The 72,089-nt window shown below is 38.5% G+C and overlaps 2 protein-coding genes and 1 pseudogene across 2 annotated transcripts; all 3 read left to right on the forward strand.

Moving 5' to 3' along the window:
* The first annotated feature begins 22,579 nt into the window (after positions 1-22,579).
* Positions 22,580-35,948, forward strand: LOC115689447 (uncharacterized). Its single transcript, XM_056318805.1, has 25 exons — positions 22,580-22,859; positions 23,087-23,213; positions 23,335-23,391; positions 24,034-24,135; positions 24,230-24,398; positions 24,548-24,646; positions 25,065-25,214; positions 26,064-26,103; positions 26,311-26,368; positions 26,477-26,559; positions 27,486-27,584; positions 27,704-27,813; positions 27,892-28,010; positions 28,546-28,616; positions 30,129-30,234; positions 30,640-30,779; positions 30,937-31,095; positions 31,185-31,288; positions 31,451-31,626; positions 32,093-32,282; positions 32,718-32,817; positions 33,451-33,619; positions 33,994-34,076; positions 34,196-34,272; positions 35,403-35,948. Exons 1-25 carry the CDS (start codon positions 22,788-22,790, stop codon positions 35,572-35,574), a joined length of 2,832 nt encoding a protein of 943 aa, XP_056174780.1. The 5' UTR covers positions 22,580-22,787; the 3' UTR covers positions 35,575-35,948.
* A 940-nt stretch (positions 35,949-36,888) lies between these two features.
* Positions 36,889-40,939, forward strand: LOC115689448 (uncharacterized). Its single transcript, XM_056318877.1, has 7 exons — positions 36,889-37,080; positions 37,176-37,384; positions 37,534-37,587; positions 37,834-37,914; positions 39,725-39,794; positions 39,954-40,042; positions 40,513-40,939. The coding sequence occupies exons 2-7, from the start codon at positions 37,202-37,204 to the stop codon at positions 40,645-40,647; spliced, it is 612 nt and encodes a 203-aa protein (XP_056174852.1). The 5' UTR covers positions 36,889-37,080; positions 37,176-37,201; the 3' UTR covers positions 40,648-40,939.
* A 15,146-nt stretch (positions 40,940-56,085) lies between these two features.
* On the forward strand, positions 56,086-71,812 carry LOC115689471 (uncharacterized; annotated as a pseudogene).
* The last annotated feature ends 277 nt before the right edge of the window (positions 71,813-72,089 follow it).

Genomic DNA, 72,089 nt, shown 5'->3' on the forward strand with positions numbered 1-72,089 from the left:
GAAGAAGGAAAAGGAAAAGGAAAAAGAAATAAAAGAAGGAAAAGAAACATAAAAAAATTAAAGAAAAGAAAAAAATTAAAAAATTCGACATTTTGGTAATTTTCCTTAGGAAAAAATCAAATTAGACATTACATGCCAAACGGCAAAAAATATTTTTCAAATTATTTTCAGATTGCAACCAAAAATAAAAAAATATTATTATTTTTTTAGAAAATGACTTCCCAAAATATTACGTTTTTCGCGAAACAAACCAAATCTAAATTTCCCCCATTTTCCTTTATCCACGAAAACCCTCCTACTACAAGCACCCCGCCCCAAATTCCCACCTTTGAACAAAAGTTATAAGCAAAATCAAGCATATTTCAATTTTCTTTGACGCGATGGTTTTCTCGTGACAGTCTAGACAAAGTCGACAAGCCTAGCAGGAGCCATGGGGCTGAGGATGACACAAAAAGAGAGTAAATGAGAAGAGACAGTCACTTTTCCTTTAATGCAATGATGTCATTTTAGTTACCAGTGCCACGTGATCCCATCCTTTATTGCCAGTCTTTTTTTTTTTTTAAATGTCATGTTGGACTAAAAACTTTAGTTAAACAAAGCTGCATAGGATGAATCGTCAAAAATATGTTAATGGAGGCACAAAGTAATCAAGTTTTCTTTGACGTGACGTTCAAGTGAAAGTAAAAAAAAGGATTAATTTTAAAAAAAAATATTAATTTTAAATCGAGAGACAATTTTGATCTAAAATTTTTTTTGTCTCGTAAAAAAACACCAGCTTTAGGTCGATGGACAATTCTGGCATGAACTATTTTTTTTCCCGTAAAAAAGCACCAATTTTTTGTCGAGTGACAATTCTGGCCCCGACTTTTTTTAATCATGTAAAAAAGCGCCAACTTTTATTTAAATCCCAAATATGGCCCCTATTGACTTAGAATAATTGATTATCTAACTTGACTATTCCACCTTAGCAATAAATCCACGTGACTTGCTGACTGAATTTAAAGTAATATTCATTGTCTTAGGGCGCGTTTAGTAACGTTTTTATTTCTCTGTTTTTCTGTTCTTTCGTTTCCTGGAACAGAAAAAGAACAGAAATCCGTTTATGTACGTCAGTTAATTTTTCTATTCCTAAGAATAGAAAAGTGGCCAGGAAATAGATTTGGAACAGAAATAAGAAGTAAAAAAAATCTACTTTTCTATTCCCAGGAACAAAAAGAGAAACAATGTCAGTTTAGAGAAACAATTTCATATATCATTAAATCCCAAAACACTTCCAATAAAAAAAAAAATCCCAAAACCCGAAACCCTAAAATCCGAAACCCCAAAACCCGAAACCCTAAAATCCAAACCCAAAACCCCAAAACCCAAACCTTAAAACCCTAAATCTCAAACCCAAAAAGCGAAACTCTAAATCCTAAAACTCCAAAACCCAAAAACCTTAAACCCTAAACCGTAAACTCAAAACCAGAAACCCTTAAACCTAATACCTGAAACCCTAAAATCCAAACCCAAAAACTCAAACCCCAAAACCCAAACCCGAAACCCAAAACCTCAAAACTCTAAACCCTAAATCCCAAACCCAAATCCCAAAACCCTAAAACCCTACCCCAAAACCAAAAATCGAAATCCTAAATCCTAAAACTCTAAACCCCAAACCCTAAAACCTGAATTCCTAAACCTAAAACCCAAAAACCTTAAACCGCAAAATCCAAACCCCAAAACCCTACCCCAAAACCCGAAACCTCAAACCCTAAACACAAAACCTTAAAAACCTAAACCATAAATTCTAAACCCTAAATCCCAATTTTCTCGGCCACCACTCGATATTTGCTTTGTCTAGAAGGAGTAATTTTCTTTATGATTGTATTAAGGTCATCCAATTCTATATCATAATATATTTTGATTCTATTTCTAGTCTAGTTTTATCCAAATATGAATTATTAAGTCTTCACTGACATTTTTATAATTAAATGAAAAAAATTGGGAATAGAAATTTTTAGGATTGTACCAAACGCATTTATGTTCTTTTTCTATTCTAGGAGTAGAAATTTTGTGTAGTTACCAAACGCTCTTTTTTGCTTAGAAACTCGTCTATGGAATAGAAATAGAAAAAACTACTTCTGAACATAAATTGTTTCTGAGAATAGAAACGTTACCAAACGAGCCCTTATTCTCTAAGCCACAGTTTGAAAAATAACGGTGAAACTATCTGTCTCCTTCACTTCACCGGCAAGTCAAAAATATCTCTATATTGAATCTCTCTGGCCAGACGTAATATGAAACTGACCACCGCCGATCGACAGACGCCATATCACTATAACATTTTTTCTCAAACAAGGGTGACTTCAAAATAGAAAGTCAACGGGGGGTCAGACTTGGGATCAGGATGAAAGTTAGTGATTTTTTATGAGACAAAAAAAAATTGGGGCCAGAATTGTCCCTCGACCTAAAGTTGATGCTTTTTTACGGGACAAAAAAAAATTCAGGCAAGAATTGTCCCTCGATCTAAAATTGTTGCTTTTTTATGGGACAAAAAAAAGTTCGGGCCAGAATTGTCCCTCAACCTAAAGTTGGTGTTTTTTTTTGGAATTAGGCCATAAAAAAAATATGACATTGAAGTGGTCGTCATATTATGGTATTTGTGATTTTCTCTTCCGATCAAGGCACAATGTTATTTGTCACGAAATAATATAATTTTGGGTGAATTGCCAACTTAAGGTTAAAGATGGAGACGCATAATAATAAGACTGTCATCACGCATGTAAGAGTTGCACACGCATTACACGTGCACATATGATAAATGTGCATTGCACATGAGTTGCACGCGTGATGTATGGGATAAAAGATGCCTTTATTATTGAGTTCCTCATTCCACAGTCTCTTGATAATCTAGTGCAAAAAATTTGATCCACATTTACCTTTTTTATTTTATTTTATTTCGATTGCAAGTTCATATAGCTGCGGAGTTTTTCCGTGTCCACGGCCATCTCCAGAGAAAGTATCTCACTAGGAAGAAAATATTCAGCGATTTATTACTACCAAATTAGCTGCCGAGGTATTATGTATTTTTTACTCAAATCCAATCGCAAATTGACATGTGTATGCTAACGTGGAATAGAATTAGAAAAAACAAAAAATCTGCTTTGGAGAGATCTGTTTAGCCATGGAAGCTTCCCCTCAGTCGTGCTTGTGGTCAACTCCGTCTTCCTCCATCGTTGCCTGTGGTTGGCTCCATCGTCCCCTTGTGGTCGGCCCCGTCCATGGCTGAGCCGCCCCTCCATCGTCATGGCGGCTCGCAGTTGTTGCCCGTGCAGATCATGATTGAAGTAGTGCCTTTATATCTAGTCTCATCCATGGCTCGCGAGGCGGGACGACTCGTCCACAGATCTGGCGACCGCAGCTTGTCCATTGCCATGAGCCTTGACAACAAGCTCAAGATCCCGACGGCCATGGACTGCGAGCTCAAAAAGCAAAAGAAAAATACATAGGAATAAATGTCAGAGAAGACGGCGGGAGCTTGAATGTGGCCATGGACAAGCGCGGTCATGGATAGGTAGATCTTGAGATTTAGAGAATGACGAGACGGAGAAAAATGGAGGAACATGGTTGTGGCTTGACTTAGATGCAGTAGTGGTCGAACTATGCGACGCCTAAATGAGTTCATCATGAGCGACGCCGACGATTTTGCCCATGAACGGCCAAATCTCGAGATCTGGAGAACGATGGGAAGAAGAAAACAATGGAAGCCGACCATGCTCGGCTTGGATGCATTGGTTGCCAACCTAATTATCACACTGGCAACTCTGCCGGTGGCGACTGTGGGGGGAGGAGCAAAGGTCAAGTGGTTGTGGACGAAGGAGTCATAAGAGAGAGAGAGAGAGCTCAGAGGTGAAGAAAGAGAAGATTTTTTTTTTTAATTTTAGGTTAATACCACGAAAAATTCCAAACTGGTACACTTGTGATAAATTTACCCTAAACTAATTTTTTACCATAAAAAATCCTGAACTGGTACATCCATGATAAACTTACCCACCGTTAGATTTCGTTAAATTTTACTGTCAAATTGCTGAGTTGGATGACTCGTGGCAGTTGATAGTTATACCAATTTGGGGTTTTATCCTTCTTTTGTCACAGGTGTACCGGTTTGTGATTTTTCGTAGTATAAATCCAATTTAACGAAAACTAACAGAGGATAAATTTGTCAAAGATGGGGTTTTTTGGTGGTCAAAAAAATAGTTTAGGGTAAATTTATCATAGGTGTACTAATTTGGGGTTTTTTGGTGATAAAAAAATTAGTTCGGGGTAAATTTATCACAGATGTACAAGTTTGGGGTTTTTCGTGGTGTTAACCCTTTAATTTTTTACTTAGATTCCACATCGACTATCGACATGGATTAGTGGACACATGTCAATGTGTTAGTGGATATGAGTGAAAAAATACGCGCCGCATATAATGCTAATGTGGTGATATCAAACCATAAAATATTTTTTGGAGTTTGGGATCTATCAACTTTTATATTGCACTTGAACTGGTGAATGTAGTGCACGACCAAAAAAAAAAAAAAGAACCGGTGAATGTAGTGTTGGGGTTCGTTATATAACGAGTTTTGATTGACATTTTGAAGCAGTGAAGATTTGGTAGTGGTGGTGATACAAAGTTAATCCACAAAGACAGAGTGGTGAAAAAACTTAGAGGCTCTTCAATGGTGATTTTGATTTTGCCCCAACTCCTCAATTTGGGGTTAGGATTTGAAGAAAACATTTAATTTAGCCTCAATTCATTAATTTATGACAAACAAATGGGCCAAACAACATCATTTATGCATGATTTTGCTGACTTCATTTCACCAACGGGCCATATAGACGATTTATATGAAATTAATGCCATGTTGTATTTTCCGGTCACATGAATCGTTGACTTCACTCAAATAACGATTTTTAAAGTTATAGCACTCAAGTGATCGTTCCAAAAGTTATGACACTCTCGTTATTGCTTTACAAAATTTATGACATTTGTAATGTCATTTTCCTTAAATTCCTATTACAATTTTTGAAGAAATTCTCTTATAGCATAATTAATTTCCATTATCCGATTTTTGTTTTTGCATTGGAGGGTCATTCTGAATCACTGCCTCATTTCGCCTTTTTCATAAGTTCTAACTTAGTATAGGCTATGATTCCCTACATATCTTTTTGCCCATTGCCCTTTGCTTGACTTCATAAACTAATTACATAATCTATTAATGAATTATGACATGCTTTGCTTCTTCACTCTTATTCCCAACGTCCCTAACTAGGCAACTGTTAGCATAAATCAAGGGACAACGTTAATTGTCCGGGATTAATGTAACATTTTTTAATCGCCAATCTAAAGTTAAAGATGGAGATGCGTACTTCAGAGGGAATTCCAAAATTCCAAAAGGTAATATCCCTTCCAACAGTAGGACCGTGTTCATGCACGAAAGTTGCGCGTACGATGCACATGCTAAAATATATTAAATCTGTTCGTATTTCACGTAAATAAGTAAATGTCAATTGTAGAGGAAATGATTTCAAGTTCTTTTCGTACAAAATCCTGCGCTATCTCTATAAAGCGGATGGATTTTTCGGCCTTCGAGCCCCCCCTTTAGACAAGTATCTTTATGGTAATCCTACACCGTCCTTAACCCTTTTTTGAGGTTCTTACGATTGTGCCACATCAGACTTTTGTGGCTTGTTTGGCTCTTTGTTTCTTTCGCACTATGCGTGGATCCCACCACCGCCGGCTAGTGAATTATAGTGACCGATTCTTATCTATCGCCTAGCAATTGGACAGTCTATCTTTCATTATTCTGTAGGAAGCGTGAGTCTGAAGACCTTATTTTTATAGAGCTTGGTAGTCTTTCTGATGATGATGTACGTTGAAAGCTCATGCATATCCATTAATGATCTATTTCTATCTTATTATTTGTTTCTCTCTAGGAGTGTGTCAACAGTTGGGGTTGAGTCGGGTTACTGTTAATACCCGGCTCAGCCCGAATATGGAGGATGTGTTTTTAATGTGACTCGATCCGCATAGAGCCCGAACTAAAAATATGATCGGATCAGCTCAGGTTTTCAATTTTTTTCTTATAGGGTAATATCTTTTATCCCGTGCATATTTTGGAGGGAAGTCCGAGATTCCAAAAGGTAATATCTCTTCGGAAGGTTTCATTCTTAAGATAACATTATTAACTCTTGCGAGCACAAGGATATTAAGGCTGCGCATGGCAACTTGCCAATTAGTGTTTGATTCTGTTCTTTTGTTCCCAGAATCAGTTTGGGAATAGAAATCCGTTTGTTTAATTTTTTGATTATGGGCACAAATTCTTGCAAATTTGTGCCCAGAATCAGTTTTGGAGCAGAATCAAGAATAAAAAAAAAGTAACTTCTTGATTCTGGGAACACAATTGAGAATCGGTTTTTTTTCTTCTTCTTTTTCTTGATTTTTAATATAGCTTCTAATGTCCGGCGCGAGGGCCACCCTCGCCGTATCTGGCGAGATTAAAATATTTTAATAAAAAAATATTATTAATAAAAAAATTTTACCGGCCATGGCCAGCGACCAGGCCATAGTGAAAAAAATAAAAAAAATATACTTTCAATAAAAATATTTTTTATTAAAAAATTATTTATAAAAAAATATTTTACCGGCCATGGCAAAACAAAATAAAAAAAATAATTTCAATAAAAATATTATTATTAATAAAAAATATTTTACCGGCCATGGCCAGCGACTAAGCCATAGCGAAAAAAAATAAAAAATATATTTTCAATAAAAATATTATTAATAAAAAAATTATTTATAAAAAAATATTTTACCGGCAATGGCCAGCGACCAGGCCATGGCAAAAAAAAATAAAAAAAATAATTTCAATAAAAATAATTTTTATTAATATTAAAATATTATTAATAAAAAAAATATTTATAAAAACAATATTCTACCGGCCATGGCCAGCGACCAGGCCATGGCGAAAAAAAAAGAAAAAAATATTTAAGAGAAATTATTAATAAAAAAATTATTTATAAGAAAATTTTTTACCGGCCATGGCCAAAAAAAATAAAAAAATTATTCTTAATAAAAGTATTATTAATTAAAGAATATTTTACCGGCCATGGCCAAGAAGGAGGAGAAGAAAAAAAGAAAATAAAGAAATATTAAAATATTTAAAATGTTATTAAATTATTATTAATAAAAAGAAATTTTATACCATTACCAAACACATTTTTGTTCTTTTACTATTTCAAGAATAGAAATTTTGGGCTGTTACCAAATGCCTTCAAATGCTTAGAATCAGTTCCCGGGCACGGAATAAAAAAAAATCATTTCTGACCAGAATCTGTTCCCGGGCACAGAATGGTTGCTATGCGCAGCCTAAGGGTCTGTTTGGCAACTTGCCAAATAGTAACTGATTCTGTTATTTTGTTCCCAGAATCAGTTTGGGAACAGAAATCCGTTTGTTAAATTTTTCGTGCCCTGGCACAATTTTGCAAAAAATTGTATCCAGAATCAGTTTTGGAACAGAATCAAGAATTAAAAAAAGTAGATTCTTGATTCTGGAATAATTTTTCCGGAACTGATTCTTCTTAGTTTTTTTCTTTTTTTTGGTTTGTTGTTGTTCTTCGGCCTCGCCACCCGCCGGCCACCGGCCACAGTCCAAGGCCGGTGAGGGCGTCGCGGCCCTTGCCGCCTGGGCAAGGGCGGCTCGCGGCCACGACGGCGAGGCTTCGCCCAGCCGAGGCGAGGTCGACCTTGCCGTCGCGACCGACGAGGCGGCGGCGGCGAGGGCCGCGACGCCCTCGCCGGCCCTGGCCTGTGGCCGGTCGTCGGCGCCGGCGGCCGGTCATGGCCAAGAAAGGAAGGGGAAAGAAAGAAAAAAAAAGAAAAAAAAAAGGAAAAAAGAAAAGAAAAAAGAGAGAAATATTTAAAAATTCAAAAATATTATTAATAAAAAGAAATTTTGTGTAGTTACCAAACGCATTTATGTTCTTTTTCTATTCTAAGAACATAAATTTTGAGCAGTTACCAAATGCCTTCAAATGCTTAGAAATTGTTTTCGGGCACAGAATAAAAAAGAATCATTTCTACCCAGAATCTGATTCTGGGCACAGAATGATTGCCATGCGCAGCCTAAACGTCTGCAACTAAGAAGCAAGAACTCTAGCCACAATCCTTTTCTTAATCAATTAAAAGAAGAAAAATAGGGAAAGTTGCAGAGTTCATTAGAGGGAGGTCTCGACTCATTGTACACATTTCTTGGATCAATCGTCATTTATTTTGACAGAAACGCTTGTCTACGATTGACCAGCATCTCGAATTAATATGTACATTGTATATGCTCCTATACCTGGCTTTCAGGATCACCATTCAGACTGTCATGCACATAACTAGACATGAAAGACCTACTCACTAAAAACAAACGGTTTAAAGCTGTAGAAACTCTCGATATTGCCTCACAAGAAATTGATACGGTGAAGAAACAGTCTATTGGCGGCCATGGAAACTAAGGGCAATGCTGACCTTGGACAGCTTCATATTCTTGATAAGAAGGTGGGGACTCCTCGCAATAGTTAGGCCCCCCAAGTCCAATGAGGATCTTCCAAGGTAAGGCTAAATCTCCTAGCACATTCAGGATCGTCCCCCATATTTACCTGCGTAAACACAAGTACTGAACAAGTAGAAAACTACCCTCGCTATATATCTTCAAGCTGAACATTACTTACGGAAAGGCAAGAAGCAACCCAGAGTCGTCCGGAATGCAGGCATGTTTCACGGTAAAAAGATTCGTTTTCCCACTGATGCGTGCCTGTAGAGATGGGTGGGTGTGAGATGGCACAAGAGTAGAGAAGAGAAGACGACGACGCAGTGGAAAAGACGATGTAGAGTTTTATTTGATACTTTGGGCTTTCACAAGCCAATGTACAACTTTGTTTGACTCTCTTAAAATGGGCTAGTTTGAAATTCTGGAAGGCCCTAAGAAGAGATTGGGCTTCGGTGACAAGAGCAGCGACTTCCCAAGTGATCTGTGCTGATTGCTGAGAACGTTAGACCACAGATCAAGTCTTGGTGGTCCTTGAATTATGTCACTTCAAAAGCAGTTGGCATTGGATTATATAGTGCACTCTTTCCTGAGTAAAGTTTTGATTGCACGTTGTGCAGAAAGTGTTTGATAATGCAGATAAAATGTGTGGGCTTATATTTTTTTAACATTTTTTCCCGCGCTATGTGGAGGCACAGCTAGATGTTGGAAAATTTCAAATGAAGGCCTGAAATGGGGTCGGTTTTTTTATAAAAAAAATTGTTTTTAGGGAGCTTCACGTGCTTATAGTTTAACCCAAAAATTTGATGAATCACGGATTAGTTTATTCTTAGGTCGAAGTCATATTGTCCGCAACCTGTATCTATATTTGTGTATTGTCGTTTTTGTGCGTTCTCGTCCACAAGAGCTTAGGTTCAAAGGCGTCTCTAATGGTAAGCAAAGTCACCTAATGCGGTGTGAAAGATCACGAGGCCCTGAAGTGGTCACTTGAGTTCCAAAACACACCCTAACTCACTAATTAGCCGGCTCACTTGCGCGTTCAATTTTGTTCGAAATGTTCTGATTTTATCTAAATTGAAGAAGTTCCAAATTGAAGAGAAGAGCGCAACTGACTCAAGGACTCATCACAGTGTCACCTCCACGAACTGACAGGGAGTGGGTAATGCATTCAAGTCTTCCACAAGAACGGCAATGGCGTCCTCACTCCCAAGGATCTCTCCCAGGCCCTCAGCCTCGATGCTGATCTCTTCGACCTCAGGGTTGATCCTTTGGTCCCACATCAGGCTCTAGAGCAACGGCCTCAGGTTCAACGACTTCGTCACCCTGCAATAGTCAATCGACGAGGCCTTCATAGGAGACGACACGTCCTCGGAGGAGGCGCGAGCGCAGGCTGCGCGCTCAAATTGAAGTAAACATTTTGAAGACAAGAACGACACTCGCAATAAGTTGAATGATATAGGGAATTGGAAGTTCAATAGATGATGTCGGCCCCCTCACCGTAGCAGGCCAAGATTTCAAGGAATAACCCATGGACTTGGCACGGCCTGTTATGATGGCGGACCACTCGTGCCGTGTGCATTGTGCCTGTGCGAGGTTGGGGTTGGAGAAGAGGCAAGGGAGTTTGGAGCGCTGTGACCATGTCTTTATTAGGGCTGCTTGTCGTGGAATACTATAATTCTACTTGAATTGTCAATTTAGGCTGCGTTTGGTAGTCAGGATAAAATTTAGGATATAATAACATTTATCCTATCCTGTGTTTGGTTCCTGTTTAAGATGGGATAAAGCCTGATATAAGGGGGATATAGCTTGGATAAAATTATCCCTGGGGGAGGTGGGATAAATATAGATAGAATTTCTCATATTTATGGTATAAAAGCTATTTTTCTCGAAACAAACTTGTTAAATAATAAAAATAAATTAATATTTAAATATAAAATAATATTTGAGTTATAATATTAAAAAGATAATTTAGAATAACAAAAAAATAATTTTTTTATATATTCCTATATTATTTATATAATTGAATTTCTTTCTACTCTATAATATATATTTAATATCTATATTGTTACATATTTTAGGTATAATAGTCTAGTTTATAAGTTGATAAATTTTTTATAAAGGACTGAAGCCTTTTATTGATGAAATTTTGTCGAGTTCTTTTTTTGCCCTAAAAAACTCATTAGAAACCCAAGTTTACCCCCTATTAGAAGCAAAACCCTATACAATACTTGGCATATCTTTTGCTCCTTTCTTGCTCCAGATTGCTCCCACACATTTGCTCCTTCTTCTTCGTGTTTACTCTGTCTCGACGACGCTCGCTCGGTCCACAGTGCTCTCTCCCTAGCTCAACCGCACTCTCTACTTCGCTTGCGTGCTCCTTCGCTCGCTCTCTCCCTTGCGACTGCTCCTCAACAAGTTCAATCTCTCCTTCGCCTCATTTTTATGGTTTTCTTTTTCGCCATTTTTTGGGGTAAAGTTGCTTGTTTTTGGGTGAATATGTGAGCTTGGTCCTTTTGGGGTTGCTGATTTTGCCCTCTGGATCTTGAGGCGTCCGTAAGATATGCAGTAATCCTCTCTTGGCCGCTTTGCCTCGATTTCTTTTGGTTGTTTTTGGTTAGTCTGTGATGTATGGTACTATCTTTTGTCTTGGTTTATCATTGAACTAAGTAGTGTTTCATCTTTGTGAGAAATTTCTGCAGTTGATTCTCTTGGATTAGTTCAATTCATGATAGGTGGAAAACTGGGAGAATTGAAATAAGCTTTCGCCCTTTTTGTGGTTCATTCCTTACTTTGAAATTTTCTCAGTGTTTTCTCGAATTGATGTAAATATGAAACGCTTAGTTCGGTCGGTTTAACAGGGTCACAAGTTGTGTAATTTGAATTGCTAAAGTTAATGGAAAGAGTTACTAGTAAAAACTCAATGTTAATCACAAATTACAGCTCATCTCTCGAAATTGTCTATGTTCGACCACTTTGTTGCCATGTTGGCATTTCTCATGCTATTGGCACAATGTAGCTCGTAGTATTCATCGATCAATGTGCGAGAAAGGGATAGAATCCAATTTGGCTTGCCATGATATGTGATTCATTACATGAGTTGTCGGTTTGTGACAGGCCTTGCTTATCTAGGACCACGAAATCTAGTAATTCGGCCTATCGATCTTGTAATGCATGACTCTCTACAACCTACTAGTCTTTAAACTTGAAAACTCTTTCTACTATAATGTAGTGAATTAGCAGAAAAATGTATGATAAGCCTTAAGGCTATACTTGATTCAAGTTCTTGATTCGCCCTTGCTCATTCTTATAAAAAAGGTTTTCTTTTCTTGTCAGATTCTTGATTTTTTTTTGTTCATCTCTAAAACTTAATTCGTTCTTTCATGCCACAAATCTTTTGGACCAAAGAAAATTTAGAGTCTACTTCATATCTTAGTATCTTTACGATCATCTTCAACTTTAATAATTATAAGACTAGTAACATACTACCACTTTGTGTAGACCAGAGAAAGAAATTATTTCAACGTATGTAACTTCAGAATGATTGATGGCATATGTACTCATAAACACTTTTAGTAATGTCAAATGCACTTGTATTGATATTGATTCTAGTTGTGAATCTAGTTCAAGGATTGAGCATGTAGGTGGATGAATATAGCATAACATTCTATGTTTCTATTAGCTTATTCTCATCATTCGAATTTGTTCATGTCACTTTACTAGTAAATGGCAAGATTATCAAAGAAAAAGGCATTTTGAAGCCCAGAAGATGTAGAAACCTCTAGTAAGTTGTGCGTTGAACAAATTGATAATGACAATCGTCCTACAAATGACAAAAGGGATGGATGGATAGTCATAATTAAGAGGTTTGAGGCCTAAGGGGCAAAAAGTATGATAAAAATCAAATGAAAAGTAAGTGGGATAATCTTAAAGAAAATGGAAAAGATAAAGGACATTGATTTTTAAGGAAACAAAATTAAGGCGGGATCCAAAAAAGAATACTATTGATGCAAGTGATGAATGGTGGGAGAGAAAAAATCAGGTTTTTCCCCTTCTTTTGTTACTTTTTTTTAAAGTTAATCTTTTATGATACAACTCATGAACATGTTCATCATAAGGAAAATCCTAAAGTTAGAGTTTTTAAAACGAAATACATACATCCGGATCTTCAAGTTTTGTTGGATAAAATATTTTGAGATACAGTTTTTATTGGAAGTGTCACATGAAATCCTACACAAGGTTTATGTGTTGATGAGTATATTGTGGCCACACAACTTGATATTGATGATTGTATAGGATCTACTAATAATGATATAGAGTGTAATGTAGGTGAAAAGATTGTTGAACAGACTCAAAGCCATAAAAGATAGCGTAGAGTTCGGTGAGGCAATCAGAAGGAAAGAAACAAAAGAAAATGATCACACTTGCTAAGCTAGCAACGCAAATTGATAGAGTTTGTTCAGCTATTGAAATTAGGAGCCATACAAGGGAGTTTGATCCTTACAAGGAAATCATAAAGACGTTGAAAGCCATACTTGAGATTAAGCAAGACAAAGAGTTATACTTTTTGACCAATGGGGTGATTGGTCAAGTGGTTGAGAGTTCCTAGCCTCAGACAATTAAACTGATGAGGTCCCAGGTTCAACTCCCGCCGATCACATCTTGGGGGCTTACCCGGTGGCATTGGTCTTGTACCCCACCACCCCGAGGAATTGTCCATTGCACGTGGGATATCTCGGTTATAAAAAAGAAAAAGAAAAAGAGTTATACTTTTTGAAACTATATTATTTTGCGGAAAAGAAAGATAATAGGCAAATCTTCATGAGTATGGATGTCGATTAAGAAAAAGTCAAGTGGATCAAGCATAAGTTCGCACAGCGTAATCATAACTAGGATGTTAGCTACTTATTTGAATTTTTTCATATGCTACATTATTGTTACGTGAGACCTTTTTGCACTACTTATTTGTACTAGTTGGTGAGACATATTTATGTTCTATCGTAAGACCTGTTTCTAACTGGTGTTCCCTTTATTGAGTGGAGTTTTTATATATATGATGGTTAATAGGTGTTTTGTCGATGGATGATTTAGATAATTTAACCAGTTATGGATGATTCTCCCCAAAGGGAAAACCATGAAAAAGAGGAAGAGGAATGTTTGCAACTTTGTACAGTCGTGCACGCTAGCTATTTGTCAGATAATATACCGTCACAAAGAACTGTGCATGACCTCATCATATATAGGAAATGCACGGTTAAGAGAGTTGATGGGCATTGATGCTAATCCGATAAGGTGTTTTTGAATGTTTAGAATGGATAGAACTGTATTTAATAATTTAAGACATGATTTAGTGACATGATATGGTCTCTTAAAATCTTGGAATATTGATGTTATAGAAATGCTAGGAATATTTCTTCATATTTTAGGATATGGTATAGGTAACGGGTTAGCATAAGAGCAGCACTCTGAGGAAACCATATGCAGGCTATTTACCTTAGTTTGGGATCAAGTTTGTGAAATGGGAGCAGATTTGATCCAACCATCCGATCGACAATTTAGGGAAGTTCCAATGAAGATAAGGAATAATAAAAGATTTTATCCACATTTTAAGATAAGTTACAGTTATACAAAAGAAAAGATCAACCAAAAATAAATCAAGTAATATTTGCATTCTTGTTTTAGGATTGTATTGGAGCTATCGATGATACACATATCCTAGTGGCGGCACCTATGGGCAACCAAATTCGTTTATCAGTCGAAAAGGAACACCGATGCAAAATGTATTTGCCATGTACAATTTCAATATGGAATTTACTTATATTTGGGCTGGTTGGGAGGGAACAGCTCATGATACTTGTATCTTTTATGAAGCCATTAGGAGACGTGATTTAGAATTTCCTCATCCTCCGAAAGGTTCATTAATTTATGGTTGTTATACATTAATATATGCAAGTGGTATATGTTGATTAAATTTACAATATTTTTGTGTAGGTAAATACTATTTAGTAGATGCTGGATATCCAAATCACACGAGTTACTTAGGTCCATACAAAGAAGTTAGATATCATTTGCCTATGTTTCGGCGAGGTCTAAGCACCTACAAGCTATAAAGAAGTGTTCAACCGTGCCCACTTCTTACTGTGATCAGAAATTGAGCGTGCCTTTGGCGTATTTAAGAAGAAGTGGAAGATTCTAAAGAGTATGCTAAGTTATCCATAAAAAAAGCAAGTGAAAATTGTGATAGCGGCAATGACTTTGCACAATTATATACGAAGGAATACTGTGAATTGCACAATTTGTAGAAGTATATTTGAATTCCAATTTATATATCAATGATGTAAATGAGGAGAGTAATGCTTCAAATGATGACTCTACTTCTGACGTGACACGTTTACGTGATCAAATAGCTATAAGTTTAGGAAATATTTAAGAATGTTTGTAATTTTTTAGGATAATGAATTTCTTTCATCGGAGCATATTTTACCACGTTTGTGGGAATGAAAGTATTCTTTTTTTTTAATTAAGAAAGAGACCATTTTGATGTGAATTTTTTCCATTTGAATTTTTTTAGCAAAAACAGAAATTTATTTTTTAATAAAATTTTTTACACAATATCTTTTAACATTGTTGTCAATATTTAAATTTGCAAACATTTTTTTTCAATTTTAAACCAATTAAAAATTAAAAAGCTCAAATTAATCACCCAAATAGACTTTTCAAATGTGTTTTCACCGGATAGCTTTCTCTCAAAGTTGCTTTTCAAAGCAGAATTTACCAAACAGTCTTTGCATTTCTCTAAAACCCTTTAGGCCAAACTGCTTTGCATTTCCCCAAAACCCCTTGGAAATGCTTAACCAAACACACCTTAAGTAGATCAATCTAATTTAACCCCTAGAGATTCACTTTCTATGAATTAAAAACTCGACAACTCAAAGATCTAGTCACCTTCAAATAAAAATCAACAATTATTGTCTTTGAAATGACAAATCCCATTTGTAGAAAGTAGTGAAAATTCCATAATTTATCTCGTAACTCTTGAAAAATAGTATTTTGAAGTTTCGACAACACAAGAATGGAATCTTTATTTCTACTTAATAGATTGGAAAATGACAGAAGATTTCTTCTTCTTGCAAGAACAAGTTAAAATTCTCTATTCTTCAAGTTTGAATACATAAGAAGATCTATTTATAGCGAAGGGAAATGAATATAGCAAATCAAGGTTAAAAGTAACGAAGGCTTTGAGTTTAAAGACACATAGTGAAGATCGGATGGATATTATCAAAAATATCACACATTGCCATATTTGATTTGTTTGAACAAATAACTAAGGTTAAAGTAATTAATCATCTTGGGTTAAAAGTCTCGAGCATGAAGAAAGATATAGATGTTTCAATTTAAAAGGTACAAGTAGCCTAATAAAATTAACCAAAAGAATATATTTTGAGAGAGAGCCTTCTTAGCCAAGTCAAATGAATGGATAAGAGTAAAGCATTCTTGTCCAGGTAAAATGAATGAGTCATCAAGGTATTAATGGGCTAAAGTTAAAACAGATGATGTAATGCATGATATTAAGGCTAGACTAAGTTCAATGTCACAAATTAAAGGCTTATAATTTAAAATGCTTGGTAGAAAGCGAAAAGAGGTGTGCACACGTTAAAGAAGGCTAAATGACTCAACTATAGGGATTTTCCAAAGTAGATATCCTGTTAAGAAAATGAAATATCTAATAAATCAATACATAAATAAGGAAAATCATTGTCTATTTCAAGCATTGCTAAATCAGAAAAATATTTTGAACTCACTAAAATCATTAGTATAAAATTTCGGATCCTTGGAAAATTTCAATTTGGTAAATTTAAACTTGAAAATCATAAAAAATATAATTCAGAACATATTAGTCCTCTTTCACAACTAATATGGCGGTAAATCAATTACAATCATCTCTACACCAACAACGTGCATGCCAATATCTATTTAATCATAACTCGTCGGACTTTGAGCAATAATGGTCACGGAAAAAAAAATCATCCTAAATATTATTACAAAACGTGGAAAATTCCAGATGTCTCAATATATCTCCAAGGACAAACATGAATATATATATTGGAAATGCATATATCGTTGTTATTTCCTTTTTTATCGATTTAAGCCAAATATCATATTTAATTTGGACTCTTTTTACTACTCGTCCTTATCCTTCCACTATCCCCCTCCAAGCTAAGGCGAAGATGTTATCAGAGGTTAGCTTGGTCATCACACATTGAAAAACTTTGGTGGAAAGCGCCTTAATAAATGTGTCAGCTAATTGATCTTCATTTTTTATGTATGGAGTCTCAATTGTCTTGTCTTGAACTTTCTTGCAAAAATAGTGATAGTTGACCTCTATGTGCTTGGTCTTTTTATGAAAGACTAGATTTGAAGTAATATGAATTGCTGCTTTGTTATTGCATAACAATTTCGTAGGAGTTTGAAGCTTATTGAGACCCAAATTCTGCGACAATAAATGAAGCCAGACTAATTCACACGTGGTTAAAGCCATTGCTCTGTACTTAGCTTTTGCACTTAATCTAGTTACCACACTTTGCTTTTTGCTCTTCCAAGTGACTAGGTTTCCTCCTACAAAGATCCAGAACCTTATCATTGATCTTCAATCTATGGGATTTCCAGCCCAATTTACATCAACATAACATTCAATCTTTGTGTGACCATGATTCTTTATTAGAATACCACGTCCGGGGCATGACTTTAGATATCGCAATATACAGTCAACCAACTCCATGTGACCTTTAGTAGGATAATGCATGATTTGACTAACACAACTAACGACATATGTGATATCAGGTCTTGTAATAGTAAATAAATCAACTGACCCACCAATCTTTGGAACACTTCATTGTCTTCGAGGGGAATGGTGTTGGTGGCAAACTTACTCCCATAATCCATAGGTGATTCTACGGTTTTAGTTCTCAATTTTCCAGTTTCCTTCAACAAGTCTAATGTATACTTTCTTTGTGAGAGAAACAATCATTTGCTTGAACTAGCAATTTCAATTCCAACAAAGTAGCATAACCTCCCAAAGTCTTTGATGTCACACTTTTCATTCAAGTATTTTTTGAAAATTTTAATCTCTTGAAAATGATCACTAGTGATGGTGATGTCATAAACATAAACCAAAATGACCATAGTCTATTGGAGTTCTTCTTAACAAAGAGAGAGTGATCTAACTCACCAGTTTTGAAGCCAAAATTCACAAGAGCAGTACTGAGCTTGCCATACCAAGCTTGTGGAGATTGCTTGAGATCATAAATTGCTTTATTTAGTTTGTACACAAATCCATGTCCTTCCAAGGAATGTCCTTAGCGAAGGTCCTTGTACACTTCTTCTTCAAGGTTGTCTTGTAGGAAGACGTTCTTAACATCCGTTTGAAAAAGTGACCATCTGTAATTAATAGCAACTGACATGAGAATTCTAATTGTTTTCATTTTCACTATAGGGGCAAATGTTTCTTCGTAATCCACCCCAAACGTTAGAGTATAACCTTTTGCTACAAGTTTTGCTTTGTGCCTCTCAATAGATCCATCACTTTTGTTTTTTATCTTGTACATCCACCGACAACCAACAGGTCGTTTCTCAGGTTGCGATGGGATTGTATCCCAAGTGTGGTTTTTATCTAGAGCATATAGTTCCTCATCGATGGCTTTCTTCCATATAGCCGAGCTTTGTGCCTCAAGAAAGCTCATTGTTCTTTGTCCTTATCAATAGCAATAAAAAAGCACTGAACTTAGGTGAAATATTTTCATAAAAGATTGATGCTTGTATGGGATAAGGACCGGATGAATGATATTTTGAGAAGTCATGCAGCTGCGTTGATGGCTAAGAAATTCTAGTTGGCCGACGATGTTGGAAAGATAAGGATGATTAGTCAGTAGAGTTCAAATTTAGTAGGAGATTTGACTCAAAATCGATAAATATGGAAATAACAATTGTATTTTCCTTTCCAATAAATATTCATTTTATTCCCAAAATATATACTATCTTATTTAAAGATAATGAAATCCCCAAGGTGATATGTAGAATTGAGGGTTTCCAGCGTGGTCAACTACACCTTCTCCTTTTTCATGTGTGTGAGAGATTACAAAGAAAACATGGTATCAGAGTTAGGTTCGAACGTGGTGCTTCTGCTAACGAAGTCGCTATTTGCCACTTCGTTCTACTTTTGATTCAAATGTGCTCTTGACCATCCTTGTTGATATGAGTGCAATAAAGCTTGGAATTTCGACCCCCGCACTTTCCTTTTACGCCATTAGATTTATTACTACTGTTAGTTTGAGTACATTGGTGATTGGGATTGGAATTAACGGTATTAGCCGAACTCTCCATTGTCTCTCCACCTTGGTGTTGAGTTTCTTCACGTTGGATAATGGTGCAAACATTAGTGAAGATTGGAAGAGTGGGGCTCATAAGGATTTGTCTTTTGACATCCTCATATTCAGATCGAATGTTTGACAATAATTGAAAATCCGACTCTTCCCTTTGAGAGTATGTTGTCACATAATCAGCAGGGGAAGATGAAGTTCATCCCATCTTCATGTATGGCCATGAAGATAATGCCTCTCGAATTTTTGAGTTGCAACAGGAAATTACTCATACCGAGCTAGCTCCCAATGAACCATTTAGCAAGTATCTTGAAACTCTGAAAAAGATGTTAGAGATATTTAAAATAATTTTGATGGTATTTTATATCTTTCAAGATTGAGCGAATATCTCTCTTTGATTCTATGACAACATGTTATGGTTCCAGACTTAAAGTCAGGAAGAGGGACAATGGACGGTTTGACAAACATTGTTAATTTTAATCCCAATCACCAAAGTACTCAAACTAACAATAGCAATAAATCTAATGGTGGGAAAGGAAAATGCAAGGGTCGAAATTCCAAGCTTCACTACACTCATTGCAACAAGGATGGTCAAGAACTTATCTGAATTAGAAGTCGAAAGAAGCAACAAATAGCGACTTCGATAGCACAGGCACCATGCTTGAACATGACTCTAATACCATGTGGTTCAGTCGACTAAGGAGAGGACCCTTGGAAGCCTACGTCCACTAGAGGAAGCCTCCAATTCCACATATCACCTTGGGGGATTTCAGTATCTTTAAATAAGATAAAATACACCTTTGGGGATAAACATGAAGATCTATTGAAAAGGTAAATATAGTTGTTATTTCCTTCTTTATCGATTTGAGCTAAATCTCCTACTAAATTGGGACTCTGTTGACTAATTATCCTTATCTGTTACTAATTAAAGGACAAAAATTGTTGGACTTTCGAGAGGGAGACGACTATTTTTGCTTAATATAAATAGAGAAAATTTGTGCTTTGAATACTTTATAATTTCAAAATAAATACACAGGAGATGTGCATTATTTGCCTTTCGTCATGGCAAATTTTTTTTGTGAGCAGAGCATTATTACGTGAATCCATTTGACTCTTTTTTTTATTAAATGATAGGATAATTAAGAATTTTTTAAGATGATAACATACCAAGGATCTGCGTTTATTTCTTTGTTCGCTATAAAAGCGCTAGAAAGAGCGGATGAGCAAGTGCTACTCTTTTGACTCACTTGTCTTCAGAGATTTTGTAGATTAATTGCAAAGATAGATAAACTAAAAAAAAAGAACCTTACATGGCTTACTTCCTTTATTAACCTTTACATTTATTAGGAATGAGCATGATTCGGATAGAGCAGTCCCGTGCAATGTTGGTCTACAATTTTTGGAAATAGGGGTCAACCCTGTTAAGCCTCTCCAATTTTTGGAACCTTGGGGTTGACCCCCGTGGGTCCGATCCGGTGTCAAGGTCAACCCGGGATCAATCGATTCTTTTTTTGTTTCATTTTTTTTATTCCTTGAGGCTGCATTTGGTGGCCCCGATTTGAGTCCGGATGTGATATTAAATTATCATATGATGTTTGGTGACGTTTTCCGGACCGGATAAATCATGATATATCTAGATAAAATGCCAGATAAGAAATCTGGCCTAGGGATAGGATTTACCCATATTGGATATAAAATTTTAAAATTAACTTGACAATTCCCAAGCACTAGGAAACCTCACCTCAAGCGAGACTTGTTGTCCTTGGCATTTATCATGGGCAGCACCCTACCACCACTCCGGCAGCCATCTACCATGATGGTCCCTCACTCCAGCGTCATCGAGTATCCTCGTCGATGCCCTTGCTCGCAGCTCGCTTGGAAGGTTAGGGCTCACCATCTCATCCATGGCTCGCTCTCTTTCTCAATCGGTTTTCCAGCTTTTCCACCATCACCGAAATCATATCTCTGTTCCTCTCTCTACTTCACCTTTGATTACTCATTCTTGACTTCCATTGTTTCACAATCTCTCTCTTGGTCGACTCTGATTTAAGCGTTCATCAAGTGTTTGATGAAACGCTAGAGAGAGATTCTCATCGCCTTCGGTTCAGAATTTTGCTTAATGGAAGAGGTCATATCTGTTGAAAGTCGTTATGCTCCTGAGGCTGATTTCCTAGAGACTATTTGTTAGGTACACGAGGAGCCCATCGGAGATGGGATATTAAAAGATTTTCAACAAGAAGGACATTAAAAGATTTTCAATTCCATCTTAGGTTGCAAATCTTCAAAGATTTCAAATCCTATTTTCGGTTGTACTAAACATTTGATGAGATATTTTCTATAATCCAAAGGATATTTTGAGGATTTCAAATCCCGCTTTATCCCATCTTATCTCAATCCGAATCTGGACAATCAAAATATACTCCAAACAACGTCGCACAAAGAGAACATTCTCAGTGTTGCATAACAATACAATGAAAAGGGATGACTGGTGATTTTCCATGCATGGTACCCATATTAATTATAAAGCTAACTACAAAGGTAGGACACTCCTATTCTCAAGATCCAAACAACACGTCGCCCCAAGCACAGGAGGGCTAGTCAACATGTTGAACACAAAAGGCTGACTTTCCAGATTTTTCGTTCAAATACAGATTTGGGAATCTTTAAAACTCCGCTGAACATAGCCTCAACAAAATTCATATAGTAATACACACATCATACACAGAATGGAAGACCCTAAAACATCCTCGCCCTGTGCTTCACATATTTCCCTCCGACCAGGGCTAGCACCAAGCCCTCATACGGTCTCGACCCAAACCACCGAGCCTTCCTCGCTCATTTAAGCGAAACTAATGTGGTGTAGCCATTGCTATAATTGCCTCATCATCTACCATCAGCTACCACCCCTGAATTCACCTAATTGAAAAGAGAAAACCACTAGAATCTTAAGTCTAACTTATGCGGAACATGAGACATCTCTCTCCATCAATCACAACCAAGGGAAAACTCCATTCCAATAAAGCTAAGCCCGATGTACACAATGCCTCGTAATAGATGAATCGGCCAAAAAAAATAGAGACGAGATAATGAAAAGAATCAAGTACACACCTGTAGCAGGTGAGATACAACCGATTCAATCACTGAAGGCTAAGGCTCGAAAGGGAGAGGAGGAGAATTGTAGATCGAAGAGATGGAAATGGAAGATTCGAGTGATAATCTAAGATTGAGAGGAGGGAGAGCGAGACTCTGATGAAACAGAAAACGGTGAAAAAGAGGAGGGGCACTTATAGTTTTATATCTAGGGTTTGGACAAAAAAAAAAGATATTTACAGGGTTGGGTTCGGGTTGGACCGGCCCTAAAATCCCAAGACACCAATTCGCACAATGTAAGTTCCAACAATCCAAGAACCGGGGATGGGCCCGGTCCCTTGAGAACCGGATCATGACCTCCCTGGTTGGGCCGGTCTAGGGATATGCTCACTTCCTAACAATTACATTATTGTATGCATTGAATTCCTATTTTTTAGACCCCTGCACTACAGGGCGAGTCAACTCGCATTCCTTCATCGTCGTCTTGTTCCCTCCGAGTTTTGACGCGGATCACGTACCGAGCCACGCTGCGCGAACGCAAGGAGAAGAGAAGAGAAGAGAAGAGAAGGTCGCCTTCATCATCGTCTCGTCGGAGAAACCGAAGGGGCGAAGGAGGGAGAGATCTCGCCGTCCCCTCGCTTCAAGCCCTAACCCCGCCGCGTCTCCTCCCCCCCCTCGATCGGCCGCCGAGCTTCGGTCGATTCGGGCGTGCCGCGGGACCGCGAATCTCTCTGTTGCGGAGGATCGCCCCCGGTCGCGGGATCGAATGGCTCGTCCGTCGGCCGGCGGCTCGGGCAATCGCCGGCGGGTGGAGCTGATGATCTCCACTCTCCTGCTGGTAAAAAAAAAAATACTGATTATGCTCGCCTCTTGTGTGATGAAGTAGTAGTTGAGTGTGATGAGTGACGATGATGCGCCGGTCTGTATGGCCGCCCTTCCGGATGTAGTTGATGATTGATGGGTCGCTCTTTGCATTTTTTTGAGCTTTGGGTTTGGAGGATGATTTCGTTGTGGCGTGCAGGGGATCGACTTTGTACTGACGTTGGAATGTTTTTGTGCTATTAGTGCCTTGTGGTCAGGTCGTTTGGATCCCCCGTTGGGAATCGTAAAGGCGGGAGGTCTTCGGTGTTTTCGCTGTTTAACCTCAAGGAGCAAAGTAGGTTCTGGAGTGAATCTGTTATACGCCGCGGTGGTAAGCCTGTCTTGCTTAATCTTACACGCTGAACTTTTTATTGTTTTTCCTCCGAGGTCTTGAATATGAAAATGGGTTGTTAAGTTTGTTCACCTTGGTACCACTTGTTGAAAATTTGCAGATCTTGCGGATTTGACCAGCCCTGGCAAAATGGCTCTTCTCAACTATACCAGGGCAGGTAGCTAGAGTATGGGTTTTGCTCACTTCAATCTTTCGCTTATGTTACTTGTTCCTAGATCGATGTATTCCCCTTTTCATTTCAATGTTTTCGTTGCAACTGTGGCCCTCTTCTACTTTTGTTGGTCGGAAGCAATTCTATGTGGCTGCATATTTAGCGAACAGTGTGAGCTTGAAGCTTTTTACTTGAGTCTGTTTGGGGAGTCCGGTGGTGTCTTTATCCTAGGCCAGGTTCAATTCTCTTAAGAATGGAGCTCGGATGCCATTTTCATGTGCTAGCATGTGTTTCCTTAAATTTTAATTGTAGCAATTGCACTTCTTAAATCGATGTAAAACTTTTGTGGTGAAGCGTGAATCCCTTAGTCCAATCCCATTTTGATGTTGAATAACAGTAGAGCAAGTCTATGCTCATAGGGATTTGGATAATCGAGATGGTGGGTGTTCTCAAATAGGAGTCTTAACAAGTTTGGGAGTCTCCTTTTGCTATTGAAACAAGAACAGATGAGTTCATAAAGTTGCACTAATCAGCCGATCATTTACTCTCTGTGGGTTCCTATTCATTCTCATGGATTCATGTTTATTGTCATTTACTTTTCCTGTTGATGGGTGGTTGATATTTGGGACATGTTTTATTTCTTGTCAGGCAATATTGCGAGCTACCTCAAGCTTCTGGAAGTTGATTCTATTTACCTTCCTGTCCCAGTCAATTTCATATTTATAGGATTTGATGGGAAAGGGAATGAAGGTAATTAATTTTCCCGCCAGCAATCTATATCTCAACTTGTCTGCAGACACTGATTTCTTATTGACTTTTTTGTGGTACTCCCTCTCTCACACAGAATTCAAGCTTCATCCTGAAGAACTCGAGCGCTGGTTCACTAAAATCGATCATATATATGAGCATACACGAGTTCCTCAGCTCGGAGAAGTTCTTGCTCCATTTTACAAGACAACTGTTGATAAAGAGCAACGGCATCACCTTCCTATCATCAGTCATGTAAACTACAAGTAATGGCTTTTGCATTGTGCATCTGCAGTATGCTTTTGAGAATATCACATTTGCTTTCTATAAAATTTTTCAACTTGATCAAATTGATTTCCTAATTTATTATCATGCATTCAAGTTTGAGATGATGATGCTCAATATGCTTGTGCAGTTTTTCAGTTCATGCCATCCAAATGGGTGAGAAGGTATCTTCTGTTTTTGAGCGCGCCATAAACGTGCTAGCGCGCAAGGATGATGTCTCTGAACCCAGGTAATCATGGATCTGTCTTTTTCCTCGGTTTACAAAATTTTGAACGTATGTCTATTAAGTGCCTCTTGGGCCTATTCCAATTTGGTTCAGTACATGACTTAAACTTCTCTGAACTTGCTTAAGAAAAAGAAAAAAGTAGGCTGTTGCATGTCAGCAGTTCTGTTGATGTGGAAGAGTATATCCATGGGTCTTATGCAATTGTCGAGGAGCTATCGATCTTAGTAACTAGGTAGATCTGGGGGATTTTCCTCGTAAATGCATGGTTAGAATTAAAAAAAAGAAAATAAGATCATATCTGCTACTTTTCTTTTCTGTTCAAATTTTTTATGGTCAACCTGGTAGTCAGTACTTATTTCATATTTCGTGTTGCTGCTGGACTGAGCATCTCGCTGTCTGTTCTATTTTTGTCCTTGAACAGGGAAACCGAACATCCTCTTTGGCAAGTAGATGTTGACATGTTTGAGGCTCTTTTCACTAGCCTTGCTAAATATCTTGAACTTGAAAATGCATACAACGTTTTTGTCTTGAATCCCAAACACGACAAGAAAATAGCTAAATATGGCTACAGGTAAATGTCTTGATGTTGACCTTTTTTAAATATTGACTCTTTATTTGTAGCAGTTGCTTTTGGTAGATGTAAGTGTGAACATACATGATTAAATCCTTGCCTGATTTAGACTTTTTCTTGGTAATAGGATCCTTGCCTAGACTAGGTGAGATGACTTATTTAAAGACTTTGTTGATCTAGGGATAAGGCTTAATTTTTCAAATTGAAGGACAGAAACTGGGAACCTGAATCAGGGGCATAGGTCCTTTTTCTTTTTCTCTTCTGCTATACTACTCTTGGTCTAATCAAGAGGTAAGGCAGCACGGTTTGGGTAGGTATCTGGCAATGTCTTCCGATGATCGTTGTTTTACATCCTTGCAGCTTCTACCTTTTCAGTCAACTAATTTCTTTCGGCTGTCAATTTTTTATTGTATAGATAATCCCATTGAAGCACCAAATATTAACTTAACAAATACTGACTAAAAAATTTGGCAAATTGAGACCAAGGATGAGTAGGAAGGCATTATTTGGATGAGGACCTCAGAGATAGATCAATTTCAGCGTTTCTGTTTAAGGGGTTTTGGTCATATATTGGCTTCATGCTTTAACTCACATATGCTCTAACTTTCTTATTTAAGTATTGACTTTTCAGTTTCTTTGTATCCTGTTCTTGTATATTTCCGATGTACTAGAGCAGTAAATTATTTTTTTACTAGTAATAATTATCTTTGCATCAAACAGAATGGCAGTGAATGCTACTCTTGTTTCTCTCGTGCCAGTTACTGTATAAGTGGGATTGTGTAGCCCTTCAATTTCTTTGCTGATTATCCGGCTTTATATTGGCTCATTCTTGGTTTGATCTTTCTCTAGGAGAGGTTTATCCAAGTCAGAAATTGATTTTCTTAAGGAGGTAATAAGATATATGATGGCCTTTTTTTTTTCCAGTTTTCGTCTTTTTCTGTACTCAGCATTTTCTTTGCCTCCTTTTTGGTCCTGATGGCATCATGGTTTGCATGCATTACTAGTTATATCATTTTGCTAGTTTGTGATGTTTTACTGGATATTTAATGCCCAGCCTGGTTGTTTAGATTGTACTTACCATCCCTAAATGTTACAGAACAAGAGCCTACAAGCGAAAGTTCTTCAGACTGGAGGCATTCCTGAAAGCTATCTTGGTAAGAAGTATTCTTTTCTACGCCTTCCAGTACTTTTTCGTTGTAGTAAACTTTTTCTCTGTGATGCTTTAACTCGAAATAATTTACTCAATTTATAATCATCACCAGTTCTTGACAAGATAAAGAGGCCTCTGTATGAAAAGCATCCAATGGCAAAATTTGCTTGGACAGTGACCGAAGACACTGACACGGTTAGTATTTTTGTTATTGCTCAGATTGGTAGAACACTGCAGTTGCTACCTAGAATTGGTACGCAGAAGATGTAGTTTCTCTTTCTGACTTGTAAATTGATGAAGATTTGGTCAACTGGGTAATGGCAGTTTCTTCATGATAGTTTTACAATTTGAATGTATGACCTAATTTGACAAACACCCTGCCTTTAAGAGGAAAAGCAATTTCGAATACTTAATTAGCAATGTCCATCTAATTGGGATGCTAGATATCTATTTATATTCTAAGGGAGAAGTATAGTTTCGGTGTCCACCAAAAATTACCCATAACTCTTCTACCATTCTATGAAATGATTTACCATGTCATTGTTTAAGGGCAAAGAAGCAGATGGATTTTTGTGCAGTTACCAGAATTTAGGAGGCTCTAAAATAACAATAGTGACTGGTCCCACCAAAAAAAAAATTCTAATTCAATAGGAGTGTTCTAACTCAGAGGAAAGAACAGTTCTCTCTCTCTCTCTCCCGTGCGCGTGCGTGCCCGCGCGCTTGTGCCTGTGTAAGCTTTCTGCATTCACTACACTACCCTTGCTCAAATTAGTCCCTCATCTTTTCTCCCTATCACATTTGGTATTGATGGATTATGTTTTCTTATTTTTTGAAAAAAAAACTTATTTAGGTGATATATTTTTCTTATTCTCGCACAGACTTAATAATCATGAAGATTATTTAAGCATGGCTATTAGAAATCTATTTGTATGACTGTGAATATGATATAAATAAAAATTACTATGCATGGACAATTAATTAATAGGAGATAGATCACAATATCATGCAATTAAATAGAAATTTTATTTTACACTAAACCATGAAAAAGCAACTACATCCGTGCTTGAGTACTGGTGCATTTGTTGCAGAAGAAGCCTATTTTCTGATATTTAGTTATGCAGGCTGAATGGTATAACATTTGTCAAGATGCACTCGATAATGTCGAGAAGCGGTATCAAGTGAAGGACATTGCAGACATGATTGAGAGCAAAGTTCTGCAGGTAACCAGTCTGGCTTTTTGTTCATAGTGCATGGATATTTGTTATAGAAACCATCTGAAAGACTTGGCTTTGAAGGTATGCTTCATTGTTAACAACATTCTTCTGTTCTGTGATTTCAGTTATTGAAAGGAAAGAATCAGGAGCTTGTACTTGACAAGGAATTAAAATCTGGAGATCTCAGTGGTCTTCATCCTGAATGTCTTACAGATGCATGGATTGGAAAGGACAGGTTGGAGTCTCTATTCTCTCTTTCTGTGGATTTGAAGGGGGTCATGTTAGCCCTTGATGCTTATAAACTCTTTATCAGGTGGGCATTCATTGATTTAAGTGCAGGCCCTTTCTCATGGGGCCCTGCTGTTGGTGGAGAAGGTGTGCGTACAGAATATACTCTACCAAATGTGACAAGAACAATTGGTGCTGTTGCAGGTAGATAGGGTGATTTTTCGTATCTCGTTTTATCTATCCAAAACAACTCAGATTTCTGTTGGCAATGGTAATATGGTCTAATTATCATGGAGGTACTACTGATATAGCTTTTGGGCATCTACAAATGTTTTTACAGCAATTGGAAGTATTGGACTGGATATTTGCCTTGTATATACATTTCATGGCAATATATTTGGGGAAGTGGCATGGTGAAAGCTTTTGTTTTCTGTTTTTTTTTTTTATGTTGTTGTATAATTGTAATTCTTTATAAAAATGGAACTGCTCCAGTATAACAAAATGTACAAGAACGAGGGATATCTTGGATTTCTGAATATAGAAGAACCAGGGATTTCTTGGATTTGTGTTATTATTGGTTCACAAAGTAGATTAATGAGAACTGTCATGCTGGCTCTTTATAGTAGCATCATATTGTTGTTATATTCTGATAAAGTTAGTCCTATTAAATCTGGTACTTGTAAACTGAATAAACAAAAAAAAAAAGTAACTTTATTCATGGTTTTCTTTTGGGAACCAGAAATCTCAGAAGAAGAAGCTGAAGATCGTTTGCAAGATGCAATTCAGGAAAAGTTTGCCGTCTTTGGGGATGTAAGCTTATCCAAAACTGATTAATCTATTGTCTATCTGCCCTTTACATATAATTGGAACTTGAAATTAGTTGAGTGAAATCAGCAAAATCTTGTAGACTGCCTTCCTTCCGTATAAAGATTTGGATTAGTCATTTAATTTGGAGTGTAATGTTTTGTCATTTCTGTGATATTCTGTTTGAAAGAAGTTGATCTTTGTAGGTGGACTTAGGAAAGAGTTAGATAATTCCTGTGCAGGCAACTAGATTTCATAATCTGGTGGGAAATTTGGTTGTGATATGGTTTAATCTTCCTTTGGTGTCCTGTTAGAATTTCAAGGACTACAATTGTTTTTTTTTTTTTTGCTTATAATTGAAGAGATATTCACTTTGGGGCATTCATGTAATGTGACCTATTTATAGAAAGAGCTCAGCAAAAAAAAAAAAAAAAAGGCAGCTCGATTACAAGAAAAATAATGCAATAGCATTTACCTCCTAGAGTGAATCCCCACTTTATCAAAGCTGTAAAACGATGAGTGCTTGGATAGAATATTCTCCCTTCAAAAGCTCTCATTTTGTTCTGTCCAAGAGCTGGCAACTTTTGACACGAACTGTCTACATGAGATGCGTGAATAACTTTTTTCTCTACTCTCCATCCCATAATAAACAAAAATGGAAGGGAAGAGGGAGAAAGCGCTTTAACCATGAAGGGAAAAGGGGAGTCTTAGGAGAATTGGGGAGGAGAATTCTCACTTCTCTCCAAAATACAAATGTTAACAAATCTGCTGTTAGAGAATTGAGGAGTTAGTGACAAGGTTCTCCCTAAAGACAAATGTTAATAGATCTACTGTTAGAGAATAGAGGAGAGTGAAAATTAGACGATGGAGAAGGATTTTGACTTCTCATAGTTCTGCTTGCTGAACTCTTGGGATAAGTATGAGAGAGTCTGCATCTCAACTTTGCGCTGCACTGTTGCAGTACAAGTCTTTGGCGTGCGAATTACATATCCATCCCATGTCAGTAGTTGTAATTCCTTTAGGATTATTCCATATGGTGAATTCTAACTTAACCTGCTATTATTTGTCAACTGGATGTCTGCTTAGCAAAAATGTTTGATTTACTGTAGATCTTTTTATTTATTAAAGGAGTCTTTCAAGAGTGTTTGAAAGACATACTAAAGCTAGTAACTACTCTTCTCCACCAACAGCCTAACTTCACTGATCCTTTCTCTTAAGCAGTTTGTATCACCAATTATAATCGATCAATTACATGTTTTATATCAGCAGTTTGGGGCAATTTCACTTTTAGTGTAATGGATCTACTTTATTTTGGCACGATGGCAGTTTTGGTGAGCATAGGAGGCCACCACTGGAAGTATGACTTCCATGTTTTGATGGTATTTGATGTTAGATTCTCATACCAGGTGGAAAAAATATGTAATTTCTAAGTAGTTGGTGAAGCATGTCCATGGATTCCTTGATTATATTTTTCATGATCTCATTTCTAATACTTACATAGCTTGGTTTCAATGGCAGAAGGACCATCAGGCCATTGATATTCTTCTAGCAGAGATCGACATATATGAGCTTTTTGCATTCAAACATTGTCAGGGAAGAAAAGTTAAGCTTGCCCTTTGTGAAGGTATAGCCTCGTTTCTAGGCTTCTTCTGTAATGTTCTCTATTTGTTGCAATGGAATGGTAGTGATTGTGAAGATGACTAAGTTTTTGGGTTTTCGAACATCTGTCAAATTTATAGTAATAGTTTTGCTTCTGTCTATCCAGTGGCTAAGTTTTTTCAGATGCCGATGTTTTTTCAGTAAAGTGAATGTGTGATGCCACGCAGATATTATAAGAAAAAATCATTTTCTTCCAAATTTTCTTCCAACTTTTTTCTGGGAGACTGCTAAAGATAGTCAGATGACTTGATATCCCTCTTATTAAAAACATATTCAGCTGTCCGAAGTGATATGAAATAGTTCCAATTTGCACGGGCGTTAATGTACCATAAGGTAGTGAATTTGTGTGGTGCTCATGTTGTCATGTCAGAACTTGACCAGAGAATGGAGGATTTAAAAAGTGAACTCCAAGAATTTGAAGGGGAAGACAAAGATGAAAGTCATCGGAGAAAGGCCATTGAAGCGTTGAAACGAATGGAAAGCTGGAATTTGTTCAGTGATACTCATGAGGTATACATTTTGCTTCTTTTCTTAGAAATAGTATTCTTTTCTCAGTCAACATACACGCCATCTTCTTATTTACAGAACTTTCTAAGCAATGTTTGTGCTTTTGGATAGATGAGTTTGAATCATAATGGCCTCTCAAAATTTATTCTTCTCGGTTTAGGACTTTCAAAACTACACAGTTGCTCGCGATACTTTTCTGGCTCATTTAGGGGCGACCTTGTGGGGATCGATGAGACACATCATATCACCTTCCATGGCTGATGGAGCATTCCATTACTATGAAAAGATATCCTTTCAGCTTTTCTTCATAACCCAGGAGGTATTGCTATATATTTCACCTTTGGATATATTAGGTGAAGTTCATCACAGATAGCAACTCACATGCTCTGTAACTCTCTTTGGATGCAGAAGGTTAGACACGTTAAGAAGTTACCGGTTGATCTGACAGCTCTCATGGACGGACTGTCCTCTTTACTTTTACCCTCTCAGAAACCTATGTTCAGTCAGCACATGTATGCTTGGGGTTATTCTGTAATTTCCAGTTTCTTTCTTAATAAACATGGTTTTGTTTCTTCTTTGGTATACCTAAGAAGCATTAAGTTGGTGGATCTATTAGGATAGCTGCTTAACCTTTCAAATACATGTAGTTACTTGGTTTGTTTTAATGTATGTAGGTTACCACTTTCTGAGGATCCTGCTTTAGCAATGGCTTTTTCCGTGGCTCGCAGAGCAGCAGCGGTCCCATATTTACTCGTTAATGGGACATACAGGAAATCTGTTCGGTCCTATCTTGATTCCTCAATTTTGCAGTATCAGTTACAGAGGCTACATGATCAAGGTTCCCTTAAAGGTCTTTTGTTTCCTTCTCTCTCTCTCTCTCTCTCTCTATATATATATATATATATATCTCATGGACATGCGCTCTTGTACAATATTAGGTTAAAATATTTGTATACTTCTTGATTGTCCCCGTGGAATAGTATTTCTGACTTCTCATGCTGCAAGTGTTATCAGTAGTGTAGTATGGATGTTGTTGTCTTGTCTTTCTTTGCTTAGGTGGTCTATCTTGGTACTTCTATATCCTTTGCTGGATAGGATTTACGTGAGTTCATGAATTAATATGGATTCGGAAGGTTTAGTGTTGGAGAATTCTCTATGTGCATGTATTCAACAAGAATTAAGAAGTCTCAAGTTTTGCTTTGAGAATTACACAAAGCTAGATTAGAACCATGTCTGTTGAGGTCCATCTTCAAGGAAAGATACTTTACTGCTCATATCTTATCCTGGTAATGATGCCAGTTCCTGCTTTTATGCAGGGATGCACGCCCACAGCAGGTCAACCCTGGAAGTTCCAATATTTTGGTTTATTCATAGCGATCCTTTGTTGGTTGACAAGCATTATCAGGCAAAAGCTCTTTCTGATATGATTATAGTAGTACAATCAGACTCACCATCGTGGGAGAGCAATCTGCAATGCAATGGGGAGTCGTTGTTGTGGGATTTGAGGTATGATGTTTTGCCTTTGGCCTTTTCATTAAGTTATATCTGATGGTTGACATCTAGGCTTCCCACATGGGCATTTTTTTGCAGCCGAGTTATCTCTACTTCTGCACTCAATCATTTGACATTTTCATGGTAGTGGGACTTATTTGGATTTTCTAGTGTTTGATGTTAAGCTTCTTAGTCACCCATCCTTCCAAAAACTTTATGTTTAGGTTGAGTCAATTCTGTCAAATTGGTAAAACTCGGTAATACGTGATAAGAAAATTAGGTTTGTACAGATTACCCTTGCATACTGAATGGTGTTTTATGGTAAGAAATTTTAAGGTGTTTGCTGTTCCGGATTTTCTCGTATGATTAAATCTTTATAGGATTTACTATATAACCAAGGATGGGGCTGGTTTTAATGCTTTATATATTTCTATGTTTGATTCCGTTCAGGAGGCCAGTGAAAGCTGCCTTATCAGCTGCTGCAGAACATCTTGCTGGTTTGCTTCCTCTTCATTTGGTTTACAGTCAGGTCCATGAAACTGCAGTTGAGGTATGCCTCAAGTCTGATGTGTAATGATGTGCAACTGTCTGTTTTCCTACATTGTCACCATTCTGTATGACGCTTTCATTTCTGGAGCTTCTTATCTGAGAAATGGACATTTATTTGTGCAATCGGGCATCACTTTGCTTCATGAGATTAACTGTTGATGTTAACTTATTTTTACAGTTCTTGAGTTTGCTAATGTTATTCTACTATATCATTTGTGGAATCTGCGCTATTGCTTGCTTGTGCAACAAACATGCTTGATATGGGCATGCATTCATTGATTTTTTTGGGGGGCCAAATGTGCTTGAGATTACGTGCATACTCATGAAAACATGGGATGAGTCCTTCCCATGCATAGATGATGGGGTCTAGTTGTGCATGCTCATCATTTTTTTATTTAACATGGCAATGTCTGTTGAGATGTTGATTATCGTATTATGAACAGCGAAATTTGAAATGGTATAATTCTTGAAGAAACTTGATATTGCAGCAGGCAGCTTTATGTTTTTATAATCCGTGATATGTTATAATCTGGCATGTTGTTACTGTACTTTTTGTATTTAGATTATCCCAGCAGGACACTTGCGGTTTGGCATGTTAAGGTTGTTTGTTTATGTGATGTATCCGCTTTGACAGGATTGGGTTTGGTCGGTGGGATGTAATCCCTTTTCTGTGACTTCTCAAGGTTGGCACATTTCAAGGTTTCATTCTGATAGCTTTGCTCGGAGCTATATCATTACAGCACTCGAGGAATCAATACAGCTCGTCAACTCAGCCATCCACCTTTTAGTTGTTGAGCGGACCAGTATCCTTGCCATTAGATGTTTACATCTGAATATTGCTAAAATTTAATATAGCCCCTTCTAATGTGCTTTTATGCTAGAAATTCTTTTAGTGGCTTTCGAATTATTTCCTCTAATTTTTATTTTCTTGGGACTTGCACTTGAACGAATCTTCAAATACATGGACCATATAGCTCATTTGGGTTGGATATGTTCTGAGAAGACTATTATCTTCTTAACCAATTTTCTTGAATAAAGATAGCTGATATCAGATGGGAGTTACAGCTGTTCATCACAAACTTTATGATTGCTTTTATTTCAGTTGGAACCTCGTCTTTGGTTATTTTTAGTAATGTTGATCCGAAATTACTATTAAGAGAGACTTAACGAAATATAGCTGAAAAGACGTATAAAATATTTCAGTCACAGGAGCGCGAGCTAGTGAATAAATACAATACCCTGGTTGGGCTTTGGAAAAGGGTCAGTATGTCTTTCTCTCCTCTTGCTAATCAATTCCCATTTGAAGTCTGTCCCCGTCGAAGTGTATTTGATGAAATTCCTACTTTACATTGACGTGGACAAATTATCTTCTTTCTCAGATCTCAACAAGTATTGGAGAATTGCGCTATACAGATGCTTTGAGATTTCTGAATACGCTGGAGGATGCATCTAAAGGGTGAGGCGACTAACAACTGGTTATTTCCACTGGGCTATTTGTAGGGTAACTAGTAATATGGGTGCATAATTAGATAGCAAATGGGTATAATAGGACAAGCCTGTGGAGATAAGTAGAGACGTGAGGCACTGTTGCTGTTTGCGGGATGTGAAAGGGATTCTTTAATGCAATTATTTTCAAAATTGTGTGGAGATCTTTTAGTGGAAGCATTTGATGGGATTTTCTGGCTGGCAAAACGAAATATGCTCTAGTATAATTGCAGAAGTTTAGTTGGTATCGGACCTGGAGTCTACAGAAATGCCCTAGACTGGGAATTGAACACTGTCCAATTGTATCTCATGCTTTAGGCTCCACAGGGATTAATTGAAGGATAGGATAAAGTGTTGTATGGTTACAAAGTAGAGGTGGGAGCTTTGTTTTATCAGTTTATAGATTTGCTGGAAAACTATCAGCTGGGGTAGCTCTTTGATCTGGGAGAGTGCTTCGGAGACCGTTGGATGTTCTTCATCTGTTATTCCTGATTATGAGTTTTCATGATTTGCTGGAAAACTCATTAGCTTTAGGATATGCAACTCTAGTCTGCTATCATGATGATGATGAGCACCTTATTGCCCTTGTAGATTTGAGTGCAAAAGAAGCAGAAACTAGTTCAGCGGCATGTTTATTAGCTGCTGTTATGAGGGGCTCATATGAGCCATTGCTATAGTAATTTAAGTCTCGAGTCTGAAGCTCGCGCAGTCAGTATAGAGGTAATTCTGTGCCAGCTCAGACTGCTAATTGATTGGACTACATGTATCCCAAGATGCAAATGCAACATTTGCACTTTGCAGGATGGTATTGGGGAAAGAATGTACCTTTGGGAAATATTAATAGCCGGATTCACTGAAAGCAGATTATGACGAGTGGCTTTTGCTGCACCACAATTTTTTTTTTTTTTGCTTTTTCCATCTCTAACTGTCGTTGCCTCAGTGCTCTTTTTTGCCTTGTCACATATTAGGAAGGGAAAAGCATCACGATCCTCAACTTAAATATAGGAATTGTAATTTTACTATGGCTGTATCGGAATTTACTGTATTTATTTTATGGTGTTTATGATCAGTTTCCTAACTAGCTGTTTATTTGCTCTCTAGGTTTGCTCATCAAGTGAATTCAACCATTGCGCTGCTTCATCCCGTCCAGTGCATGCGAGAAAGGAAATTGCATGTCATCTTCGATATGAGTACGGTCCCAGCTTTTCTCGTTGTCGCAGGAGTTCTCCTCATTTTGTTAAAGCCAAAAAGACCAAAGCCGAAAATCAATTGAGGGCGCCACCGAACGGACTCTCTGGACGGTCCTAGGTGGTGCATACTCTCTGGCAACTGCTAACTGCAAAATTCGAATTGCTAAGTCAAGAGGGAAGTTACGTCTGCAAGTCGAGGCCAGTTTTTCCGTGGCAAGTACAGCCTTTGCGTGCGCCAGCCGTCTGGTCGAGTTTTTGTGAACCGCCATTCATCATAAAGTTGAAAATCGATTGTGAGCATAGAGTTGTCAACAGGAAAACCGACTGATTTAGCACTTAAATTGTAGGGTTAAGAGAGGAGGACACCATCTGCATTTTTTTAGAATTTTAAGTTTTGACTGTAATTTGTATGACAATTTTGTTATTGCAAGGGTAAACTCTGATGTTGGTCCTCTAATTTGTACTGCTCTTTTCTTTTTTGTAATGATTGAATCTGCTAATTCGCTCTGTTCATGCAATTTGATTGTTTGATCCCCGCTAGGTAATTGGCTCCGATATAATATGCAAGCTACAACTTGGAATCATTGAATGATATTGCGGAATCTCTTTTAGAAACACGGGGATAGGTAATGCCTAATACCTAGCGTGATTAGCGCGGCCAATAAATATTTAATCGAGTGCTCAAAAAGTCTTGAATACTTCGTCTTAAGCTGGCGATGTGCATCTTTGTGTCGTGGATTGAGTCATTTCAAAGTCATGTTGTGTCGAATTTGGGTCCAAACCTGAAAATGATGCATTTATCAGACGTGCCATCGTGATACGTTTAACTGAGCAAGTTATACGACCTGGCATTATTAGACGCGGATAAGCATGTTTAAATTGGAAATTCTTTTGCATATGGGGGTGTCTAGAAGCATGCCTAAAACAAAGTCTAAACGTGTCCAAATTTATCTAAATACATTCATAATTGACACGATGATATGTTAGTATGCGCAATCTCATTTATCTACGTGTCACAGAACGAGTTAAAAGTGTCATCTCGTACGCGACATGTTCATTTCCGTGCATAAACAAGTTGACCCATTCACGACACCAAAACCCGTTTAACCTTGATACAATAAGTGCACTTTGACTATGCATCGGGTTACATGCCGTGCAAACGGATCGCGCCGAAAATTGTCAGCTTGATCATGTAAAACAAGGTCAAAGCAAAGAATAAAGAGCAAGCAAAAGAAAAGTTTGGGAACCATCACAGTCTCTCTCACTTGATGTAGATGAATCTAGAAACAAGTATTTTTTCAAAAAGAAATATTTCAAAATCTACCCCGCAAATTTGGAGATCTCTCTTTTTTGACCCCTTTCTCGTTATTTATAATAATGACGCTCCCCGCATAAGGGGAACGAAGCTCCAGTTGACGAAGACCGCCCCGATCAGAGCCAGAAGCTTCCGGAGACCCTAGACACCGCGTCGAACCGACCGTCTCCGCCGCCGCCGTCGTCGCCTTCCGGGGTGGTTGGCGGGCGCGTTCTGGTCGCCGGCGAGAGCTTGCTCGGGTTGATCCCGCCCCGCATTCGCAGTGCAGCAGGAGGTACGTGCTTTGTTCCGTTCCTTCGAGATCTGGTTTCGGTTTCGGTTTCGGTTTCGGCCGGTGCGCGCGGTGGGTGAAACGGTTCCGGTGGACAGGGCGGAGGCAGGTGGGGGGGTCCGAGATGGAGGGAGCGTCGGTGGAGGAGGAGAGGAAGAAGTCGGAGTCGGAGTCGGTGTCGTACAGGTATTGGGTGAGGGAGGCCTCAGGGGATGCCGCGCCCGCCCCGGTCCCTCGGAAGCTCTCCCCCCAGGACGTGGTGCCTGATTCCCAGTCGCCGGCGACTCTCGGTTCCGTGTGGAATAAGGTGGTGGTTGGATCCGTCTTCGTTTCTGTCTCCGATTGGCTGTTGCTGTTGAGATATGGAATTGTGACGCTTAGGATGATGGGTAGTGTGGGTGGTTCTTCGTTTCTCTTTTGGCTGAAAAAGTTTTGTGGCTTCTGTTTTTGGGTCAGGCTGGGACTTGGGAGGAGAAAAACCTCAACAAATGGGCTTCAAATAGGATTCAGGTCAGTTTGCTGCTTGCAGTTTTTATTATCCCACTCTTCAGATAAGATGTTGCATATTTTCTTGGAATGAGCTTCTGGGGAATTTTTGAATTCTGGTGGGTCAGTACTTATTTCTAAGCATTATAAAAGGTCTGAAAAGTTCAAGATGGAGTGTGTCCAAAGAGCGATGACCCACTGTGATGCCCATTATCTTTCTATGGAAATTCCATGTATTGGTAATGACGTTTATTTGCGGTTCCGTTGCAGGAGTTGCTCACATCGATCGGCTCGCTGGAGTTCAGTGGTGGCTGTGCAGAAATATCAGAAGTGTCGAACTGCAGTGGTGATGTGAGTTCTCACGACTTCGCGCCTGATCAAATATAGGGAAAATGAGGTGTAAAAAATATGTGGAAGCTTAGCTGACACATTATAATCTCTCATGTCGTTATCATAGTTAAAAAATATGTGGAAGCTTCTTGCCAATATGTCAAGATTCTTCCAAGAAAAAAGATGTATGGTGTGGTTCTTGAGGATTGAACTGGGTAAACAGGCTAGTTAGTCATCAGGGGTAAAGCCAAGCCAATAGAAATGCGTTCTTTCCCTGGCTCAATATTGTACCTGCTAATATACTGATCAAATATGGGGAAAATGAGGAGTTAAGAAGAACGCCGGTCCATTCCCAATAGGGCCTTTTGTTGTCACCTTATAGCTGGTGCTCTTATTTTGTTCTCAAGTAGGATTTCTGGAAATGTTGAAACAACTATTGAAATGATTTTCCATAGTGGCTGATGTACTCATGATAGAATAATGCTAGAGATCTAGACTTTATACAATATATAATGATGATGGCTTCTCTTGAAGTTGGCCGTATTAAGTTAGTCTATGTCAGTATGTGTATTGGGGGAAACATCAACATCTACTACTCTCTAGCAATGAGATTATCCGTATTTTAGACTCTTAAATTTTGTTTAAGTCTGTCTCACTCGTATGAATCTGGTGTTACTTGTAAAAGCTTTTAGGGAGGTTTAAAAGGAGATCAGAGCTCATTGAGTCAACCTTCAGATTGATAAAAATTGGCTGACAAGCGTGCTAAAAGAAACAGGAAGTTTATGTGACCAATCTTCTTCATTTTGGACTAGCAGAAGAGGCTAGTGGCATACCTGTTCCTCATCATCAGTTTCGTTCTTAATCCAGCTTTCTACTTGTTTAACATCCTTATACGGTTGCATGGGATCATTGCGCTTGAAGTTGGGATAACTTTTACAAACTGGAATTGGGAGGCCCTACTTTACTGTGGTACAAAACATAAATAAGATGAAAGAAAAATATTAGAACTCATCTGTCATGTGGATTGAGATGTAGCCTGAGAATAACTTTCTTATTTTAAATCCATTTGCATAATTGTCTCTAACTAGGATTTTGCTCTAATTTGCCACCATATCATGCCAATACCTTTTCACGGTGGACTCTGTATGGTGTATGTATTTTCTTGGCATAAGAGGACCTTGGCAATTGCTTGTTCATATTGATGGGGTTCTTCTTTTTCATACAAATTACTAAGGCAGGACTGCTGCTTATCTTTATTTTGATTGTGGTTTCGTTTAGTTAATACTTCACCTCTAGTAGTTAATATAGAGGACGAAAATAAATGGTACCAGATATTGATGGTATATATTGTCTTGCCTCAAAGAGAACTGGTAAAATATTGGTGTAATGTAAAAGGATCTACAAATAATGTTTTATGGGTTTGCCTCGACTATGTTACAGTTGAGAAAAACTCGCATGTTAAATTAGTATCATGTAAAAATAAAGTGTAATACTTGGATGTTGTTACTGTTTCCTACCATCTAATGAGAAAATAGAAAGGATGTAATATATTTTTATATAGGAAAATGTATGTTACCACCAAATTTTTTGGTGAACTAGTGGCAAACAACATGTTAAAGAACCTTTACTAGACTACGGACAGCTCATGTTTTGTAATTGTATGAATGGTCTTACTACAAGAAAACTAGTACTTTTTGCAAAGATAAGAAAGTGTGCGAGTTGTAGAAGCTTTGTTGGAAAGGATAATAACGTGTATTTTATATAAAAGTGTGGGAATTTTAGTAACAATGTACTTAACCATTGCTACTATTGTTTTTGTCTAACTGATCAGGCATTTCTGGTGACTGTGCGGAACAAGAAAAGGGTTGGTTACACTTACGAGCTGAATTTAAAAATCAAGGGTTTGGCTCCTGCATCTCTCTCTTTTACATTCACATTCACATGCACCGCCACCCCACACACCCACTCACACCTGCACATGCATGCATGTATTCATGCACATTTTGTGTGCAGAAAGACAAATTTTAATGAGATTGACTGGCCGCTTCCATGTATTTTAGGAGAATGGACTATTAGGGAGGAGAAAAAGAAAGTTAAAGGTCATTTGGAGATCCCTGAGTTTTCATTTGGTGAACTAGATGACCTGCAGGTACATTCTTCGATCATATTGGGATCTTTTAGTTGTATGGGTTAATAGTTATGCTTGTATGAATAGACATCTGTGGATGGCCAAAACTATAGAAATGCACATTTCTTGCAGAGAATAAAATGATGATGCGTTTATATCGGAAAAATGTATTGATAACGGCTCTAAGGATGAGTTGAGCATGAGGGATGTGTTTAACATTAAGAGTTTGCAACACCTAGCTGGGTTGTGGTGCTTATATGTCAGTAGCCATATTATGGTCTTTATCGATAACCCAGCATGCTCTGGTAGAACAAAATCTTTGATTTTACTCATCTCTTAGGCAATCATGTCCACTTTTGGTTTATAGGTATGTCTGTCTTCAAGTCCAAGTGTTTGGGTAATTTGACTTGTTGATTTCTTCTTTGTTTCAACAATTTGGTCATTTGCGGGTGGACAGATCTTTAACTATTTATTGTCCTTCAATACTGTAGATAAATGTCAGACTAAGTGAAGAAAAGGATTTTCTGCAACAAGATAAGCAGCAGATCTGTAAGGACTTGAAACAATTTTTGCATCCAGTCCGGGAGAAACTGCATCAATTCGAGGAGGAATTGAAAGATAGTTAGTGTTATGCTACTCACGGAAAAATAGTTAGTGCTACGGTGATTCGACATTTTCTGGAAGCCGATAATTTGGCTTACAGTAAAGTGCACACCTGTGTCTCATTATTTATGATAATTTCGGATCCATTGTCTCCGACTCATAATGGTTTCGGACGCATCCAGCGCGCGGAAGACTCTTGTAATGCTTACATGTACTATAATTTTTCGACAATTGTGGCTCAGATAACTTAAATGTTTTAAGCTGTTGTATCCCCTTTATCAATTTAACCTGCAGTACCTTCCATGGTTGGTGAAATCAAGTGCTCAAGTTCACAGCTTTTGACCGAGGGGCTGTATCACCTTGTGCATTTTACTCTGTTGTGAACTTGAATTATTCTCACCAAGAGTAGTCTACTCAGAATGCGGAGCGAGCCGGAGGGCTCTCTGACATCGTTCTTGTTCAACAAGAACGGTGAAGTGATCCCTTGAGCAGATATCAGATGTCGGGTTTGTTTGAATTGGCCCTTTCGCGAGAGCAATCACAGTCCTCATCCATGGCTCTTGCCGACCGCAAACCTGAAAACACTTGGTGGGGAGAGGATCTTCAGAATCTCGGATGACGAGGCTCATTTTGATGTCATAACATTTCAATTGATGAGTTAAGTGTCAGTCTACGCCCATCTATTCTGTAAGCGGATTATCTTTCGCTTTCTGTATCCCTTCAAATAGAAAAAAATGGCGTTCTTGCTTTCCTTGAGCCAGCATCATTAGGAACCTCTCTTAGAGGCTGACGAGTTGAAGCCGAAGGTGAACCGCTCGCCAGCAGAAGAGAGAAACCAGCGCCAGCAGAAGAGAGAAACCAGCGGTGATCATCTCAACGGCCACGGGACGAGCCGGCTCTACTGGAGCAAAGCTCCGTCAGATGTGACCTCGTTTTTGGAGAGGAAGTTATTGACAAATGTTCGACATATAATGGGAATTGGTTTGATTCTCCCTCTGTTCGCAAAATTTCCCAAAAGCTTAAGGTCTCTTCTTGCTCGTAATCGCCATCTGCAATCCTGGAAACTCCCGAGGACGAAGTGATGAACTTGATTTCGAGTTGCAGATCCAATCCTCACTCTTTATTTTTACTATGACTTTAGCCCAGAAGCAACTACATAACTCAGAACCAATTAACCTGCAATTTTTCATTTGAAGATGAACTGGGATTGGCGTTTGAATTAGCCCAATTTAGTCCAATTCGTTAATTTGGGGCAACGAAAAGGCTAAACGACACCGTTTCCGCATTTTTTGATGACATTATCTTCTAGGCAATACACGTCGAATGATTTTAGGGAAAATTTCAAATAATGACTCGAAGTAGGATGATATTCTTAAAAAGAGGGGCTTAAAGTGGAATCGTTTTCGATCGGCCAAATTCAAATTGTCCTTAATCAAACGACCCAAAGACAAGTAAGAAGAATCAATGCTATCCTACTCTTCTCACCAGCCTCCTTCACCTTCTTCCGCCTCTAGCTGCCGACGTCCTCCATTTAACTTCTATATTCCACCTATTTCGTCCGTAGTTGCGACGGCGTTGCATTGCACTATTGCTTGATGTATAAGGGCCACCTTGATTTCCGCGGTACGGTCCACCTTGATTTCCGCGGCGAGACCTAGCTCCACCACCAGCTAGCATGCATTGCACTATTGCTTGATGTATAAGGGCCACATGGCCACTGCCACGCTAAACAATATGCTCTCCAAGGTGGAGTTCCATACGCAGTGCTACGGGAACCGCCCAATTGCAAGGTGGGCTAGGACCGTAGTCCATGGAGCCTGCCCGTCTGGTCTAGGGAAGCCCTCGAGCAAGACCTCTGCAGGGTCCGTGTAGTCACGTAGGAACTCAACCTAGCCCTTCGGTGGTGGTTGTCGTGGGGAGCACAGAAAGCGCTGCTCGCTCAGTCTAGCGCATTGGCCATCTCCTTCACCTGGTCCTCAACGAAGCTCCCCATGCTCCCGAAGCATAGGAAAACCACCGATAAAGCGGTTGGTCGTTGAGCCACTCCATGAAGTCATCGCCTCGGCGGCCACCATTAGCCTTCTTTTTAGTCTCGCCCTTCATATTCAATATGGGCCCCCAAAGGGTACACCGCGGGCGCCCTGCGGCCAACCAGGGACCTCACTGCATGCTGTTCGAGCTCGTTGAAGTGCCCTCGGTAGCTCTCACCCTCCCGGCGTGCTCCAAGAATGGTCGGACCGCCTCCTTCATCCAAACCATGGAGAGTAGGACCTTGGCTGGCAACCGGTTTGCGAAACTTGGGATGTCCAGCTCGCCAGTAAGTCCTTGAATTCGGTTATGTCATGTGGTGCTCATCTTGGAGTGATCGGAGGTGTAGCATCACGCCAAGGAACGCGGTGCTCGACGTGAAGAAGGCGTAGGACGGGACTCCAAACACATTTGCCAGGTCGATCATGGATTTCAAATAAAGACCTAAAATGGTCATGTCAATCTTAAAAGAAGGGCTTGACTTCACAATGGTATTTTCATCCTTTATTTTTTCGATTTTTTTTTCCTTTTTCTTCCTTTTTTTCATTTTCGCCAATGGCCAATCTTAGGCAATGGCCGGGCCATTGACGATACTCGGAGAGGGCCGGGCGAGGCCGCCCACAAAAGCTACAGGCGAAGGTTGGCCTCGCCTAGGCGACCCTTGCTAGCTATAGGCAAAGCCAGCCCTCAAGTCCTCTCGTTAATTTTGTCTAATTCGACTAACAGAAAATGCTGACGTTGTTATTTTTAATATTTTATCTCTCTCACGTGGCGTTCTAAGTGTCATTAAGGTTAACTAAAGTACCAAAACGACGTTGTTTTGATATGAATCCTAATTTTTACACAAAATCTTAATTAAATTACGTAAAAATATCCAAAATTTTTCCATAAAAAGACAAACTCAAAAAAGAAAAGAAGGCTATAAAAAAGAAAAGAAAACACACAAAACAAAAAAAACCCAGGCCTTCGCCTGTATTTGTTTTTCTTTTTAAAATTTTTTAGCTTTCTTAATTTTTAATCTAATTTACTAAAATTTAGGCTAAAATTAACTTTGGACGAAATTGCCATTGACCGGCTGGAGTATTTAGCCGTGGCTAGCAAGGTCAGGCCCTTATTTGAAATTGCTGTGGCCACTACATACCCTTTTTTGAAACAATATCCATTTTAGACCCTTATTAAAGAAAATGAGGACACTTCAAGCTCTTATTTGGAATTTTCTCTAAAAGCAATGATGAGGCTCGAGGCTTTTTTGGATTATTATTTACGTTGTGTTTCTTGCGGCATTTTTGTCATTTTCTTATTTGCTTTGGATGATTTTATTTAGGGCAAATACCACAACAAATCCCAAACTAGGCTCATTGTAACACAAATGACCCGATTTTTTTCACAATAAATCCTAAACTTACTATGACACAAATAAGTCATATATACCCTCTATTTCGATTCCATCCAAGGGGCATTTGTCACACCGATATAAGTTCGGGATTTTTAATGACAAAAAAAAGTTTGTGGTATTTGTGTTACAACAGGCAAGTTTATGATTTTTAGTAACACAAAAGAAAGTTCGGGAATCACGGTGGGCACAGTTTGAGATTTCTGGTGGTATTATCACCAAAAACCTCAAACTAGTACATTTATGATAAATTTATCCCAAACTAATTTTTTGACCACAAAAAACCTCAAACTGGTATACACGTGACAAATTTATCCTTAGTTAGTTTTTGTTAAATTTTACTGTCAAATTGCTTTATTAAATGACATGCAGCAGTTAACGGATGTATTAGTTTTGGGTTTTACTCTTCGTTTATTACAGATATACGGTTTGTAATTTTTTGTGGTATTAATCTAATTTAATGAAAATTAACATAGGGTAAATTTATTACAAATGTATCAGTTAGGGTTTTTGGTGGTAAAAAATTAGTTTAGGGTAAATTTGTCACTAATGTACCAGTTTGGTGTTTTTGGTGGTCAAAAAATTAATTTTGGGTAAATTTATCACGGTGGAGTTTTTCGTGGTATTAACCCTTTATTTTATTGGATCACACTTTTTCTACTCCTCTCTTGGTTCTCACACTCCCTTTTACATTGTAGGGGTGAGCGGTTCCCGGTCCAGTCCGGTCCAACCCAAGAACCGGGAACCGGACCGATTTCCAGTTTCTAGGACCGGGGATCGGACCGGCTAATCTTGGGACAGTGGACCGGACGGACTGTCGGTCCGGTTCCAATGGAACCAATTGGTAAAGATAAGAGGGAACCGGGAAGCATTTTCGGGACCAATATATGAAAGCATTTTGGGTTGGTCCCATTGGAACCGAATAAAAATGAACTATCAAATGCTTCTTTTGTTATTTAAATATATATATTTAAAAAGTAAATATATATATATGAAAAAATTAGAAATATATATATATATATATGAAAAAATTAGAAAAATATATATATTTATCGGTCCGGTCCGGTCGGTCCGGTTCCCACCCTAGAACCAGGAACCGGACCGCCCGGAAACCGGTTCCACTTTTAGGAACTGGGAACCGGACCGATATTCCCGAGAACCGGACCAAATCGGTCGGTCCGGTTCGGTTCGGTCCGGTCTGGTCCCGGTTTAGGCGGTCCATCTTACTCACCCCTATTACATTGTATTGACCATATCACCCTCATAATGACTCAAAAGTGGGGCTCATTTGGGATTTTTCATTTGTTCCTTTTTTTCTTCCACTTTCCTTTTTCTTCTCGGTGGTTTTATTGATTAGGGACCCACAAATGTGAAGATGACGCCGTCTCCCACAATGGTTCTTTGATTAGAGTGTTGAGCTCTTTATTCTCCTGAATAGCTAGTTGCAGATGCATCAGGTTTATCCTCTTCATGTTCTGGTCTTGCTCGTGGGCTCAAGCACCTCGATCATTCTGTTCTGATGCTAAAAAATCATCGTGAGAATCAAATGATCACCGGAAAGAATTACAAGCCCTCTCTGCATTGGTAAAGCTTGGAGTGATCACGATTAGTGTGGTTAATCCTCGTCCTGCTACGGAAGTTCAACGCCAAGGCCAAGCTCTATAAGAAAGTCTCGTTCTCCTATCTATTCCTCACTAATAATTTGAACTACATGGTGGAAAAAGCGAGATTGGGGTAATTAGTGTCGGAATAAAATGGACTCAAGGTGAGTTCTTATGTGCCCCTATATGACTGATGCATGAGTGGGAATAAAAATGAGGAAGAGGGATTAGTGTCTGCGTGAGAGATGAGGCGAGGAAAAAGGATTCGGGAGCTCCGACGATTTGCATCTCTCATGATGGAGCTAAAACTCTAGAGTTATAATACCTCTAATTGTTATATGCGATTATGTTAAATTATGTTTTGAGTTTGAGCATGTATACAAAACCCAATCTGAATTGGATGACGGAGAGCCATCCATAATATATGAACAAATTCCGCAGTGTGGCATTTATAAGTCATCCACGTGGGTAATAGTTTTGTTGATATACACTGTGACAACCAAGGTGCGATATATTTGACATATAATCCAGTTTATCACAAGCGAACGAAGCATATCAATATCAGGTATCACTTCATCCGAGATGTCTTAGCGAAGGGTGTGATTGTTGTTAAAAAGATTGCGACATCAAAGAACCCAACGGACATGATGACTAAGCCTGTTCCTTTGGCGAAGCTCAAGGTTTGCTTGAGCACAATTGACGTCTGTGAAGAGTGAGCATCCGTGGGGGCATTGAGAGAGTAGCATGGATGATGAGCATTATATTTGGCTACAAACATTGAGTCAAGGTAAAGGATTGTTGAATTTATATCTCGAGTTTGAGCCTACGTAACAAATTCACTTTCCTATTTAACTGAATTTCGGATGCAGGGGCTTACGGTTATTGGCTTAGCACAAATAGAGAATAAAGAAGGTCACTAAAAGATAAAACAGTGGCACACTTTATTTTATTATATCTATTTTGGTGGGCACAGGTCAATTTGTTGACTCCTTACCAGCGAAGGACTTCCCTTCTTGGCTTGGGCGTACAAGAGAAACGTGTGAGGTCACGGAAGTCAGGTAAAAGGGAAGCAAAACAAGGGTTTTTGCCGCATATAAAAAGAAAAGAAATCGAGGGTTTCTTTCCTTTAGCGAAGACCAAAGCCGCACAAAGCAAAGACGTACAGAGACGCTCGTATTCAAGCCGCACGAAGGAGGCAAAACGTACAGAGACGTTCTTGAACGTGCGCGTGTTTTGCTTTGGGCTTGAACATGCGGTGGTTGATGCTGTGAGTTTATTTCGTCCAATTAAGTTGTTTATTCGTAAGCATTTTGGATTTGGGCTTAAATTGAGGTGTGGGAAATACTCGAGCATTTGAGCGATTTGTAACTCTGATTCTCCGATTATAGTGGATTATTTATTGCTGGCTCTCCCCGTGGATGTAGGTACCGATATTCGGACCGAATTACATAAATCTCTGGTGTCCTTTATCGTTCCTTATTTATTTCTTTAGTATTTTCGCATTGACTTAATTCGCAAGATCCTATCGTTTCCATATTATATTCCAACAATCGGTATTAGAGCCTAGGGGGGAGTTCCGGACTAGCTTATAAGGCTTAGGGTTCTATATTTGTGTAATGCATTTTAAAGCCGTGAGAGTCAGTGGGCCCAAAGCGGACAATATTACATAGTATAGTCCTGGGGTGTTACAAGTGGAATCAGAGCCGATGGTTGATTGGTGGGTCCTCAATTTGTTCCGGTGTTTGAAAAATATCTCGACAAAGAAATTTCATGATCGATGCTTGTTTCGGGTAGAAATTGCCATTACGGTTGGTTTGGCAAGAAGTGATCATTGACAGTTGGTCTGGAGACGTGAGATAGAGATTATGGGTGATGCAATCCCAAGTTAGCAGTTGATGATGGTTGTTGTGCATAGTTGCGGGTGCATTGCAATGACTTAGAGATTCAAGTTGAGATAAACTGATGCAGAAAAATACCTAAATTAAGGGGGAGCAAATCTAACACTGAGCTCACACGTGAGGGAGAGATTATTGAGATACACTTGTGAATTGTGTTAGAAAAGTCTCACATTGGATAATTGACGTGGTGTTGAGCAATTAATATATCCTAGTTGGTTCATAACTCATTGACTTAAACTTTTTAGTGAATGTGGGTCCAACTGGATATGTTGACCGGTTTTGACTTCGGCTCTCTTTTGGCGATCTTCTTAGATGAAGTTATCGGGCTTTTACTGCGCGCTATTAACAAATTTCTTGGGTTGACCAACCCTGTGAAGAAAGCAAAAGAAAATTTCCTTTTGAAGGCCACACGGGATCCATGCCCATCCTGATGTTTTACTGTTGAAGGGATTGTTTTTTTTTTTATAACCTACTGTTGAAGGGATTGTTTCATCTCCTAGTACTTCTTGTAGTGTCGCCCGAACATGTTTGCCTCTGTATCCCAGACAGTAGTTTTGCTCATCTCTTTTGTTTTCTTTCAAGCCACGAGTCGGAATTCTGGACTCGGGAAATAATTGTTTATTTGTCATGTTCTGGTGGAGCTCTCTTTTGCGCACAAAAGAGAGGTGATCAACTCTTCCTTCCAGCTTGAAGAACATGTGATGTTGGCCAAATACAATGAACAAAAGGAAAGAAAGTTGGTGATGGGCTTCTTTCACCAAGAAGTCGCGACGGTGTGCAAGAATGGGAGGCTGTTTTTGGTTATAAACGGAGGAAAGCCATCGTGGTTGAAGTGCGTCTTGGTTCACCGAGGAAGAGGGTTGTTTACGTGAGCGTTCTTCCCGTGAGTTTATTTTGTTTGTTTTAATTATAACCGAATTATTTAGCCAATTATATAATTGCGAGAGCTAAATACTGTGTAAGATATTGAGTGTAATTGAGAGCTGGAAACACTTCAAATGTTTGAGTTACTCGAGTGTAGTTGTAATCTCCATTAAATTGCTTGATCTATAGTGAAATTTTGTACTACTCTTCCCGTATACGTATGTCACCTCACCCGAACCACGTAATCAGGTGCTTGATTTATTTCATTGTTCTGTGCATTTTATTTGATTGCTTCACAAAATATGAAATGTAGCAAGGAAGGGAAAATTGTCCAAAAAGTCCTAAACCTATTGTACGGCGGCCAATTCAGTCCTAAACCTTTCAACTTTGCCAATTCAGTCCTAAACCTTTTAAAAAGTTGCCAATTCAGTCCTAAACCTTTCAATCGTGCCAATTTAGTCCTAAACCTATTAACTATTTGTCAATTTAGTCCTAAACCTTTTAACGAATTGCTAATTTAGTCCTTTCGGCCAAAATCGCTAATGTGGCGGTCCAATTGGTGCTAGCTGTCCTATGTGGCGTTGACATGGATAATTTTATATTTTTTAAAAAAAATTTAAATTTTTTATTGATTATTTTATTTTTATTATCATTTTATTTTTTCCTTTCTTCTTCGTTGAGCCGGCTACGCTGGCGAAGGTGGCCAGCCACTGGGCAAGGGCCGGTGAGGGCGTTGTGAGCCCTCACCTAGGCCCTCGCAGGCCACAGCGAGGGCGTTGCAGCCCTTGCTCGCCCTCACTACGATCGACGACGGCTCTTGACGCCCTCGCCCAGGCCGGCGAGGGCGTCGCCACCCCCGCCCCCGGGCCGGCGGGGGTCGACGGCCCTTGCCCAGTGGTTGGCCACCTCTGCAGGCCCTCAGCCGGCGACTCGCCTACTCAACAAAGAAGAAGAAAGGAAAAAAAAAAGAAAAGAAAAAGAATTAAAGTAAAATAATAAATAAAATTCAATAAAAAATTCAATTTTTTTTTAAAAAAATAGAAAATTATCCACGCCAGGGCCATGTAGGACGGCTGGCACCGATTGGACCGCCACATCAGCGATTTCTGGCCAAAATTAGCCGGAAGGACTAAATTGGCAATTCGTTAAAAGATTTAGGACTAAATTGTCAAATAGTCAATATGTTTAGGACTAAATTGGTACGATTAAAAGTTTTAGGGTTGAATTGGCAACTTTTTAAAAGGTTTAGGACTAATTGACAACATTTAAAGGTTTATGACTGAATTGATCGCCGTACAATAAGTTTAGGACTTTTTGGACAATTTTCCCTAAGAAGGAATGTGAATGCTTGATCATGCAAGGTTGATGTTTTTGGTTATGTTCAGCCTCTATTGTTATCGACAACTTCAATTCTCATTATATATGAAATGTAATTGGCAACCTACTGGCAAAATTTAGGTGTCAATAACTTTAAATCGGGTCATTGATATTGACCCATCTAAGACCTTCAAATGATACAAATATCAAATGACATATCATTTGACCGCTTTAACAAATTACATCAGTCCATGACTTAGTCGGAAAAATCTATGTCTATGAAAAAGGGATTAAGTGGGACAAAACTGACTGAATTTGCGGAACTGTATGGCCAACCATGAAAGTTTCGTAAGGAGAATGAAAAAGGCTAAGTCGCTACAAATATTTCAAGAAAACTATACCGACGAAAACTTAGAAGGCGCTCTCGTGGGATCCTTGCGTGCAGAAATATATTATGGATGTCGAAAATAAGAAGAAATAATTAGTGTGAAAAAAGAAGAAGCCATGTATTAAGGTATTAAAAACTGATTACTCCAAACTTATAGAAGCTTGCCAACACAAAGGTTAGATCGATTGGAATGAAGAAAAATTTAAGAGATGAAACAAAGTCACATACTCAGAGTCCCAAATAGTTTCCTCTCGTTGATTGAGAACCGTGAAGATCAGGCAACATTTCATTGGAGTATCTTGCCCCCATAATTTTTAAATAATGATTCAAATTCAGTTTAATTGTTTGGCTTTTAGTTTACCACGTGCTTCTACAAAAAAAAAAATAGTGGGGAAATTGTCTAGAAAATTTTAAACCTATTATATGGAGGCCAATACAATTCCAAACCTTTTAATTGTGCCAATTTAATCCTAAATTTTTGATGATTTACCAATTTAGTCATAAACATTTTGACAATTTACCAATAGAATCCTTCCGGCCAAATATCCAAATAATAGGTTTAGGACTAAATTAGCAAATCATCAAAAGATTTAGGACTAAATTGGCACAATTGAAAGGTTTAGAACTGAATTGGTCTCCATACAATAGGTTTGGGATTAAAACTCGCACGCAAAACTCCAAAATTTCGCCCAAACTAAACGTTACTTCAGATCAACTCCCGTCAACCCCATGGCTCCACAACGCCCTAATCCATGATTTTCATGTAATTCTACAGCTTAATAACTCTAAAATCGGATTTCGCAATTCAAATTTCACATAGTTTTGAATTTGTGCCCTAATTCGGAAAATTACTTCGATTAGCGTATATCCTTACCGGGCGTTATGAATTAAAATAAATCCAACTTGACAAGATCTCCGTGGAGTGTACTCCTTTTCCTTTTTCTTTTTCTTTCTTTTTCTTTCCCTTTCTTTCTTTTCTTTTCTTCTTCCTTCCCTTTTCTTTCCCTTTTGTCTTTCGGTCAAGTCTCTTTGCTTTAAATAAAATGGTCTTCTTTTTCTTTTTCCTTTTTTATATTAAACAGCTTATTGAGTCAAAAGGCACAAATATTACATAAATAAGCAACATTGTTCAATTTTTTTTTATTGTTGGTCAGAAACATTGTTCAATTGGAATATGAGAAAAATGTTCCATTTTTACGATATCATTTGTCACTTTATCTCAAAGTGATAAACCTATTGCACTTTTTCCAATTCAGTTTTAAACCTTTTAATTTTGTCAATTAAGTTTTAAACATTTTCATATTATGCCATTTGAGTCCATTTGATCAATTTTTGTCAGAAATTGTTGATGTGGATGCTCGTCGTTCTATGTGGTACGATCCACGCAGACGTGAAAATTTTTCAATAATAATTTGATAATATTTTTTATTAATTTTTTTGATTTTTGATTTTATTTTTCCTTTTTTTCTTTTCTTTTTTGTTACACCTTTGGCCGGCTCGTTGGCCATAAGTGAGGTCACCTAGATCTAGGTGAGGGCTGCGACGCCTCACCTGATCTAGACGACGCCCTAGCTTGTTGGTCGGCGAGGCATCACGGCCCTCGCTTGGATTTGGCGAGGGATAGCTCTCTAAACCGGACCCCGCCGCCCCCCCCCCATTCTGTGCACTTGGGAAGACGATGAGTTCGTCTTCAATGGCGTCGAAGACGAAGAGTCAAGGGCGTTGAGGCCCTTGCCGGCCACACCCTCGCCTTTTGGCCGGCGAGAGCCACGACGCCCTTGCTTGGACCGACCCTTGCCTATGGCTAGCAACCTTGTTGACCAGAGGTGTAAAAAAGAAAAGAAAAGAAAAAATTCATTAAAATTAACAAAAAATATTAAAATATTACTAAAAATTATCCATGTTAGCGCCGACCATGGCACGTAGGACCATCGACGTTCACATCAGCGATTTTCAGCCAAAATTGATCGTATTGACTCAATTGGCAAAACGTGAAAATGTTTATGACTCAATTGACAAAATTAAAAGGTTTAAAATTGAATTGACAAAAATGCAATGAGTTTATGACTTTTTGGACATTTTTACCTCTAAAATTTCATTCTAACTTTTTTGCATTTTAAAAACTTTATACTAATTTATGACTTCATCTCAAAGTTAATATCAAGCTAATCTTCAAAAACCTAAAGCATATAAATTTCTTTTAATTTCAGAGATTTGTAGATTATTTGCCAATATAGATAAACATTAAAAAAAAACTTACACATCCTCCTTCTTTTATTATAGGGTGAACACCATGAAAAACCCTCAACTGGTAAATTTATGACAAATTTACCCTAAACTAATTTTTTGACTACGAAAAACTCCAAATTAGTATACTTGTGACAAATTTACCCAAACTAATTTTTTGATAACAAAAAACCATGAACTAATATATTTGTGACAAATTTACCCTCTGTTAAATTGGATTAATACCACGCAAAATCACATATTACGAGCTAATCTTATGTATGCTTCCCTTTTTGATCAATCCAACCCCCATTGAATTATCCCATGCTTAGCTCTTCAACCATTCTTTATATTATTATATGTGTACATATATTGAAATAGATGCTTCCTTTTATTAATTCAAGTTAATCAAAACTACATACATTAAATTTTCTCATGGACATTGTTAAAAAAGTGTCCAGGACACTTGTCAAGGAAATAAATGAGGAAATATCGCTGGTTGCCTTATGTTGACATGAACAATATATGAAATCTCAAATACGTTTGATCTGATGCAATACCAAATATTATCTAGTTTTAAATGTATAAAAAAACGTGAAATTTCATCAAATAAGTTCAAAAAATTGTAGCGATTGAACATAAACTATTAATGAGACAACTCCTTTTTATCTCACTTTAGTATTTGGAAATGACTTTTTCGCCCTGAATACAAATTAAATGAGATGTGAAATTAAGATACTTACATGTTAATTTTTCTCACGTATATCGTGTTACTATTTATCACTTTTTGATTATTACATTTTATGAATATCTTCTTTTTTTCTTATTTGCATTTACCAAAACATGGGAGTAAAATCTGAAGTATAATGTACTAGACATCTCGCCCCATAATCCAAGTTTCTAATTTTGTCTAGAAGTGTAAACAAATATTGTAATACGTTAGACACCTCTTATGAGATAACGATTTCGATAAATGAACATGCCAATAGTTTATGTAAATAAGCTATATTAATTCAAATTTCAACTCATGCACTCAATATGCGCAGGTGAAATATTTAATTTCTTCATGCAACATAATAATGAATTAACAATAATTGGGTGGAGAAATAAAAACTTGACATTGTTTTTTGGTTATTATAGAATTTAATCTAGAAAGCAAATGCTAAGTGGACATTTTGTCATCCATTCAATAACTTAAGAAAACATTTATTGAAAAATTCACAAAATGAAAATGAAAGAAGATGAAATCGATTGTTGCATCGTAGGGACATTAAAGAATAAATCAAGTGCACTTTTTGTCTAGTTTAACTTATTACTTTGATGATTTCGTGCTTTTTTTTTCTGGCTAATTAAATGTTTTTTCTCTTTAAAACTAAATCGCATTACAAATTTAGAGTGATGAGTTAATGATGGCAAAATGAGAAATTTAAGAGTGGGACAAAATGGTATTTTGGTTTAGATATATAGATACATGTACACATAGATAACATTTTTTTTTCTCTCTCTCCCTCTCTCGCTATCGCTATGCTATTGTGTGTGCGCTTTTCACGGAGCTAATTACCCGTTCATCCCTGCTCATCCCCAACCATTTACCCTAGGCCGCGTGCCCCGTGGCAATGCCATTTTTTTTTCAAAAAAATATATCAAGAGTATGATAACTTTTAGGGAAAATTCTAATTAAGGACCCCAAGTGGGGTCCTTTTCTCAAAAGAGGACCCAAAGTGAACATGGTGTCAAATAAGGGCATAAAGTGCTCAATCAGTCTCAAATAGGGGCCCGAAGTGCTCAATTCGTCTCAGGTGAGGGCCTGGGTTCGCTGGCCGGTCAAATCTCGCCGGCCGGCGAGCACAGTACTGTTCCGGCAACCGGAACAGTACATTTCCTCTATGTTTTTTTTTTCCTTTTTCTGTTTTTTTTTCTTCTCTTCTTTCCCCTCCGCCGGCCATAACCGGGGCCGGCGACGCCGGCCTCAGGCGGAGGCTGCCCTCGCCCGACGTCGGCGAGGGTCGCCCTCGCCCGCCCAGTCGAGGGCCGCCCACGCCGGCGCCGGGCGGGCGAGGGCGACCCTCGCCAGATCCGGCGAGGGCAACCCTCGCCCTCGCCTGACGCCGGCGAGGGCGGCCCTCGACTGGGTCGGGCGAGGTCAGGCGAGGGTTGCCCTCGCCTGCGGCCGGCGAGGCGACCCTTGCCAGATCCGGCGAGGGCAACCCTCGCCTGACCCCGCCCAGCCCAGTCGAGGGCTGCCCTCGCCGGCGTCGGGCGAGGGTTGATCTCGCAGGATCTGGCGAGGGTCGCCCTTGCCGGCCGCAGGCGAGGGTAACCCTCGCCAGATCCCGCCCAGCCCAGTCGAGGGCCGCCCTCGCCGGATCTGGCGAGGTCGCCCTTGCCGGCCGCAGGCGAGGGTGACCCTCGCCAGATCGGGCGAGGGCAACCCTCGCCCGACCCCGCCCAGCCCAGTTGAGGGCCGCCCTCGCCGGCGTCAGGCGAGGGCGAGGGTTTCCCCCCTTCGGATCTGGCGAGGGTCGCCCTCGCCCGCCCGACGTCGGCGTGGGCGGTCCTCGACTGGGCGGGCGAGGGCGACCCTCGCTGGCGTCGGGCGAGGGCGACCTCCGCCTGAGGCCGGCGACCTCCGCCAGCCTCGTCTATGGCCGGCGGAGGGGAGGGAAGAGAAGAAAAAAAATCAGAAAAAGGAAAAAAAAAAACAGAGAGGAATTGTACTGTTCCGGTTGCCGGAACAGTATTGTGCTCGCCGGCCGGCGAGATTTGACCGGCCGGCGAACCCAGGCCCTTACCTGAGACGAATTGAGCACTTCGGGCCCCTATTTGACACTATGTTCACTTTGGATCCTCTTTTGAGATAATAACCCTTGGGGTCCTTAATTGGAATTTTCCCTAACTTTTATACGACGCTCATTTCAGTACCAAAACTTTTCAGGCGAAAAATAATCACTTAAGTTCTTCCGGTGATAAATTTTGACAATTCTTTTTACGTGGCTTTTACAATCATATTTTAAATCTCACGTGGCTTTCTTAAAAGAAAAATTGATGACCTGGCAAATGGTTAATTAACTCACCCAATTTGTATTCTGTCCTCCCTCTTCTTCGTCTTCGTCTTCGTCTTCAGCTTCAGTTTCATCTTCTTTGCTAAAGACTTGGAAGGAAGAAAGGAACAAACAACACAGTGTAGCTCCTATGGCCGTATTCTCTCTCTCTCGTCTTCTCCAATACCGCACATAGTCGAACTAAGTGACGAAATGGGCATCTTCTTGCTTGTAGAAAACAAGCGGAAACAAAGGCTGCATAGTTTCTTACTTGCAGAAACGGAGGCATCTTTCGTGAATCGCTTTAAACCCCGTTCGCGAGAGCCAATATCTACCAAAACAAAAAAACAACGCATTAGGATTCGAAGAATTAACTAATTTTGCCTTAATTCGCTAATTTGGAGCAAACATGTGACAGATGACGAAGTTGTAGGTCAATCCATGATGATTCATTTGCTGTCGGCCACACATCGGCGATGACACTAAAGTGATCGTTTTTCCTTTACAGTGGCAGTACTAAGTGATCACTCGGAAAAATTTTAATATCAAATCCGGCGCTAAAAAAAGTCGTGACACTTGGCGTTCCTTTTTCTTCGTTTTCTTCTTTAAAAAGAAGGAATATATTCCTTCACTCAAAAAAGAAGGAATGATGATTGGGAGCTGACCCAGCGGTCAACTCGCAGTCATCGTCTGGTTTGTTGAACTATGACGCATACTCACTGCCACTGCGAATCTCTGTCGGAGAGATTACTCGTGGCACGCCGTTGTATTGTAGAACCAAATGGCCCCTCGATCGGCCGGCTCGAATCATCGCCGGCATGCAGAGCTGATCGTCTCTACTCTTCTGCTGGTAAGAGCTGTGAAACTTCTTTCTTGTCTCTGCATGCTTTTCGAGTTCAAGTCCAGTCGATTTGATCGCCTTGCCTTTTGTGTGCTGAAGTAGTTTAACTGTGATGTATAGTGATGCAACGGTGTGTGTCATCTTGCATTGGCTTGTCTTCCGGAAAATTTGCTGCCCTTCTGGATGTAGTTGATGACTGATCGGTTGCTTTCTGCGTTTTCAGCTTTGTTGTTGGAGAATGATTTCACTGTGGCATACAGGAGTTTAACTTCGTGCTGACTTGGAATCTTTTTGTTCCGTTAGTTCCTTGTAGTCAGGTCTTTGGGATCCCACGTTGGGAATGGTCGAAGTGGGAGGTCTTCGGTGTTTTCGTTGTTTAACAACAAAGAGAGAAGTCGGTTCCGGAGTGAATCTGTCATGTGGGGCGGCGGTAAGCCCGTCTTGGTTAATTTTACTAGCTGGACTTTTTTGTTTTTCCTCTGAGGTCCTGGATATGAAAATGTATTGCTAAGTTTGTTCATCTCGGTACCAATCTATAAAACTTTGCAGATCTCGAGTATTTGACCAGCCCTGGCAAAAGGGCTTATCTCAACTATACCGAGGCAGGTAGAGTATGAGTTTTGCTCACTTCAATCTTTTGCTTATGTTTTGTGTTATTAGATCGATGATTTGCCCTTTTCATTTCAAACATTCATTGGAGCTGTGGTCCTCTTCTGCGTGCTTTAACGTCTTCTATATTGTTGGTTGGAAGCAAATCTATGTAGCTGCATATCTAGCAAAGACTATGAGCTTGAAGTTTTTTTTATTTGAGTCTGTTTGGGAGTCTGGCAGTGTCTTTATCGTAGGCCAGGTTCAATTCTATTAAGAACGGAGCTCAGATGCCATTTTCATATGCTAGCATGTGCTTTCCTCAAATTTTAGTTGTACCAATTGCACTTTTTCAATGGATCAAATTTAGATACTTTTGTGATGAAGCATGAATTCCTTAGTCCAATCCTACCTTGATGTTGAGAAACAGTAGAGTAAGTTTATGCTCATAGGGCTTTGGTAAATTGAGTTGGTGGGTGTTGTCAGCGTAGACAAGTTCTTGAGTCTCCTTTCGCTATTAAAACAAGAGCATATGAGTTCATTAAGTTGCCCTGATCAGCTGATCCTTTACTCTGTGGGTTCCTATTCATTCTCATCATGGATTCATGTTTGTTGTCATTTACTTGTGCTGTGGATGGGTTGTTGATGTCAGGGACTTGTCTTATTACTTGTCAGGCAATATTGCTAACTACCTAAAGCTTCTGGAAGTTGATTCTATTTACCTTCCAGTCCCAGTCAATTTCATATTTATAGGATTCGATGGGAAAGGAAATGAAGGTAGTCAATTTGCTTACTAGCAATCTATAACTTAACTTGTCTGGCGAGACTGATTTTTTATTGACTTTCCTGTGCTACTCTCTCTCTCAGAATTCAAGCTTCATCCTGAAGAACTCGAGCGCTGGTTCACTAAAATCGATCATATATTTGAGCATACACGAGTTCCTCTGCTTGGAGAAGTTCCCACTCCATTTTACAAGACTACTGTTGATAAAGAGCAACGACACCACCTTCCTATTATCAGTCATGTAAACTACAAGTAATGGCTTTCATTGTGCATTGGCAGTATGCTTTGAATATTTAACATTTGCTCTTTAGAAAATTTTGCAACTTGATCAAGTTGATTTCGTAATTTATTATCATGCATCTAAGTTTCAGATGATGATGCTCAATATGCTTGTGCAGTTTTTCAGTTCATGCCATCCAAATGGGTGAGAAGGTATCTTCTGTTATTGAGCGTGCGATAAATGTGCTAGCACGGAAGGATGATGTCTCTAAACCTAGGTAATCATGGATCTTTCTTTTCCTTGGTTTACAATATTTTGAACTTATGCCTATTAAGTGTCTCTTGGGCCTTTTCCAATTTGGTTCCAGTACGTGACTTTAAACTTCTCCAAACTAGCCTAAGGAAGAGAAAAAAAGTAGGCTGTTGCATGTCAGCAGGTCCATTGACGTCGAAGAGTAAATTCTTGTGCATCTGCAGTACTGAGGATTTTACATTTGCTCTTTAGAAAAATTTTCAACTTTATCAAGTTGATTTTCTAATTTATTATTATGCATCTAAGTTTCAGATGATGACGCTCAATATGCTTGTGCAGTTTCTCAGATAATGCCATCCAAATGGGTAAGAAGGTATCTTCTGTTTTTGAGCGTGTGATAAACGTGCTAGGGCGGAAAGATGATGTCTCTAAACCTAGGTAATCATGGATCTATCCTTTCCTTGGTTCCCAATATTTTGAACTTATGCCTAGTAAGTGCTTCTTGGGCCTCTTCCAATTTGGTTCCAGTACGTGACTTTAAACTTCTCCAAACTAGCTTAAGAAAAAGTAGACTGTTGCATGTCAGCAGGTCCGTTGATGTGGAAGAGTATATTTATGTGCATCGGCAGTATGCTTTGAGGATTTAACATTTTCTTTTTAGAAAATTTGCAACTTGATCAAGTAATTTATTATCATGCATTTGAGTTTCAGATGATGATGCTCAATATGCTTGTGCAGTTTTTCAGATCATGCCATCCAATTGGGTAAGAAGGTATCTTCCGTTTTTGAGCATGCAATAAATGTCCTACCACAGAAGGATAATGTCTCTGAACCTAGGTAATCATGGATCTATTTTTGCCTTGGTTTACAATATTTTGAACTTATGCCTATTAAGTGCTTCTTGGGCGTCTTCTAATTTGGTTCCAGTATTTGACTTCTCCAAACTGGCTTAAGACAAAATAGGTTGTTGCATGTCTGCAGATCTGTTGATGTGGAAGAGTATTTTCATGTGCATCTGTAGTATGCTTTGAGGAATCGACATTTGCTTTTTAGAAAAATTTTTAAATTTATCAAGTTGATTTCCTAATTTATCGTCGTGCATCTAAGTTTCAGATGATGATGCTCAATATGCTTGTGCAGTTTTTCAGTTAGTGCCATGCAAATGGTTAAGAAGGTATCTTCTGTTTTTGAGCTTGCGATGAACATGCTAGCACAGAAGGATAATGTCTCTGAAGCTAGGTAATCTTAGATCTTTCTTTTCCTTGGTTTACAATATTTTGAACTTATTCCTATTAAGTGCCTCTTGGGCCTCTACCATATTTGGTTCCAGTATGTGACTTTAAACTTCTCTGAACTAGCTTTAAGAAAAACATAAAAATAGGCTGATGTATGTCAGCAGGTCTGTTGATGCGGAAGAGTTTATTCATGTGCATCTGCAGTATGCTTTGCGGATTTAACATTTGTTTTTTAGAAAATTTTGCAACTTGATCTAGTTGATTTCCTAATTTATTATCATGCATCGAAGTTTCAGACAATGATGCTCATATGCTTGTGCAGTTTTTCAAATCGTGCCATCCAAATGGGTAAGAAGGTTTCTTCTGTTTTTGAGCGTGCGATAAACGTGCTAGCGCAGAAGGATGATGTCTCTGATCCTAGGTACTCATGGATCTTTCTTTTCTTTGGTTAACAATATTTTGAACTTATGCCTATTAAGTGCCTCTTGGGCCTCTTCCAATTTGGTTCCAATACGTGACTTTAAACTTCTCCGAACTAGCTTAAGAAAAGGAAAGAAGTAGGCTGTTGTATGTCAGCAGGTCCGTTGATGTGGAAGAGTATATTCATGTGTCTTATGTAATTACTGAGGAGCTATCAATCTAAGTAACTAGGTAGTGCCGGGGGATTTTTCGTGCTGAACGCGTAGTTAAAATTAAAAAAAAAAGAAGAAAGATCGTATCTTGTATTTTTATTTTCTATCCACATTTTTATGGTCCTCCTGGTAGTCACTATTTCATCACAATACTTATTTCATATTTCGTGTTGATGCTGGACTGAGCATCTCTCTCTGTTTTCTTTGTCCTTGAACAGGGAAACAGATCGTGCTCTTTGGCAAGTAGACGTTGACATGTTTGATTCTCGTTTCACTAGCCTTGTTGAATATCTTCAACTTGAAAATGCATACAACATTTTCATCTTGAATCCCAAGCATGACAAGAAAATAGCTAAATATGGCTACAGGTAAATTTCTTGAGGTTGGCTTTTTTTAACTATTGACAGTTGCTTTCAGTAGATATAAGTGTGAACAGATATGATGATAAAATCCTTGCCTGATTTAGACTGTTTCTTGGTAATAGGATCCTTGCCTAGACTAGGTCAGATGACTTATTTGAAGACTGTGCTGATCTAGGGATAAGGATTAACTTTTTAAATTGAAGGGACAGAAACTGGGAACCTGAACCAGGGGCACGAGTCCTTTTTCTTTATCAGTTCTGCTATACTTCTCTTTGTCTAATGAAGAGTTAATGCAGCATGGTTTGGGTAGGTGTCTGGCAATGTCTTCTTATGATCATTTTTTTCACATCCTTACGGCTTCTATTTTTTCTGTCAACTATTTTTTTCGGCTCTTAATTTTTTGATAGATAAATAATCCCATTTGAAGTGCCAATCAGAATAGACCAAACCTGAAATCTCTATAACATTGTTAACCTAACAAATACTGACTAAAAAATTCGGAAAATTGAGACAAAGGATGACTAAGAAGGCATTATTTTAACAAAAATCTCGGAGAGAGGGAGAAATATGATTTTCAGCTTTTCTGTTTTAAAGATTTTTATCATCTTTTGGCTTCATGCTTTAACTCTCCAATGCTCTAATTTCTTTATTTAAGCATTGATTTTTCCGTTTTTTCCTCTTCTTGTATATTCCCGATGTATAGAACAGTGTATCCTTTAATGAAATTATTCTTTCCTTAAAAATATTATCCTTTCATCGCCACAATAAGGAAGTGAATGCTACTCTTGTTTCTCTCATGCCAGTTACTGCATAAATGGGAATGTGTAGCCATCTAATTTCTTTGCTAATTATCTGGCTTTATATTGTCTTATTTATGGCTCAATCTCTTTCTAGGAGAGGTTTATCCAAGTCAGAAATTGATTTCCTTAAGGAGGTAATAAGATATTTTATGCTCTTCTTTCCAATTTGTCTATTTCTGTACTTAGCATTATTTTTGCCTCTTTTTGGTTCTGATGGAGCAATGGTTTGCGTGTATTACCTAGCTATATCATTTAATTTGCTGGTTTTGTAATGTTTTACTGGATATTCAATGCCCAGCATGGTTGTTTAGATTGTACTTATCATCCCTTTCTGTTACAGAACAAGAGCCTGCAAGCAAAAGTTCTTCAGACTGGAGGCATTCCTGAAAGCATTCTTGGTAAGAAGTATCCTTTTCAACACATTTATGTACTCTAACATCATAGGGAACTTTTTCTCTGTGATGAATTAACTAGAAGTAATTGACTTCATTCATAATCATTGCCAGCTCATGACAAGATAAAGAGGCCTCTGTATAATAAGCATCCAATGGAGAAATTTACTTGGACAATGACTGAAGACACTGACATGGTTAGTATTTTTGTTTATTAGTCAGAATGGTAGAACACTGCAATTGCTACCTAGAATAGGCACGCGCAAGGTGTAGTTTCTCTTTCTTAATTGTAAATCGTAGAAGATTTAGTCGGTTTGGTAACAGCAGCTTCTTTGCGATTGTTCTGTGATTTGAACTTATGACCCAATTTAATGAAACACCCTGCCTCTAAGAGGAGAAGCAATTTTGAATACTTAATTAGCACTGTCCATTTGATTGGGATGCTAGCTTATTTATCTATACTATCCAAAGGGAGAAGTTATTGTCTTTGTGTCCACCTAAAATTACCATTTAACTCTTCTACCAATGTGCGAGATGATTTACCATGTCATCGTTTAAGGAAAAAGCAGCAAATGGATTTTTGTGCAGATAGCAGATGGGGCTCTAAAATAACAATAGTGACTGATCCCACCAAAAGAAATTCTAATTCAACAGGATTTCTCTCACTGGGAGAAAAGAACAGTTCTTTCTCTCTCTCACCTGTGTAACCTCCCTACATTCACTAAACTACCCTTGTTCGAATTAGTCCCTCGTCTTTTCTCCCTACCACATTATTCTCTTATTTTTCAAAAAAGGCTTATTTAATTGATATATTTTCTTATGCTCACACAGACTCAATAATCATGAAGTTTAATCAAGGATGGCTATTACTAATCTATCTATGTGACTGTGAATATGATTTACATAAAATATGATTAAGCATGCACAATCAATTAATAGTACATAGATCAAAATATCATGCACAATCACTTAATAGGACATAGAACAACTACGTCTTTTACACAAAATTATGAAAAAGCAATTACATGTGCGCTAGAGTACTAGTGCTCATTTGTTACCATAGAAGCCTTTTTCTGATATTTAGTTATACAGGCTGAATGGCGTAACATTTGCCAAGATGCACTCGATAATGTCGAGAAGCTATATCAAGGGAAGGACATTGCAGATATTATTGAGAGCAAAGTTATGCAGGTAACTGCTCTGGCTTATTGTTTATGCGGCATGGAAATATCTTACAGAAACCAATTGAAAGATTTGACTTTGAAGGAATGTCTCCTTTGTAAACCACATTCTTCTGTTCTGTGATTTCAGTTATTGAAAGGAAAGAATCAGGATATGAAGCTTCTACTTGACAAGGAATTAAAATCTGGAGATCTCAGTGGTCTTCATTCTGAATGTCTTACGGATGCATGGATTGGAAAGGATAGGTTGAAATCTCCCCTCTCTGTATTTTGGAAGGGGTCATGTAAGCCCTTGATGCTTATAAGCTCTTTATCAGGTGGGCATTCATTGATTTAAGTGCAGGCCCTTTCTCATGGGGCCCTGCTGTTGGTGGAGAAGGTGTGCGTACGGAATATACTCTACCAAATGTGAGAAGAACAATAGGTGCTGTTGCAGGGGGAGAAGGTGATTTTCATCATCTTTTTTTATCTAATGCAAAACAAGTGCAGATTTCTGTTGGCAATGGTAATGTGGTCTAATTATCTTGGAGGTGCTGCTGACATGATGAACGGGATATCTTTTGGACATCTACAAATGTTTTTGTATCATTTAGAAGTGTTGGACTCAATATTCGCCTTGTATATGTCTTTTATGGCAAAATATTAGGGGAAGTAGCATGGTGAAAGTATTTGCATATTGAGATGTTCTTTCTTGATTTTCTGTTTTCTTTTTTGTTCTGTAGTTGTAGTTATTCATATAAATGAAACTTTTCTAGTATTTCAGAAATGTACAAGAATGAGGGATTTCTTGGATTTCTGAATGTAAAGGAACCGGGGATTTCGTGATTTCTGTATTATTGTTTGGCGCACAAAGTAGATTAACGAGGACTCTACATTTTTAATGCTAGCTCTTTATAGTGGCATTATATTGTTGTTCTATTCTGTTGACATACTTATCAACTCAATGAAGAAAAAATAGTTCCGACCTTATTCTTGGTTTTTCTTTTGGGAACCAAACTTCTCAGAAGAAGAAGCTGAAGATCGTTTGCAAGATGCAATTCTGGAAAAGTTTGCTGTCTTTGGGGATGTAAGTTTATTAAAAAACTGATCGATCTATTGTCTCTCCGCCCTTCACATACAATTGGAACTTGAAATTAGTCGAGTAAAATCGACAAAATCTTGTAAACTGCCTTCCTTCCATGAAAAGTGTTAATTGATTTCACATGTCATTCCATTTCAATTGGTCTTTTAATTTGGCCATAATGTTTTTGTCATTTTTTTTTATTATTGTTGAACTTATGAAAGACTAAGATATTTCCTGTGCAGGCAACCAGATTTCATAATCTGGTGGGAATTTTGGCTGTTACATTGAGTTTTCCTGGTGATATGTTTTGATCTTCCTTTGGTGTCCGATTAGAATCTTTACAATCTTCTTTTTTCCTTATGGTTAAGGAGATATTCACTATGAGGCATCTATGTAATGCAACCTCTTTATAAGAGGAGCCCAGCCAAAAACACAGCTTAATTACAAGAAAAGAAATGCAATAGCATTACCTCCAAGAGTAAATCCTCGCTACACCAAAGCTGTAAAACAATAAGTGCATGGATAGAAGATTCTCCCTTCAAAAGCTCTCATTCTGTTCTATCCTAGGGCGCAACTTTTGACACGAACCATTACACGACACTTAGCTGTGTTGAAATGCACCTATGAGTTGTGTTAGGAAGTCTCACATCCTAGAATTGTTGTGTATGGACCAGTTAATATATCCTAGTTGGCTATCACTCATTGGCTTAAGCTTTTGAGTGAAGGTGTATCCAATTAGATATGTTGACGGGCTCGGACTTGGACTCCCTCTTCGTGATCTTCCCGGGTGAAGGTATCGGTGTTCTGCTGTGCTCCTAACAAATGGTATCAAAGCCGATAGTTGATTGGTTCTCCATCCCCAATCTATTCCGGACTTAACACTAAATTCATATTTGAAAGGCGATTGTTGATATGCACGTGTGAGTTGTGTTATAAAGTCCTGCATTGGAGAATTGTTGTGGTATGGACCAATTAAATATATTCTTGTTAACATATCCTAGTTGGCCCATAACTCATTGGCTTGAGCTTTTGAGTAAAGGTGGATTTGACTAGATATATTGACAGGCTCGGACTTAGGCTTCCTCTTGGCGATCTCCCGAGTGAAGGTATCGGTCTTCTGCTACGCACTTCTAACAAGTTGAGCATGTTCGGGTTGAGATTAATTGTGTCCGTGTCCTTAACGGTCAACCTGTTTATACACATATTAAAGGTGTCGTTCGCGGGTTGATCCTTCCAACCCATTTGCGACACACTTACACATGTTTAGTTAGATAGATTAACATCTTACCCGTGTCAACATGACAAGCTTGGATATGTTTAACAAAATTTTACACATAGGATTAGAGGAGAGAGTGAAATTACACAATGGAGAATGATTTTGACTTCTCATTGTTGGGTTATCTATTCATGACCAAGATGAAGCATGGGTGAAACTAAGTGGAGGTCCAAACTGACTGATGTTGAAGAATCAGCGGATGAGTTGTCGTTAGGGGTGAAATGCCACTCGAACCCAGAGCTAGCCGGTTCTCCCCAAAATGCGTTGAGGCGCAGCAGTTGACTGAACATCTAGGGGTAAAGCACTATTTTGGTGTGGGCTGCGAGAGCGGTACCAAATCGAGGCAAACTCTGCTTGCTGAACTCTTGGGATAAGTATGAGGTGGCCTGCGTCTCAACTCTGCATTGCATCATTGCAGTACAAGTCTAGGGGCGTGTGAATTACATATCCATCTCATGTCAGCAGTTGTAATTCCTTTCGAATTATTCCAGTATGGTGAAGTCAAACTTAATCTGCCATTGTTTCTCAACTGGATGTCTGCTTCGCAAAAATGTTGATTTAATGTAGCTCTTTTTTCTAAAAGGAGCCTTAGTGTTTGATAGGCATGCTAAAGCTAATAACCACTCTTCTCCACCGACCACCTAACTTCACTGATACTTTCTCTTCAGCAGTTTTTATCAGCAATTATAAGTGATCAATCACTCCATCTTTGGGGCAATTCGACTTTTTAGTGTAACGGATCTACTTTATTGCTTGGCACAATGCCAGTGCTGGTGATCATAGGAGGCCACCACTGGAAGTATGACTTCCATGTTCCGATGGAATTGGATGTTACATTGTTATACCCGGCGGAAGTAATAGATAAATTCTAAGTAGTCGGTGAAGCATGTCCATGGATTCCTTGATTTTATTTTTCATGATCTCTCGTTTCTAATTCTTGCATAGCTTGGTTTTAATGGCAGAGGGACCATCAGGCCATTGATATTCTTCTGGCAGGGATCGACGAATATGAGCTTTTTGCATTCAAACATTGTAAGGGAAGAAAAGTTAAGCTTGCCCTTTGTGAAGGTATACTCCTTTGTCTTAAAAAGTTTTTCTTCTTCTGTAAAATGTTCTCTCATTGTCACAATGTATTGGTAATGATTGTGAACATCTGTCAAGTTTGCAATAATAGTTTTGCTTCTGTCTATCCAGTGGCTAAGTTTTTCCAGATGTCCTTTTTGGTTTCACAAAAGTGAATATATGATGCTGCACAGATAATAAAAGAAGGCAAAATTATTTTCTTCCAAAATTTCTTCCAACTTTTATTGGAGACTGTCAAAGATCGTCAAATGACTTGAAATCCCTCTTATTAGACAATATTCTATTCGTCCGAAGTGATACGAGATAGTTCAATATGCATAGGTGTTAATTTGCCATAAGGTAGTGATTTTGTGTGGTGCTCATGTTGTCATATTAGAACTTGACCAGAGAATGGAGGATTTAAAAAATGAACTCCAAGAATTTGAAGATGAAGACGAAGATGAAAGTCATCACAGAAAGGCCATTGAAGCGTTGAAACGGATGGAAAGCTGGAATTTGTTCGGTGATACTCATAAGGTATCAGTATGAGTTCTTTTCTTTGAATTACTAATTCTTTTCTCACTCAACGTACACGCCGTCTCGTTTCTTACGAAACTTTCTAAGCACTGTTTGCGCTTTTGGAAGGATGAATTTGAATCTAATGGCCTCTCAAAGTTATTCTTCTCTGTTTAGGACTCCCAAAAGTACACAGTTGCTCGGGATACTTTTCTTGCTCATTTAGGGGCGACCTTGTGGAAATCGATGAGACACATCATATCACCTTCCATGGCTGATGGTGCATTCCATTACTATGAAAAGATATCCTTTCAGCTTTTCTTCATTACCCAGGAGGTATTGCAATATGTTTTCCCTTTGGATATGTTAAGTGAAGTTCATGACAGGTAAGCAACTCATTTGCTCTTTAACTCTCTTTGAATGCAGAAGGTTAGACACATTAAGAAGTTACCTGTTGATCTGACTGCTCTCATGGACGGACTGTCCTCTTTGCTTTTACCCTCTCAGAAACCTTTGTTCAGTCAGCACATGTATGCTTGGGATTATTCTGTAATGTCCAGTTTCTTTCACAATAAGCATGGTTTTGTTTCTTCCTTGCTATAGCTAAGAAGTATAAAATTGGTGGATCTATTAGAACATTGTTCTTATACCTTTGAAAAATATATGGTTACTCAGTTTGTTTTGCTGTATGTAGGTTACCACTTTCTGAGGATCCTGCTTTAGCAAAGGCTTTTTCAGTGGCTCGCAGAGCAGCAGAGGTCCCATATTTACTCATTAATGGGACATACAGGAAATCTACTCGGTCCTATCTTGATTCCTCAATTTTGCAGTATCAGTTACAGAGGCTATTTGATCATGGTTCCCTTAAAGGTCTTTCGTTTCCTTCTCTCTATCTCTCTCCCTCTCTTGCACATGCGCTCTTGTACAACATACTTAGGTTAAGATATTTGTCTATTTCTTGACTGTTCCAGCGAAACAGTATTTGACTTTTCATGCCACAAGTGCTGACATTAGAGTAGTACGGATGATGATTGGCTTGTCTCTCTTTGCTGAGGTTATCCATCTTGGTATTTTCTAGATCCTTTGTTGGATAGGATGTATGTGAGTTCATGGATTGAAGTGTATTCGGAAGGTTTAGTATTGGTGAACTCTCAATTTGCATGTATTCAACAAGAAAATTTGAAGTCTCAAGTAGAAATTACACAGAGCTAGATTAGAATCAAGTCTTTTGAGATCCATCTTCAAGGAAAGAAAACTCAAGTAACCCATGTTAGACTTAATTTTGAGCTTTAAAGAACATAGCTGAGATCTTTTAAAAAAAACTATTAGTTGGAGAGGTTGTGGTGACGAAGAAAAACATAAGTACAAAAAAAGATGATGCTGTAGGAGCCATCTATTAAAGAGGCAAACAACGCGCTGGGGGAGGGATAACCAAGCACAATACTAAAGACTGCTTCCAGGCAAGTGTTGAGGCATCCCACGATCACCAAAGATGATCCATGTTTAATATATGTTCTTGTTTAGCTTCCAAGGAAAAAAACCGATGCCGTTACAGGCAGAAATTACATTAGAAGTATCTTTCTTTGAAAATTGTGATTGTACTAGTGACTTTCCACATGCTTCAAGCATTTTTTCCATCAAGGGAGGAGTCTGCTTGGAAAGCTTGTTACGCGCATCTTATCCTGGTGATGATACCAGCTCCTGCTTTTATGTAGGGATACACGCCCATAGCAAGTCAACCTTGGAAGTTCCAATATTTTGGTTTATTCATAGTGACCATTTGTTGGTTGACAAGCATTAGCAGGCAAAAGCTCTTTCTGATATGGTTATAGTAGTACAATCTGAGTCACCATCATGGGAGAGCTATCTGCAATGCAATGGGGAGTCATTGTTGTGGGATTTGAGGTATATATTTTTCCTTTGGCCTTTTCATTAAGCTGGAGCGGATGGTTGACAACTAGGCTACCCATGTTGGCTTGACGTGGCCCTACCACTTTTTTGCACACAAGTTGTCCCCCTGCTGCACTGTCATTTGACATTTTCATGGTATGAGAACAAAAGTGGAGTTATTTGATCTTTCTAGTATCAGATCCTGAGCTTCTTAGTCACCCATCCTTTCTAAAATTCTATGTTTAGGTCGACTCACTTATGTCAAATTGGTAAAACTCAGTAATACGTGATAAGAAAACTATCTTCGTGCAGACTACCTTGCATACTGAATGGTGTTTTTTAGTAAGGAATTTTGAGGTGCTAGCCGTATCAGATTATCTTGTATGTCTAAATCTTTATAGGGTTTACTAATTTAACCAGGGACGGGGCTGGTTTCAATGCTTTATATATATTTCTATGTTTGATTCCGTTCAGGAGGCCTGTGAAAGCTGCGTTATCGGCCACTGCAGAACATCTTGCTGGTTTGCTTCCTCTTCATCTGGTTTACAGTCAGGTCCATAAAACTGTAGTTGAGGTATGCCTCAAGTCTGATGTGCAATGATGTGTGAGTGACTGGTTTCCTACATTTTCACCATTCAGTATAACGGTTTCATTCCTCAAGCTTCTTATCTGAGAAATGGACACAATTTCTTCAATCTGGCGTCATTCTGCTTTATGAGATTACTGTTGGTGTCAACTTATCTTGAAATTTCTGGAGGATGCTAATGTTACTCTGCTAGCATTTGTGGAATCTGCGGTATCATTTGCTTGTACGACAAACATGCTTGAAATGGGGCATGCATGTGCAGATACAATATGTTCATTTAATTTTTTTGAGGGGCTAATGTGATTGAGGTTACGTGCACACACATGAAAACATGGGATGAGTCCTTCCCATGCAAAGATGATGGGTCCAGTTGCACATGCTCACCCACTTTTTTATTTTAACCTGGCAGTCTATCTCTTGATTAATTTCTTATGAGATACGTTGATTATCATATTCTGAGCAGTGAAATTTGAAATGGTATATCTCGTAAAGAAACTTGGTATTCCAGCAGGTGGCTTTTTTGTCTTTATAATCCTTGATTTGTTATAGCCTGGCAAGTCATCACTACTGTATTTGTGTTACGTATATTGTTCCATTGAAACACTTTTAGTGGCTTGGCATATCAGGCTTGTTTGTTTATGTGTGTATCCTTTTTGACAGGATTGGGTTTGGTCAGTGGGATGTAATCCCTTTTCTGTGACTTCTCAAGGTTGGCACATTTCGAGGTTTCATTCCGATAGCATTGCTCGGAGCTATATCATTACAGCACTTGAGGAATCAATACAGCTTGTCAACTCGGCCATCCACCTTTTAGTTGTTGAGCAGACCAGTATCCTCGCCTTTACATGCTTTAAGTCTGAATATTCCTAAAATTTTATTGAGCCCCTTGTTAATGTGCTTTAATTTAGAAAATCTTTTAGTTGCTTTTGAGCTATTTCCTCTAAATTTTTATTTTCTTTGGGACTTGCACTTCTAGGAATCTTCAAATGCATGGTCCATATAGCTCAATTGGGTTGGATATATTCTGAGAATATCGTCTTTTTGACCATTTTTCTTGCATAAACATGGCTGATATATCAGATGGGAATTACAGCTATAGTCACAAACTTTATGATTGCTTCTATTTCAGTTGGAACCTCGTCTTCAGTTAAATTACTATCAAGAGAGACTTAACAAAATTTAGCTGCAAAGACCCATAAAATCTTTCAGTCACAGGAGCGCAAGCTAGTGAATAAATACAATACCCTGGTTGGGCTTTGGAAAAAGGTCAGTATGCCCTTTTCATTCTTGCTAATGAATTCGCATATGAAGTTCTTCCCTGTCAAAGTGTGTGTGATAAAATTCCAACTTTACATTGACATGGATAAATTTATTTATATTTTCAGATTTCAAAGAGCGTTGGAGAATTGCGCTATGCAGATGCCTTGAGATATCTGAATACACTGGAGGATGCATCTAAAGGGTGAGGCGACTACTAACTTGTTTCCATTGGGCTATTTCTAGGGTAACTAGTGAAATTGGATGCATAATTAGATAGCAAACAGGTAGAATTGGACAAGCCTTTGAAGATAAGTGGAGACGTGAGGCACTGTTGCCATTTGCAGAATGTGAAAGGAATTCTTTCATGCAATTCTTTTTCAAAATTATATGGAGATCTACTAGTGGAAACATTTGATAGGATTTTCTGGCTGGCAAAATGAAATATGCTCTAGTGAAGGAAATTCATGTAATTCCAGAAGTTTAGGTGGTCTCGGATCTGGAGTTTGCAGAAATGCCGAAGACTGAGAATTGAACACTTTCCAATCGTGTCTCATATGAGCCATTACTATAGTATTATGTCTGTCGAGTCTGAAGCTCGCAAAGTCAGTATTCAGGTAATTATGTGCCAGCTGAGACTGCTAATTGATTGGAATGCACGTATCCGGAGATGCAAGGATGCAACATTTGCGGGATGGGGTTGAGCAAAGAATGACCTTCGGGAAATCTTATTAGCTGAATTCACTGAAACCAGATAATGCCGAGTGGCTGATGCTGCACCTCAAAAATATTGGTTTCACAGTTGGTAGAATTTTGCTTTATCAGCTCCAACTGTCGCTATGGCAATCTCGGAATGTTACTGTATTCATGGTGTTCATGATCAGTCTCCTAAGCTGTTTATTTGCTCTACAGGTTTGCTCATCAAGTGAATTCAACCATTGCACTGCTTCATCCTGTCCAGTGCGGGCGAGAAAGGAAATTGCACGTCGTCCTTGATATGAGTACGGTCCTAGCGTTTCTCGTCGTTGCAGTTCTTGCAGGAGTTCTCTTCATCGTGTTAAGGCCGAAAAGACCAAATCTGAAAGTCAAAAAAACCAATTGAGGGTCACCACCAAACGGACTCTCCCTGCAGGGTCTAGATGGTAGCATACTTTCTGGCAACTGCTAACCGCAACTTCGAGCTGCTAAGTCAGAGGGAAATCACGTCTCCAAGTTCAGGCCGGTTTTTTAGCTGCGAGTCCAGCATTCGCATGCGTCGCTACAGCCAAAGCCGTCTGGCTAAAATTTCATAAACTGGCATATATCATAAAGTTGGAAGTCAATTTTCCAGAGAGCAGAGTTGTTTGCAGGAAAAACCGACTGATTTGGCACTTCAGTTCTAGGGTTAGAGAAGACACCATCTGCCTAGGTGTATGTAACTTCTTTTGTTGAAACGTTTTGAGAATTCTAAGTTCTTACTGGTTCAGTTATGTGTCAGGAGAGGTGACTGACTGTATCTTTGTATGACAAATCTTGTTATCTTAAGGGCAATCTCTGAGGATGGTCTTTTGATTTGTAATGCTCTTTGTTTTTTTCATCAAGGGTCCGTTTTTTTTTACGAAAAATGGATAAATTAAAAAATATTTTTCAAAAAATATCACTTGTATTGCTTTAGAAAATGAATGAACAAAAAATATTTATATTATTCACGAAATGTTTAGACATAAATTGTTATCGACAATGAAAATATTTTTCGTTGACTAATTATTTAAAGTAGTATAAGTGAGTTATTT

The sequence above is a fragment of the Syzygium oleosum genome, unplaced genomic scaffold (genome assembly GCF_021117445.2).
Source record: "Syzygium oleosum isolate NSW1041296 unplaced genomic scaffold, Sole_v2.1 Sole_v2.16, whole genome shotgun sequence".
Taxonomy (NCBI): domain Eukaryota; kingdom Viridiplantae; phylum Streptophyta; class Magnoliopsida; order Myrtales; family Myrtaceae; genus Syzygium; species Syzygium oleosum.

Coding starts and splice junctions, on each gene's coding strand:
- LOC115689447 (XM_056318805.1), top strand. CDS start 22,788: ATGGCTCGTCCGTCGGCCGGCGGCTCGGGCAATCGCCGGCGGGTGGAG. Junction 31,627..32,092: donor TGATCAAGGTTCCCTTAAAG/GTCTTTTGTTTC, acceptor GCTTTTATGCAG/GGATGCACGCCCACAGCAGG. Junction 34,273..35,402: donor CTGGAGGATGCATCTAAAGG/GTGAGGCGACTA, acceptor TTTGCTCTCTAG/GTTTGCTCATCAAGTGAATT.
- LOC115689448 (XM_056318877.1), top strand. CDS start 37,202: ATGGAGGGAGCGTCGGTGGAGGAGGAGAGGAAGAAGTCGGAGTCGGAG. Junction 39,795..39,953: donor GCTGAATTTAAAAATCAAGG/GTTTGGCTCCTG, acceptor CATGTATTTTAG/GAGAATGGACTATTAGGGAG. Junction 40,043..40,512: donor GTGAACTAGATGACCTGCAG/GTACATTCTTCG, acceptor TCAATACTGTAG/ATAAATGTCAGACTAAGTGA.